Here is a 72,089-nt window from a genome sequence, read left to right as displayed (position 1 = left end):
AGTCTACATTCTGATGACAGCATAGAGCAGAAACACAGGGAGCTGACCAAGAAAAACCAGAGCATGAAAAAACTGAGGAACACGAGGGACTGAAATGTAACATGTGAAAAAATATAATTTAGGGAAAAGTCAAAGACACACACTTTACCATGTGACAGTTTGCAGTGTCTGTGTGTAGCTTTTCAATATAAGCAAAAGTCTTTATTTATTTGAAAATAATTTGCAGAATAATTTGCAGAATGTGCTCCAGTTGTCCTGTTCAACTTAAGGAAAAAAGAAATTTCTAGAGTAATGTGATGTGTGTGTATATGAAAATGATATTCTGTTTTGACTTGTGGTTGTTTCAAGTTAAGCCTGGCGAAAGTTAACGTAACGTCACAGGACACATACATTTTGGGGTCTTTATTGTGAACAGTAAATTGGTGTTCAGTTAAGAAAGAACTGTAGAACAACAATAAATAAATAAACACAAATCGAAATGCCTGACATGTCAGCGTATCTGCAGGGCTCCAAAAAGAAATCAAATAAACCCAGCACTGAGGTTTTAGGTGTGTTGCAAACACATTCACTGTTCAATAACACTGAACTTCTGGGCTACAACCCAGAATTATTAGGACTGTTAGTCAGTCTGTATGCAAAAAGAATACACACAACACCGCTCCTCCGCTCCCTTCACTGGCTTCCTGTAGCTGCTCGCATCCGCTCCAAGACTCTAGTGCTTGCGTTCCATGCTACAAACGGATCCGGTCCAGCCTACATCCAGGACATGATCAAAACCTACACTCCAGCCCGCCCACTCCGCTCTGCATCGACAAACCGGCTTGCTGCTCCCTCACTGAGAGGATCACAGAGGCACTCGCAGAGCTCGAGACTGTTCACTGTCCTCGCTCCCAAATGGTGGAACGATCTCCCCATCGACATCCGGACAGCTGAAAGCCTCCACATCTTCCGACGCCGACTAAAAACACATTTCTTCCGACTCTACCTCGACTAAGACGACAAAAAAAAAAAAATTGTATTGCACTTATGACTAGCACTTCATAGTTTGTTCTACTTGAAGCTCTTACTTACTTCTAGCTCTTATCTGTACCCAAATGTTTAAATGCACTTTTGTAAGTCGCTTTGGATAAAAGCGTCTGCTAAATGACATGTAATGTAATGTAATATATGTATATCTATATATATATATACGTATATCTATATATAGATATATGTATTCAGACATGTATATGAACATGTTGTTTTGACTAATATGGTGGCTCTTGTAGATAACATAATCACCTGATATATATGTGGTTTGGGTTGAGGAGAATACACACAATATCCATTAACATTGAACAAATACCAAAACATCAGTGAAAACCCATCACAAACTTAAAATGTCCAACATTTAATGCATTCCAGAGCTTATTTTCCATCAAAACTCATGAATGATCATCAAAAATGATCTCATGAGATCTCATGAGATCATTACCCAAGATTCCTCGCGCCTTCAGGAAAATAATAATTAGCTTACATAACTCCAACACAGGTTCATCTTGGTCTATGTCACTAATGTCATTTGATTATTCTTAATAAAAATATTTTTTGCTTGATCATTAAAATCTATAATTATTCTTGCTAGTATAGGTCCTCCACATGCTGCAAGTCCCCGCTACAAGTTCAACTTCATCGCCGACGTAGTGGAGAAAATCGCTCCTGCTGTGGTCCTCATTGAACTCTTCCTCAGGTATTCTCTGTTTGTGATTTTGTTTTTGTACATTACCTCAGAGTAAAATATGCAATATTAAAGTTTCAGTTTTTATTTTTTTTTATTTTACTTCACTGGGTCAATAGGTTATCAAAGACAGTGTGTGCTTTGGATGCCCTAGCATTATTGAATTGTGTGTATAAAAACACTTTGCCATCAGTTGTAATCATTAAGGGATCACAACGTATTAGTAGAAGAAGCTAGTTTTCCCACAGACTTCAATTCAAATTGTTCTTGCTACCAGCAGAATCGCCTCCTAGTGGCTATTCAATATATTTTCACTTCCTATTTGGCTTCAGGAAGAACCCAGAAGACTACATCCATTTTTATTTATGCAGTCTATGGTGCACACATTTTTTTTAAATCACAGATAGTGAAGCTTAAAATATGATTACTATAAATAGTGCCTTCAATTAACAAATAAGTGTCTTTAAAAATGTGGTTAATCTGAAATACATGCTTTGTTTTTAACCTAAGCCTTGATATTGGGGGCAGAGTGGACAAAGTCAATAAACAGAAACCAGCCTAGTTAAATTCATTCATTCTTCTCTTCTCCCTTCAGGCATCCTCTTTTTGGTCGGACCATCCCTTTGTCTAGTGGATCGGGGTTTGTGATATCAGAGAATGGACTGATTGTTACCAATGCCCATGTAGTCTCCAGCACAACTCCAGTGTCCGGTCAACAGCATCTCAAGGTAAATGAAATCCAGGTTGTTACAGACATCGTTGATCCTTTTCAATTCAAACAGTCACGGCTTTATATACTGTATTAATTCATATTAATGGGGGAACTATTGTTGACTCTATATTAGTAATAAATGATAGTGAATCAGTTATTCAGTGCCATGTCAACAGAAAATCAGTTGACACTTATTCAGCCGATAAGTGACATACAATTATCTAACGGCCAGTAAACTGTAATTTGTGCTTCAAGTGCTGGTCTACAGATTCTAATCCCAGCCCTATACAAAAGTGACTGTTGACTATATTTCTATATTTTATATTGCATCTTAATTGACTATCTACATCTGATTAGTCTGTCGCCTGTCAACAGACTAATCTACATAGAAGTAAATAATTTATTCTGTGTAATGTCTATGTTATTAGGATGCTGCTAATATGTGACAGTGCAAATGTCTATGAAAGTGGTATTTCTGGATAATCTATAGTTTATAAAGACTGTATTTAATAATCTCAGATGAGAGTTTGTCTGCAGTGACTTTAGTCTCTATGATTCCTAACTTTGTGATTTAAAGGGCTTAACAATGACTGTTGTATGTTTCCTTCCTTTTTTCTTAGTTTAAGTGCACATAGTCCTTGAGAACACGGTGCGCTCACTGATGTCTGAACACCTCATCACAAATAGCCTTTTTTTTAGGTCAGGGGTGGGCAAATATTTTCCCCAAGGGGCCACATGAGAAACTTAAAATATTGTTGAGGGCCGGACCAATGGGCTGAATTTTATCTCTTTACAAAAAAGCAGTAAATTGTATTGTGTTGCTGTAAATTGGGCAGCATACAAACACACAATAAGCAACATTAAGGAAAATGCAGATTTTATTAAATTATAACTAACTGACTCTAACTGAGTAGTATAGTATAATAATATTCATTATTATTAACCCCCCCCCACACACACACACCAGACAAGTTTACATACTGCTACTTTACCTTTGATTTCTGTAAAGAAATATTTATCAGATATGCATGTGTCCATAATTAAGGCTTTTCAAAAAGCAACACAGTTGTATGGCTAGCGCATAAGTACTTGTTCATCTGTGTTTATGACTGGGATGCTCAAAGTGGGCCGTAAAATGCCCAAGTCTGTTTTAGATGATCAGTTTTGGGTCCGTCTCATGTTGCCTGGGTTTTTATTTTAAATGTATGTGTGTATTAATGGACATTTACGCTGCACGTTCCTATAATCAGGGAAAACAAGCCGTGACCAAAGAGCCGCTTATATTAACTGCTTCAGGCTCTGGTTTGGGGTCGGATGCAAAAATAGAATCCTTGTTTGGGGCGTTGTGTTTTCTCTCTCAGAACCAAGATCTGCTGTCACTCTCACTTCAGGGAGATCAGTACTTGATTCTCTGTGTTAGGAGAATAGGCCTCTCTCTCTCCCTCCCTCACTTTGAGTCAGGTGCAATATGAATTGTTCTTTTTTTAATTAAATATTTGTAGTTAATTCCAAAAATCAATATTTTTTGATGGCTTTAGAAATGTCATGTCTAATACTATCTAATGCCCTAATGTTTACTTCAAATAACATATTTGCTGGATGTTCTTTCCTTGATCACATATCGCAATGCAACAAAAGGTTGTTGTCAAGTTAATATGGACGATCATAAAGTCAATAGTACAAGGTTGTTCATTTCAGATGTACTTGCTAGATCGTAGGTCACTAAAAGGCAGACAGCAGTTTGGACCTGGACGAAGATGTTGTCCTATCTGGACCCAGACAGTGGGAGACAGATAACCCAGATCCAGGGAAGACAAAAGCTTAAGTCCAGTTCAAAATCCAAACACCTTAATCCAGAGGACAGACATTATTATACACAGCAAGGCAGTCAAAAATCAGCCAAACTAACCAGGCAAGAGTGAGGCAAAAATCCCCCCCAAAAATTGCCTTGCCCTTGCCTGATTGGAACAAATTGGGTCAAAGTTAACAACAAAGAAAACGTGAGAGCGCAAAGCACATTCAGATTTCAGGACAATCTTGCAAGGACTATGGTGAATGCTGGACTATATATACACAGGTTGACTAGGTGAACAGAACTGTTTTAAGACTTGAGTACCCACTCTCCAAGTACAGGAGTACACAAGCCTTCTCCTTTTGGAATGGAAGGTGGCACCAAGCACTGTAAGCCTCATTACTGCTGAGTGTTGACAAATAAACATATAGAATACTTATAATAAAAAGTCATCAGATCCGAGCCCTGGCAGACCTGTTACTGATAACTGCCACTTTTTCAGGAGGTATTCGTGTTATAACGTGTGCAGCTTTTCAGTGAACGGAGGCCACACTGGGACACCGACACTGCCCTCAGTCTAGTGAGCTATGTTTTTTTTCTTTTCTTTTTTTGAGAATAGAGCTCTGGTCTTTATTGACCAGGATTGCTTCATGTGTAAAACAGAAAGGAGGAAATGATCTTTCACGACAGTTTCAACATCTACATATGATGTGATATGATGTGTCACAAGCATGTGCACCAATTTCCAATAGTACTCTCCGTTTGATTTCCAGTCATTTATTTTCAACAAGGTTTTTATGATGAAATATTTGCAGGACAGACAGATGTGAAGCTACACACTCCCTTTTTGAACAATGAGTAACCCACACACACACTGCAGGGAATCGTAGGGAATCGAGACCCATATCATATTAAAGGGGACATATTATACCCTATTTCCCCAATTAAAATAGTTCCCTGGTGTCCTAATGAACATGTCAGTGACATGTGTTGGTCAAAATACCATAAGGATGAAGCACCATAGCAGTTCAATAACCCTGCTAAACCCGCCCCTTTCAGAACGCTCGGTTTTCGTGCATGGTAACTTTACATGCAAATGAGACACAGGCAAACACACACCCACTTCTTCCAGGGGGTTTCTGATTTGTCCTCTTTACAGCGCTCACTCGCTCAGATCCTGTTCCCTCTGCTCCATTCCTCTCCCCCTCCCTCCACTAGTTCTCTGACAATATCAACATGGCAGCGTGCGTGGAAAACAGCGAGAGTGCCGTCACAGGAAGAGACGTCCTACAAGGATCGAGCCGAACACTGCCGAACTGTAAATCAGTTAAAAACACTTAGGGACAGCACCACTGATCACCAGCGGTGCGCGGCGAGCTGAATAAACTGCCGCTGTATGTTACTGTATCAGACTGAGTCTGTGCTCCGGTCATGGAGGACGTACTGAACAAATATTTTTAATTAGCACGTGTCAGAATGGTCAGTTATGAGCTCTGTGTGATCTTTTCTTAACAATGTGTGTGTTTGTACGTCGGTGAAATACGTCCCCTGAATAAATACGGCGACCGCTGGCCGCAGTCTGATGTGAAGTGGTGCGAACACACGAACACACCTTTGCTGACTTTATCCGGCACATTAGCTTCATATATAAAATCCTCTGAGGCTGTGCAGCCACCAACAGCACACTTGTCCCTCCGCGTTGACATAATACCGCTCTTCCTCCCTCGCCTGCACTCTCGCAGGGACAAGGTGGAGCTAAGGTGGAGCTCTCGAAGTAAACTTACTGGTGGGCGGTAATATTCGCGGTGAAATGCGCATGCTGCCGTCATAAGCGCAGGGAATTCAACATCGAGTGTTTTATCGCCTATACTTACACTAAGGGGGACCACAAAAACATGACTGAGTATTCTTTTTCCACACTTTGGCGACTGGTAGGGCCTCCAGAGTCCCAAATATAAGTATTAAAATGATTAAAAAGTTGATTTTGCATAATATGTCCCCTTTAAGCAATGTGCCACCTCAAAACTCAAAATGCTTAAAGTAATATGTGTCCACCATTCAACTTAAGTGCTATATTCATGCCAATTCTTAACATGTAATGTTTCCATTCCTTCCTCAAGGTACAAATGCATAACGGTGACATGTATGAGGCCAACATCAAAGACATAGACAAAAAATCTGACATAGCCACCATCAAAATCAACTCACAGGTGAGTTCACACCTTTCTTTATGAAATGTATGGTGGGTGGAATGTCATGCAGGTTGTTAATGTGTGTATATGTGTACAGTAGTGTTTCCCCTAGTTTTATGGGGGATAACAATTCATTCTGACATTCATATTACTCAGAGAACTGGGGTTATGCTCAAGTTCTCTTTCATAATATGTCTCGCTATGGGATGTGGTAGATCCCGCATTGCCAGACAAGCTTATCAAGCGTCCACCAACCAACAGAGAAAGGTACTCTGCTCCTATGAGGACAGCAAAACGGAAACGTCCAGCATTTACAAACGAACCAAAGTGAAAGGCGAGGACCAACTTGGTGATGCCTTCATTTTGATACCGGTTCGATACTTTTTTCAACACCAGTTTTATAATATAATTTCTAAAAAAGAAAATTACATTACACATTATGGTACAAATCCATCCTCAGTTTTTATTTTTCAGTTATGGCATTTTACACTCAATACAGTTTGAATTATTTTCTGTGCAAAAAGAACAGTTGCAAACAAGTGACAAGTCATTTTCACTAAGGATCTCACAGAAACTTACAAAGGTAAAATCAATGTCTTATCATCTCCCTATTTGACATTATACCCCAAAACATAACAATAACATGGTTGTATTATTATTACTCAAAAAACATAATCTAGGCTGAGATAATAAAGGTTTAACTGGTCAACAATAGCAACAGCTTACTCACCTCCACTGTAGAAAAGGGTAGCAAACCTTTAACAATAAAGTTGTGACTGTGGCACTCGGTTTGTTTTTCTTTACTCATTTTCTTTTTCTGCCTGTGTGAACAGATTCACACTCTGGCCTTGTCCTTACGGTTGCCAACTTTGTCACTATGAAATAAGGGACAAAAGGTGACGAGTATGGTTTTGTGTGAATATACAGTGTGTAACATGTTTTTTTTTTATTATGGCAGCTCTTAGTAGAGTTTGTCAGATATTGTTTCTCATACCTGATGTGTAGTTTTATTTTGAAGGGTAGACCGGAAGTAGCCTGGTTGTTGTTGCCGGGAAGAAGGGTTGTTTTACATGTAAAAAAAAAAAGGAAGTAGAATAAAAGTGAAACACTGTTGGCATCAACACCTGCTATTCGTGTCCTTCGATTGTTTATTTAAGTAGCCGGTATAGACGCCCTTTTCTCGGTTACACAGTGTATTGTTTTGAGGCATTTGTCGTAATGATAGCCGTTTTGAAGAGGAATAAAATAGAAGTGACTCAGAAAGTGCACCATCTGTGTGTGGCCAACTGAAAATTCCCTCCATCATAAAATGCAGAAGGGTTTCGTTGAATCACCACTGACGGGCTTACCCCACGTCTTTTTAACCTCCCATAATTTGTTGTAGCTGCACAGTCTCTTATTTTTTGCAGAAGAGACTGCATCATCACACTGTGATTGGATGATGACTGGTGTCGTTGATGATTCTCAAGTGTCGTGATCAGCTGCTGTCGTTGTTGTATCATTTAGTGGTTAGAACAGCGTAGCAGGACAAGAGAGGGCACGTACGGGACAAATAAATTAGGCCCAATATACGGAACGTCCTGGCTAATACGGGACAGTTGGTAACCCTACTTGTCCTCCTCCTCACATCAGGTTCAGAGGCTCCTGTGAGGACAAGATAAACATAACAGTGAGCTGTTTAACAGCCCATGCACGAAAACAAAAAGAGATCAATCACTGCAACAGCAGTGAGAGTAAAATAGGTGATAGAGCTGTAATGTCATCTGCACCCGCTGCTAAATATCAATAATCCACCTGCCATCCATCCGAAGCAATGTTTTTTCCAACAATTAATACCCACACCCGCCAGCCACCTGATTGTCATTAATTGTAGTAGCAGTCTGATAAACATAATATGTTGTTATGGAACACAGCAGCTGCGCAGAGCCTCCTTTCAGATCTAGCCAATATGTTGACGTATTATTTATTTATTTCAACCACGACCCACCTGCATGCAATGGTCAGCTCAGCGGATTATTGATGTGCGCGCGTGTAACCGCCAACCGTGCATCTCTAATGAACTTGAGGTGAACTTATATAACCATTTTTGGTGGCATTTTTAGCCTCTTCGCCATGAGTTACCGTGTAACGTTACAGCCAATCATCGGCAGCATTATCAGATTTTGATCACGTGATTAACTCCGTAGGTAGCAAAAATTAGGACCAAAAAACAAAGCAATACTGGGTAGTATTGAAGCATTTCCTCCTGTAAAACGCAAGCTAACTCTCCCTGAGCTTGGGAGTGTATTATACCGGCAAAGCACAGAGGGACAGTGGCGAACTGTTGCCTGCTCCCCCCCCCAAGATCGTCCGTAAAACACAGAGTGAATCTGCCAGCGTGGCCCATCTCTCGCAACTGAGGGAGAGAGACAGCTCCTCCACCATGAGAGGCTCCAGCCATGGTGATGCCCTGCAGAACCATAGCCCCAATTGCTTGTCCTGTGGTCTGGCACGGAGACACAGATCGTGATGCTCTGGACGAAAGTAGTGCCGCCTTGGAAGCGGTCAGACTTGGACGGCAGGTTGGGGCTCCGGGAAGACACCACTGACAGTCGCGGGTGAAGGTGCGCCGCAACGAGTGGCTCCATCTATAAGAACTGGACAGAGCACCGCCCCCTCTGCCTTGAAGACAATTTTGTCTCCACCATGAGAGGCTCCAGCCATGGTGATGCCCTGCAGAACCATAGCCCCAATTGCTTGTCCTGTGGTCTGGCACGGAGACACAGCTCGTGATGCTCTGGACGAAAGTAGTGCCGCCTTGGAAACGGTCAGACTTGGACGGCAGGTTGGGGCTCCGGGAAGACACCACTGACAGTCGCGGGTGAAGGTGCGCCGCAACGAGTGGCTCCATCTATAAGAACTGGACAGAGCAACGTCCCCTCTGCCTTGAAGACAATTTTGTCATGGTTGCCACTCATGGTACTGAGGGGATTAATAAAGTATCTAAACTAAAGAAATAAAAAAATAAACCTTCCTAAAGGCCAGAAAAAGCCCAGAAAAATCTTATTCCCCAGAGTGACGTCACAGCTGTGTACGAGCACAGCAAAGCGTGATGTGGCGTCTCGGGAATGGCGCTACTGTCAGGAAACCGTACGATATGAAGACTAGAGTTTTCTTTTACATTTTTTAAAATACGACAAAGCAGGTTTTAGTTATTCATTCGCAGTTCATTATCATTTATTTTCAAACTTATTGTCGATGTATTAACGATGCTATGACTATGGTTCTTGTTTTACTCCAGGTGACTATCAAAGTACACATGCACCACATATATACTTCTAAGTTTATTCACATAGTGAAAGTCAGGTTTTTTGTGTTTCAAAAATAAGGAGGCTAAGTGTTGCTAGCCCCTGTGGCTAACTGCCACAAACCTCCTAGGCTAATTTAGCTAACTTGTGTGGTCATGTTCATTGTGTAGCCTTGCTGTAAGCTATTTTCTCATTCTCAATTATTGTTAAATAATAATTAGAACAGTGTCAGTCCATGTTCACTTATTACAGATGTTTTCCTCACATTTTAACTTGTGTCTCACTTGAACGAAAATGAAAATGAACATCTTGTTGTGTAACAGCTAACAACCAACCAACAACAGTGTGACCAACAGCTCGGATAAAGTGACAAACACATACCTCTGTAAACGTCTGTAAACATTCTCTAAAATATTGTTTTCGTTATATATGGGTTACATATATAAGTGTATATATAAATATTTGTTATATCATCTGAGTTCAATTTCCAGATTAGATGAGTAGTTTAGATTTTATGACCTGTTCTATTGTAATGAGGACCTGCAGTACATTCATGCCAAAAACACAGTGTGATACATGTTTGTGTTGGTAGTGTTGATGTGTAAGGTTCCAGTACAAAACATCAATAAAAAGAAGGAAACAAGATAATGTAAATAATTCTGGTTTACAAACCAATAAAAAAGATTTATGAGGTAGGAAATGCATGCAACATGTCTGTTAAGCCTGAAGGACATTTATGCCATGGAAACAAAACCTGTTCCAGTAAGACTCCATGGGGTCACCTCATCGTCTCCATCTGCATTTCATTACTACCATAAATCTAACAAATAAGATCATAACAATTATAACATTATAACATGTACAATAATAACAATAACTGACAACGCAGCAGTGCATTGTCCCCACCAGTCTTGAAACCAAGGTAGGAAACTGTATATGAGAGGCTAAAGATATGTAGTTTTCAATCCGTTCCGATGTGTAGGCACTCACACTCACACCGCAGACAATGTAAGTGAAAATGTCTGCTGTGCACACCGGAGGCAGAAGTTTCTGATCAGTGCTCTACTCTGCAATGGAGATTTCATACAGGTCCATTCCATTTGTAAGCTGTATTTTTGTCAGATACTGGTCTCTGGCTTCATGATCCAGTCAGTGTCTCGCAGTAAATCCCCTTCCCTTTATTGTTTTTAAGAATGCTAATCAGTCTAATCAGAGACTTCACTGCAACAACACAGATTGTTTCTATGTTCACCTCCGACACTGATAGCTCCAAACATGGACGGTACATCCCACAATGCAAGTGGTTCCCAAGCCCTATTAAGTGAACCTTTTTTCTATATCCCTGAGTGGAAGGTTGTTTTTGGCCTGTGCTTTTCATGACTTTATTAACAATTTAAATAAGTGTTACTTTATTCTTTATTACTATTATAATAATGCTGCTAGTATGGATGAAATAAATGCTCCCTGAATGGGAAATCTCTGACAACAGGAGGACAACTCCAAAAGCTAAAATATAACTAACTTAATTTCTGATGTAGTTGTCATCTTTTTATTTACAATATTACCTGCAGATGAGAACATGCACTCATGTCCCAGGAACAGGAAATCCCCCCCCTTTCTTTGCAGTGGGTCCGCATGCCATTGGCGCACGGCTGCCAACTGTGCAGTATTGTTGGCATTTAGCTGGCAGTGATGTCTGAGTCTTTCTGCCCGTAGCAGCACACGATGCAGAGTGGGATATTTACCCCAGTCCAGGTCACATCATAAAAAGGCTCCAAAAATTGTGCTGGGGGTTACGCACACAGCGGCGTCAGGTCTGCCCCTCTCCATCAAGCAGGCAGCCAGATTTACTCTTCACCATACATGTTTTTCGGGCCACCCCATCTCATTGAGAACTCTAAAAGCTGTTGTAATAACTATTGTCTTGTTGTTGTAAAGATGCTTGTAATATTCTTAATCGTATAATAGAATTGGTCATATTAGCAGTCGCGTGCATTGTCATAAAATGTATTATTTTTAATAATAATGTAACAATAATGATGAGAATATTACTAATTAAAGCCTTGCAGCTGGATCTGAGTCCATATCTTACCTTTGCCAACGTTTGTGTCTATTCCTTACCCTCAGACAAAGCTGCCTGTGCTGTTTCTGGGCCACAGTGCAGACTTACGGCCAGGAGAGTTTGTGGTTGCAATCGGCAGCCCCTTTGCCCTCCAGAACACTGTCACCACTGGCATCGTCAGCACTGCCCAGAGAGACGGCAAGGAGTTGGGCCTGCCGGACTCTGACATGGACTACATCCAAACAGATGCTATCATCAATGTGAGATTATAACATTGCAGAAAAAAATGCTGTATAGCAGTGAAAATGATTTGAGTGGTGTGGATTGTGTATTTGTACGCCACAGTATTTCTGACTGATATATTTATCTTAACAGTACGGGAATTCAGGAGGACCTCTAGTCAATTTAGTAAGTTTCTTCTTTTCTAATTGCTGGAAAAAAAAAAATTGTTATTTTTATTGTTGATGTTGTTATCATGCCTATGTTTGGTCTATTTGAAGAGAAACAATATGACATGCATATGACTGCATCCATTATCTGAAGAGCCACGTCAAACAATACATTCAGAATTGACTGAGGGAGCATTTGTGTGTATACAGCAGCGGACAAGAAACATTTCCCCCATCAAACTGCTGAATGATTTGGACTTTTGAGCAGTTTGAATTAATCTAGCTATGTCTGCCAGTGATTTAATTCTTGCAAACACGTCTGGCAAGGGCACTGTTTTGGCCAACTTCAAAATCTCCAAAAAAGGGAATCACTCACATATAGGTTTTTCCCCTGGCACGCTAGAGGTGGGCTTATCGCAATGACAATAGAGAAACAAAGTCTCGCAGCTTTTGTAAACATCCAACATGGCGACTGCTGAAGAACAGCTGTCTTTTGATTCAGTGACTTGCTCCATGGAGCTCCTCGGGGCAGAAGCCATTACTCACTATTACTATATAGCCACCGCTCCTAGAAAACTACAACAAGCACATTTGTTGACATGTTTTTCCAATGCGTACAGAGGCATTTTCATAAGTCCATTGGCCATACCTCTTGGAAGTGGGAGGTGACTACACTCATTTCACCCTGATACTCAATGTAAATTGAGATGGCGATGAACTCTGGCTCGTAGAATTCACTTCTGGACCTTTTAGTTGGCACGTCTTTGTGTTTTCAGTCATACTCTAACCTTTTTGCAGTCGCTTTATTAGCACAATGCTGCCGTTGCCTAATATAAATAACCTCAAATAAATCACTTCCTGTGTGAACTCATTTGACAATATTTTGTTTGTTTGTTCTATTTAAAAGTTACAAACTACAGCTTTAACAATATGGATTGCATGAATGTGTTTGCAAAATCACTGGTTCTACATTGTTATTTTCATAATTGATTAATCTGACGATCATTTTCTCAATTAATCAAGTACTTGTTTGGCCCATCAAAAATTTTTGAAAAATGTTGATCAGTGTTACTCAAACCTGGAAATGATGATGTTCTCAAATGTTTTGCTTTGTCAACAAACCAAAACGCTATAGTTTTAATGATTTCTTTGTTATATGGATGAAAAAAATCATTCAATTTACCTCAGTATATCTCTATATTTGAGGATGGGGAAGTGATCGGCATCAACACCCTAAAAGTCGCAGCCGGAATCTCCTTTGCTATTCCATCGGACAGGATCACTCGCTTCCTTAATGATTCCCTTGACAAGCACAACAAGGGTGAGTGTGACAGTGACGCCACTGAGCCAGGCTGAAACATTTGTGAGCATAGAGATGAACATACAGCAGCTAACGGCGGTCTTTTTCAGATGTGAGTTCAATAAAGAAGCGTTTCATTGGGATAAGGATGCTGACCATCACACCAGCGTAAGTCTTACCTCATGAACCTCATGGACTGGAATTCTATTTTGTGTCAGGCAGTTGAATCAGCCTGAGTTGTTGTGAGTTGTAAATTCACCTTAAAAAGTAATCCAACAGGAATGTTGTTTATGCATGTGATAAAGCAGTGTTTTTCCCAATGATGTCATGTTGCAGCATAATTTGAACCAGATTTATCTTTAATAACTCCCAGTAACCTCTTTACTCTTGTGTGCACAGTGTTCTTTCACGTTACAGCTAATCATCATCTTTTTGCATTTGTGGCATTTTGTTTTCTTCTCTTTCTTAGCTAAAAAAGGCGAGTTTAACTTATTAGCCTTCCTTTTACAGGGAAACTACATATCAGTAACACTAGTTTTGGGTTGTTTTAATGTATCATTCGGTTTGTTTCCTGGATGAAAAAGTATCATTCGTACAGTATATATTTGAAATTCAGTGGCGTAAACACAATGATTTGGGCCTTTGGTTAAACAATGGATTTTGTTTTTGAGAGTAAATGTGTGTGTGTATGTGTGTTCCAGGTTAATGGAAGAGCTTAAGCAGCAGAACTCAGATTTCCCGAATGTAACCAGTGGGATTTATGTCCATGAGGTCATTCCTCACTCGCCTGCACAGAAGTAGGTTTCATTTAGTCATAATTTGATTTAAAGGGTAACTAAATGCCCTCTTCTGGGTAACGTATTGTGTCACTTCCTGTTTCCACTGGTGTTGTGAGTTTCTCCTGCTCTCTGTCAGACAATCTGTCAGACTAAAATTATTTAGTTACTGTTACAATCAATTCACTGAACAAGCACTCATTTTGTAAATCAATTATTGCTTTCACCTTCTGTTGGCGACACATTCGCTATCTTTCACGTAGCTTCACACATTTTCCTAGCTTAACAGTTAGCTTAATAATGCAGGCTTCTCTCTCTCTCTCCCGCTCACTCTCCTGCTCTCTCTTGTAAGTGTGCCACATGTTTAGTTATTCTTCTGCCCTTTTAGAGATAATAGTACTTGTAATAAGTGTAGCTTGTTAGCCATGATGGAGAGTGAGTCTTAGTGAGGTAGTGAGGACTTGACTCTGCACCATAGAAACTAAATCAGTTAGCCAGTCCCCGTAGCCACTGTGGACCAGATGACGATAGCTCCATTAGTATGGCGTCACATTTCATGTCAAAAATCATGAGAGAAGTAAAACATGCTCACAAGCAAATAATGTTGCTGCAAATATTAACGTACGACCGTGCATATTAAAGGGGACATCGAATGCTTGTATCCCACCTACTACTACTAATATATGTATACTACTTACATATATTAACTTGTTTTCATGGTTAAAAACCTCCTAGTCGCTGCAAACGAGCCGATCAAAATATCTCCTCACTGACGCTCTCGTCAGCCGCGCTGTTTCATGGACTGTGTTGTGATTGGCCAGCCAACGAGAGCTTTCCTGCTGTCCTGTGATTGGCCAGGTACCTGGAAGTGACGTAATAGATAGGCCAGCTCTCAGCTACACAGCTCCCCCTCTGGCACGGTGGATGCTCTGCAGCTCAGCAGCTATAACGAGAGTCGTTCCGGATGTGCCCGGACTAGTGCCAGCACCAGGAGGCGCTACGGTGGTGAGAGGAGTGGTGAGGATTTCTGATGACTGGAGGAATGTAACTGAATCAATAATAAACAGAAGAGGAGTTAGATATTCTAATATAATGAAACGTAACACCAATAATAAAACAGATGTCTCCCCAAAACACTCTAACTAATCATTTTTTACTTAGATTTAATTGTACAATAATTAACTATAGACCCTTTCATTGTATGTAAACATTCGAAGCCTAGTGAGAATGCGCATGCTATTTTGGGGTCAGAAAACGTTACAACAGGTAAGCAAATAGCATGTAGCGGGACGAGCTTCGAGCCAGGATCTCAACCCAGCAGGAAATGAGAGAGTGCTGCGCCCTTATTTTCAGGAGACCTGGCTTTCGGACAAAATCCCATAGTGTGCCAGTCAGCTAACAACTCACTCCGTCCATTGAGGAGACTGGACTGCAGCCTCCAGTAAGGCTAGAGGAGGGGGTGTGTGTGTGTATATCAACAACTCGTGGGGTGGAGTGACATACAGACTGTTTTTATTACTGAAATGCCGTCCCTATTATCGACCGAGGGAATTTACTGCTGTGTTTTTGGCTGCTGTTTACATACCCCCACCCCCCGAGCCAACTCCACCGCAGCACTTGGCACACTCCATGACGTCATTAGCGTGCTGGAGATGGCTCATCCTGATGCTGTTTTCATCACTGTTGGAGACTTTAACCAGTGCAATTTACAGACTGTATTCCCCAAATACTACCAGCATGTGGACATTCCCACCTGTGAAAAGAACACCCTGGATCATGTTTACAGCAACATCCGTGATGCATACAGGGCTGCACCCCGCCCCCACTTCGACACATCTCTCTGTTTATGTACCCTGCCTACAGACAAAGACTGAAACAAGCAGACCCAGCCATAAAACACATACAAAAACTGGAACTCAGGCACTGAAAGCATCCTGCAGGACTGTTTTGCTATGACAGACTGGGATGTATTTAAAGCTGCAGCCACTCTGGAGGACTCCTCTGTCAGCGTGCAGGAATATGCTGAGTATGTGACTGGGTACATTAGCACCTGCCCACCATACATGTCAGAAAGTTTCCCAACCAGAAGCCCTGGGTAAACACTCAGGTACAAAACATGCTGCATGCTCGCTCCATTGCTTTTAAATCAGGCAATGAGGCTAAGTACAAAGCTGCCAAGTACGGACTGAGAAAAGCCATGACTGTCATGATCTTCCCTCTCAGTCATCTCATTCACCTCACCTCAGCAGTGTTTCCACTAGCCCCTCCTCCTCAACTGCCTGCCAGCCACTCCCTGCTCATTAGTCCAACTCTTCCTACCTGTTGCCCTCAGCTGCCTCTGATCACCAATCAACCCTGTATTTAAACTCACCTCTCAGTTCAGTCAGTGCCAGATTGTTCTGTCATTTGCACTAGTCTCTCCCACGATTTTTGGACTGATTCCCCGGTTTTGACCCTGCCTGTCTGCTCTGTTTCTGTTCCGGTGATCTACCCTGCCTTCCGCCCCTGACTACGGATTCTGCCTGCTCCCCACCTGTCTTCGGTCTGCTTGCTGTGACAGAACAGCTCAGCCTCAGGTCCATTTCCTGCTATCTCCTCAGAGTCTGTTTGCTCGTCATTGAACTATCGCTGAACTTTGTGTAAATAAACGTCATTACCAACTGTCTGCCTGCCTTAGTGTACTGCATTTGGGTCCTTCCCTGACCTGTTACAATCACAGCAGCAAAGAGGTAGTACAGAGAGAAGCTGGACAGCTTCTGTTCCACTGCTGACTCTGGGCGGATGGGGAGGGGCTTGCAGCACATCACAGACTACAGGACCACCACCAACACCATCAATCCTACAGACGGGCTGCCAGACGACCTCAACGCATTCTACACCTGCTTTGAGGCTACAGCCAACAGCACAGAGACTCACATACACGACTGGACCACTCAACCCCCCTCACCACCACAAACGGTCTCCTCAGGTAAGGTATACACAGTCCTGAAGAGAATCAACCCCCATAAAGCAGCAGGACCAAACAACATCCCTGGCCGTGCTCTCAGAGTATGTGCCAACGAGCTGGCTGACGTCTTCACCTCCATCTTCAACCTTTCCCTAAGCCAGAGCACAGTCCCCTCCTGCTTCAAAACCACAACCATCATCCCCCTCCCCAAGAAGAGCCCACCCACCTGCCTGAATGACTACAGACCAGTAGCACTCACTCCAATCATTATGAAGTGCTTCGAGAGAGTGATGCTAGCGCACATCCAGAGCAGCATCCCGGATGCACTGGACCCCCTGCAGTATGCGTAACGGCGCAACAGGTCCACCACAGATGCCATCACAGCCATACTCCACTACTCCCTGTCCCACCTGGAAAATAAAGACTCCTACATCAGGATGCTCTTTGTAGACTACAGCTCCGCCTTCAACACGGTCATTCCCTACAAACTCACCCACAAACTGTCCACACATGGTCTCCACCCCACCATCTGTGACTGGCTCCTTGACTTCCTAACTGGCAGACCCCAGTCTGTCAGGATTGCCAATAGGACATCAGCCAGCATCATCACAAACATTGGAACTCCACCGGGATGTGTCCTCAGCCCCATCCTCTACACCCTGTTCACACATGACTGCATCGCCTCCCACAAGAACAGACAGACAACTTTATTAATACCTTTGGGAGGTTCCCTCGGGGAAATTAAAATAATAAAAGAACCTGAAGTTTGCTGGCGACACTGCAGTGATAGGACACATCACTGCGGGGGACGAAGCAGCCTACAGGATGGAGGTTGCCAGTCTAGTGTCATGGTGCAAGGACAACAACCTCACCCTAAACACAGACAAGATGAAGGAGATGATAGTGGACATGAGAAAGGAGAGGAGACCTCATCAACCACTGTTTATCCGGGAGCTTGAAGTGGAGCGGGTGAGCAGCTTCAAGTACCTCGGGGTCCACATCACTGAGGACTTCACGTAGACCACCAACACAACACAGCAACACCTCGTCAAAAAAGTGACCCTTGACCCTGGTGTTTTAGCTAATTACTGACCAAGATCAAATCTTACCTTGGTTTCTAAAATCTTAAAAAAGGCAGTTGCTCAACAAGTATGTGAACATCTGAAGATGTTCAGTCAGGTTTTAGATTTTTTTTTTTCTTTAGTACAATTAGAAATCTGCATATTGTCTCTCAACCAATCTGTTACCACTGGTGGAGGGTGATGACTTTCTGCCAACTACCACTAGAAGTATTATTATTGTCATTATTATTATTATGCTATAATTAAAGTCGATATTGCTAAAAAACATTGCCGGTCAAGGCAGATGGCCGTACATTTTTGAGTCTAGTTCTGTCAGAGATTTCTTCTGTTAAAAGGGAGTTGTTTCTCTCCACGGATGCCTAGTGCTTGCTCATTGTGTAAACTCTCTATAATATTGTAAAGGTTTCTGCTTTACTGTGCAAAGTGCCTCAAGATAATGTATGTTATGGTTTGGTGCTATATAAATACAATTGAATTGAATTATAATGCTAACTCTGCCCAATAGCTCATTTTGGAAAAATTCCAGTGGAGATAGAAGGGATACAGTTATTACAAAGTGGACAAATGTATGGACCAATAAAGCCAATGGCAAAATTTGAATGCAGTAGCTGGTGTTTGACCAGAGGCGGTAGATAAGGTTTTTATCACATGTACAATTTAAATACTTTTCCATAAACTCTGAAGATTTGCACCTGAATCAACAAATAACATTAGTTAGTATGTTTGTACCTTAAAAAAGTGATTTGAATGTAGTTACTCTTTAATGGAAGCAGTCATCAGTTTGTTTCTCATTCCTAGAATATAATTAATTATTACACATATAACTCTACCTTTTTATTCCTCATCAGGGGTGGCATCAAAGATGGTGACATTATTGTAAAACTGAATGGCAAACCTCTGATGACAACAGCTGACCTGCAGGGGGCGCTGCAGGAGGAGACAGCCCTGCTACTGGAAGTCAGGAGGGACAACGACGACTTGCTCTTTAACATTGAGCCTGACATTATCATGCAGTAGTCAATGCCACACACATTATTGGTGGAAGTTGTTTTTATATGAAATGCACACATCTGACTGTATATTGTACCAAAGTAACGGGAGGACAGTTTGACTTAAGGACGAAATGGTACAATCTAGTTTTGAGATTTACAACTGTACCTCTTGCCTGTCCAGCCAGGTCAACCCTGATGAAATACCCTGCTGAGTCAGGGTTAAAGGGATAGTTCAGTTGTTTGTGTTGTTGTGTGAGGTACCCAGTGCGAAATGATTTTAGCCATTGAAGAAAAAACTCTCCTAATAAATTCTAAACTTGATTCACACACTGGATGTGTGAATGTGTGAACCAACATTTTGCAGTGTGTGTGCGTGTCTGCTGCATTTCTCTCTCACTCTGTGTCTCCCCACACCACCAGTGTGATTATGAATTCACTATCTGATTTATTTCTGATAGATAATGTTGTGATAATGTTTTTGTTGACTCAGATGGAGAGAGAGAGAGAATCTGCACAGATACTAAAATAGTGTTTTTTCATGCACTAAAACTTCAATAAGGTGTCAATTTTATGTAATCATGCTGGTAGAATATCAATGTTATCATCAATTGTTCTTCTCTTTGTTCAGTTTTTGCTGGATACCACATGCGTCACATGTAAAAATAGGACGTAAGCGTAGATGCGCCTGAAACATGTGTCTCCTGTGTGCAGTGTAAACACACATATCTGTGCACATGTGCACCAAAATGAACATGATGGAACCTAGCAGCAGGGCCAGGGTTAGGCTTGGTTAACGTGTCCTTGTAAACCGATCCTGAGTCTACAATAACTTCAGAATAAGTTAATGGATTTATGTCACTGTTAGACAGCTTTTCTCAAGGACGTTTGAGCTGCATTGTAAACTGCTTACTCTTCCACAATAAGACCAAAGTCAAAATCACTCATTTCACATCACAGCACATAGGAGTTGTTGAATCATTAAGTTAAGATGTGGCTTTTTATGACTTTGGTCTTTGGACCTAATGTTAGGGAAATGGACATGGAAACTTCAACAGACAGATATTAATGGGTGAACCTTGTGTTAAGTGGATTAAATCAGTTTTTCTTTGTGGCTTTGCTGACACACATTTTATCATTGAAAGTAGGCCTCTGTCTCAGGCTGGTTCTCAGCATGGGGGTGCAGTCAGTGCTACCTCTGTGTTAGTATATCACCATACTTCAGAAAACCTGAAATATCCCTTTAACCTCTTATTTTTTGTCAAGCCTAACTCTAAACTGTCCCAACTGGGCCTCACGAGCATTGGTCTGACAACCATATGCTTACTGGTTACTTTCTCCACTAAACCTGCCTCTAGTAGGGGACTCTGTCAAAATAAAGTAGCTTGTCTCCCAGTTTATCACTCTGCAGGGACTTGTAATGACATGAACACTATTATAGTAATGGTAATATTTAGGAATGAGGATTTTGTTGAGTAGTCTTAATCTGTAAAATTAAGTGAGTCATCTTGGGACATGCCAAACCTCATTTATTGGTATCAGTTCAGTAGAGTCTTATTAATATATCTGACTTATACATGAACATACAAACAACTTTCTTTTCATGCTACCAATGGTTTTATGTAATAATTGATATTGAAAAGTCATAGAATGGGATGATTTCCAAAATGCTCTCAAACACCTTCCTTCATTATCCTATTGTTACTTGCATGGCCCAGGCAGAGCTGGTAACCAAATTAGTTGTTACATTCACTAATTTCTTTTACCACTTTAACCTCTACATCTAGGGTTGTGGTGGCTGAAACCAAACCAAGCTAACATAGGGCTGAGGTCACCAGTCCATGGGCAACTCTCTCACATTTAATTGGAAACTTTGAGTTTACCTAATCAATGAAGATAATCCCCAAACTGCATGTTTTTGGGACTGTGTCAGAATACCCGGAAAAAAAACCCATTGGGAGAGCATGCACATCCCCCAGACACTGTCTGGGGGATTTGAACTGGTGACCTTCCTGATGTGAGGAAACAATGCTAACTACTGTACCACCATGTGACCCTTGTTATATTCAGGAAAAATAAATACCACCAAACCCTCGCCCTTTCCCAGCTCTTGCAGTGAATGATAACAAACACGAAAAGATGTGGGCTGACATGAACTCCAGTTGGAGCGCCTCATCACCCCCCGACTCCCCAGCCGGTTCGGGTTTAAAAAAACAACTTTGTGCTCCAGATGTGCCTGCCATCCACGCTACCTTATCACTGTAGAGCCCCAAAAGGGAGAAGTTTGAAAATGCTGCTGGCCACGTTTTGTTTGAAAACTCCGGGGATTTGCATTTCAGTCTGGATGAGCAGAAACAGAAAACTTTGTAAACCATGACACATGATCTTATCAAGCTGTATGAAAAACATTTTGTAGCCTAAGGGGCAGTCCACATGAAGAGAAGTCTGGGTGAATCCGCTGAAGTTTTTTTTTTTTTTAATCATAGCAAGTTTTTATCCACATGGAAACTGGGAACCTTAAACTGTTATATTTTGAAAACAGGTCCCAGAGTTTGAAAATCTTAAAACCCAACCCTTGTGTCTTCATGTAGACTGTCAATACGCTACTTTGAGAAAACAAAGATGTCCTCTTCCTGTGTTTGGAGATTGTTTGGTCTGTTCGATTTATGATAACTTTTATTTTCTTTCCTTAGTCACCTTGGCTTTCATCACTCTGTCTCTGTTTCTGTTTGGGGGGTGGATGAAGACATTGCTTCATATAAATGATGTTGTGTTCACAGAAAACCTTTTAAAAATGACAAAGAGAAGTATTGTTTACGTTTCTGTGTGGATAGGGCCTAAATCTGGGCTCCGAGATGACATTTCCCCTAATGTATGTGCTTTCCTCAATTTAGAGCAGTGGTCGACTCATGATGGGTCACTAGTTACATATGATAGTTTTTGTATTATATTCTAATTATTTGTGTCAGATAAAAAGAGAATCATGATGCATCCGTTTTTGTTCAATTGCAAAGTTCTTGACGATAAAAGTTCCATGTGTAAGAGCTGTTTGAGATACTGTCTTTGCATTGGCCCTGTAGCGTGGCTCATGGTTCATGTGGGTCCTGAATGCAGAAGCAAACGTGAACTGTGTGTGTTGAATAAGAAGCACGACATGTTTTCATAGAGTTGCCAAGGCACTCTGGTGCAGGAGTGCTGCTCAGCTCTTTGGACTGTAGCATCATCACTGTTGCTGCTGAGTTGATTCCTCACAAAACCAAATATAAATTGCCAGCGAAGCAACACTCCACAACCCATTTGGAATTAACTCTGTTTACTTAATAAAGTTTCCACAAATTCTTACGAGGTTTGTCTTGTCTCATCTGTAATGTCTCGTTGTGGAAATCCCAGTCTGTCCTCATTTCTTCACCTTTAATGAAGGTCATAGGCAGTGACTCATGGAACGCATGTCTGGGAATGACTTCAGCACAGCAGTACAATACCTGAGTGTATGGAGAAATGGCTGAACTCCCCTTGCAGCCAGTCATAAACATTCCTGAGTGGAAACAAGTCTCCCATGTAAAAATGCAGTGTGGAAAAAACACAAAGGAATCTTTTTAGTGGTTTAGCCATGAAGTCATTGCTGCAGACAGACGATGGTCTGTCAGCCAGAGCCACTCTTTCCTGCCCTGCTACTGACAAGTTATTTTGAACACTATTGTTGTCTAGTCATAAGTTCCATTACTTCTGACTAGTAATAGGTCAGTTTTCACTGACCTAGACGTTTACCCTAACCTTGTTTTGATGTTTTTACTCTGTAAAAAGTAGTACAGTAAACACAACTATTACTTTTTATACCAGTCAGACACTAAAGTTAAAAAAACATGTTAACGAGTTTAGAAAAAGAGGACGAATGTGAGACATGTGCTGAGTCACCTCATTTAGAGGCCGCATTTGAAGTAAGCGCAGTAAGTGCTGAACCAGTAAGCTCCTCCTAATGCATCCAACAAACATGTCTGTTCATCCCTGAGCAACAAAGGATCCAACAGGCGGATCCTTCCCAGGCCAACATATCCCCCACTACTCTCCACACAGGCTGGACAGGGGGAGATAAATGATGAATCAAAGCATTACTTGACCATCAATACACAAAAGGGGCTCTACCAAATGAATAGGTTACCCAATTGAATAGCTATTTCACTGGAAATATTTCATTCAATATGTCCAAACCTTAAAATTGTGCCCTATTTTTTGTGGCAGCTCGGTAGCCTTTTTAGGCTCATACATAGAAGTGTGTTCTTTGATTGTCACTTGGATCTTGAAATCTTTTCTTGGGTGGCATGGTTCAAGAATAGTACCAGTATGACAGAAATAATAGTCATATCGCTATAACGCACCCCTTTCACACACCTGATTTTATTAATGAAAATAAATCACGAACCTTCGGTACATACAGTACATATCATCCAGATATATGTTACTGGTTGATGCAGGTGATGCACCGCGTTAAACCCTGAGCTGTGCTGCGCTGCACTGTCTCTCAGCATACACCAAAACAGAGGTAATGTTAGCGCTAGCTTTGGAGAAGGTGCAACGAGAAACTTTGAGCTTACTTGATAATGTCAGCACAACGATTTTAACAAGCACCGGGTAGATGTCAACCATGAAGCACGCAACACTGATCACGGATTCAGGATTATCATTCACCGAAGGGAAAAAAGTCCTGCAACTTCAAGTGAGTGTCACACAGTAACATTACAGCAAACGTAATCATTCGATAGAAATAGCAAGTAAACACATCTAGGCCTATAGGCTTATGCTGCGTTCAAAGACAAAATCAGAGGTCAGAATTTTCCAGTTGAAATTTACAGATACATGCCATTCCCATTGTTGGGTGGCATCAGATAACTGATTCTCAGTGAATTTGAGTGGACTTCCAGTGTACTTTTTCTAGTAGAAGGTCGGAAAATTCCTACGGTCTCGAATGCAGCATTACTATGCACGAGGGCAGGATGCCAAATGTGCCACCACTAAAGTGGTGTTTTATACCCACCTTGAACTTTGAGGGTTTGGGGACAAGGGCAGGGTTAGGGTAAGGAGCTTAAAGAAGTGGGAGGGAGGGAATGGAGGGGACTGATGGAGAGGAGACGGTAGAAATGTTGGGAGGGAGTGGGAAGAAGCATGGGTTGGAGGCACAGACCTTTTGGATTGTTCTTGTATTTGTGTTATGTGATTTTACTGTATATGGTTGGATGTTAACACATTTTTGTTCAATTACTGTCAATAATTGTTTTAAAGATTATACGTTATAGCGTTCAATAAAAGTGTATTTTCCTAAAACTTGAGACACCTCATATGTAAGCTAGACAGACATTTCCCCTACTGGGGTACCCCTGAGCAAGGTACCCAACCCCCATTGCTCCCCGGGCGCTACTCAGTGTGGCAGCCCACTGCTCCTAATTCTAGGATGGGTCAAATGCAGAGGAATAATTTCCCTAAGGGGATTAATAAAAAATAAATAATAATAATGTACTTAAGCCTGAAGATTCCCTCTGGTGCCGGCAGACACATAGAAACCTCACAGCAGGGTGCACTCTGGTGCCTTTTGCTTTTACACACGGGTGAACACAAAACTCCATCGTAGGGGAAACACTGTACTGCCATGAAATCAAAATAAATTTGGGCAGCCTGATGATCATGATGGTCATAAGAGGGTTAAACATTAAATGGGTCTTGATGTCTAACACTGGTTATAGAATCAGGTTTAAGCCAACTTCACAATCACAGCATCACTTGCACAGCATAAATCAGGCCTTGGTGTCTAAGGTGAAATATAAAAAATGTCAAAATAAACTTAAAATAAACACTTTCAGTCTCCGTAAAAGAGAAATGTTTACCAAATTTGGAATACAAGGATCAGTGGTACAGTATAACCTCAATAACAGCAGACTGTGACTGTATGACCTGATTAATGCTGTATGCTCTCACTCTTGTGATGGAAACTGTAGGAATGTAAACTAACAGGGTTCTAATGTTTATACAAATGTGAGCATCAAATGTTAGACAGCTTTTACAGGAACTGCAGGACAACTTACGTGAATGTATAAACAGGAAAGTTGTGAAAAATTATGTGTATGATGACTAAAGCTGTAAATAGACAAATACAAATAAGATGTTCATTGCAGTCTTGGAATACAAATATAAACATATATGTATATAGAAGTTATTGGATTTAGACTTACTGTTGCTTGTGACTTGTCACATAATGTGCTAAAAAAAAAAAAGAAGAAGAAAAAAGAAAGCACATGTTATGTTTGCTAGCGTGTCAGAACAATGCTTACAAAAACAACTCAATGATATCACCCAGTCCAGTGACACACACACTTTCCCAGAACCACAACTCACACCCGTCTGACATTGTAACCTCAAGAAATAACACAAACCAGATGCATTGGAGTCAGTGTTTCAACAGCAACCAATTTAAAATGAAAAATATATGTATATATGTATATATATACATATATATATATATATATATGTATTCTGTTTAACTTGCTAACTTTCAGTCAGCCAAATTCTTACCTTTTCAACAAATTCTGCATTATTCTCTTGCAAAGCTGCAGACCAAGCATTTTTGCCTCTCTTGTTCCTCTGGAGGAAGCAGTGGAGTCACAGAATTATGAAGCTGACTTGCATCCTTAAACAGCTCAGAAAAAAACCTATAACTGAGAATCAACCAACTCTTTTATAACCTTTACAACATCTTTTATTTTGTTCATTTTATTCTTCTTTCTGATTGAAGCTTTTCAATTTTATATATCAACGCTTTAGCTGTGAGGTTGTTTTTTTGTTTTTTTTCACCATGAGCACTGACTTTGAAACAAACCTGTTGTATGTGTGTGTGTAAAGTGTGTGTCGGACCACACTGCTTATGAATTGATAGACTGGACAAAATCATGAATGATTGAAACGTAAACTCCTCTGTTAAACATTGAGATTTTAGACATTTCCTTGGTAATTGTTGGAGATTAACCCACATTTTTAGGATTTGGTTTTAAGTATTTTTAACTGATCCACTGTTCGGCTTGATGTTTGTGTTGGATGTCTCTTCCTGTGACGGCATTCTGACCAATCAGTGGCTGGTGATGTCACGCATAGTACCTACTCAGCTTGCTTGGAACCTCGCCAGAGCAAGTACTAAAATAAGTACCTGGTACCAAGTACTATGCCAGTGGAAATACAACTAAACCGTGCCGAGGCGAGGTGAGTAGAGCCACTGGAAACATGCCATTAGTTGAGCAGTTCATGCCATAGTATGGATCAGAACAGTAGTGAAATGTGTCCCTTCATATTTTGGATGTCTCCAGTATCAATATACAATGTAGAAAATAAAAAAATAAAGAAAAAACACTGTGTATGTAACGGAGTAGAATAGACCTGGTTAAATGATGGCAAAAGTGGTGCAACAGTGCCTCTTACTGGCATGGGAGTAGTACGTGCGGGGTGCTGTAGGAAACACACAGTGCTATGAGGAATGCACTGTGGTAAGTTGTGTTTCAAGCATGATCCGGGACAATTAATACTTTCGTGTTCATATTTTATGACTTCACCCCACGGAGTGGGAGTGAAGTATTGTGTTTGGTTGTTCTGTGTCTGTGTGTCTGTGTTTCCACACTTGCTTGCAATATGAGCAACAGAGGCCCAATCATTTTGACCCATCTCTGACTGCCTTGTTCATACTGTCACATGAAATACATATATATGTAAACAAAGTCCCATTGAGATTAAAAACCTCTTTTTCAAGGGAGTACCCAGCAAAAGTTACACAGATACAACATACAACAGACAGCAATTAAAATGTTAAAAAACAAGTAATGGAGGTCGTCTTAAAGGCTCTCAGCCTGGATTTAAAAGCATTCAAAGAAATCAGTTCAGTCATTTTCTAGTCTTTTTGCAGGATGTTCCATGTAGAAGGAGCAGAGTAGACGAAAGCCCTTTTTCCCAGTTCTGTGCGGGCAGACAGCAACTACTGATCATTTAAACGCAAAACCATAAGAATCAAAACTTCTCCATGTGATTAGATCACAGATGTAGAAGGACAGTAGCCCAAGCATGGCCTTGTAAATAAAAGTGCACCAGTGTCCCAGTAGTAAGAAGGCCATCCCAATGATGGGTCAGGCCTCTACAGTTAGTAATAAACCTCAGAGAAGCATGATAAACAGCAACAATCTTACTTAGATATTGAGTGGGGGTGCTCATATACATCAGTTCTCCATAATCGAAAATGGATTTAAAAAGTTGCAGTGACAAGCTGCTTTTTCACCTCAAAAGAGAAACAAAATTTAATTTGGAAGAAGAAACCCAATTTAAGTTTGAGTTTCTTCACAAGATTTGTTAATATGGGGCTGGAAGGTGTCATCAAGCAAGACACCAAGGTGTTCGTACGTATGAACCACCTCGATGACATTTCCCTCAAGAGTGGACAGTTTGAGGTACTTTCTTGGTGTTTGAAAACATTAGTTTGGTCTTGTCAGTGTTGAGGACTAGTTTCAACTGTCGGAGTGTGTGCTGGACCACAGCAAAAGCTTTCTGCAGAGACTCAACAGCTTTAGCAGGAGTTGATCCAAAACAGTCATAACAGCATAAAAATGCATGTTAGCACACATTTTCACAAATCATAAATATACATAATGAACAGGAGGGGTCCTAATATCGAACCCTGTGGCACCCCCTTGTGGGCACTTACCAATTCAGAATAGACTCTGAGAGTCCTGTCACTCAAATAATTAAAACAGCATGATCCAGATCTAACATTTTGAGGGCTTTATGCACTTGCTGCACAGTAAAGGGTACAACATTAAAAGGTTCTCCTGACAACTATGGGGGGTCTGTGCAGGGAGTCACAGAGGCAGTTCTTGTAGAGTCAAAGACAAAATGCTTGTTAAAGCAATTTAGGACCTCAGTTCTATCATAGACTGGGACCGGTCTTTTAGAACAAATGTTGGAAGAACCATAGGACTTTTAATTACAGATAAAGGCTTAATCACTTTCCCAAATTTCTGTGGATTATTGAATTTCTTAGTTGTGACAGATAAGTAATATTCCGATTTAGCCTTTTTGACAGTTGCCTGAAAATAGACCAGTCAGAGGCAGAATCTCCTTTTCTGGCTTTGGCCCATGTCACATTACATTGACAGTAAACTCTGGGGAAAACCAGGGGTTTTCTCGTCCCTTCACCCTGAATTTCCTGATAGAAGCATCATTATTTACAATTTTCCAAAAATGTTCCTTAAAAAATGTCCAAGCTGGCAACAGACCTATATGCCCCTAATCAGCCAAAGACATATCATGATGATAAGAATTTTTTTTTAATTCCTCTTGAAAATAATGCATGGTTTATATTTGGGAATTCTAGTGTCCCAGCAAGTAGCAACAATGCAATGCAATGATTACTCAAATCATTGCAGAAAACTCGGCTAATTCCACCTTCAATGCCAAAAAATCCCATTTGCATACAGATAGACTCAGACAGAACAACTGAAGCATCAAATCTTGATTTAACATAAATGGCTACACCTCCACTTTTCTTGGGCCTGTCAGTATGAAAAACATTGTGTCTGAGTATGCTAATGGCTCCTGGAGGATACAGCAGGCCCAGGCTAGTTAGCCCTGGCTCCAGGAGGGTGTAGTAGGCACAGGCCTGAATAGCCCAGCTTAGAGCAGATGTAGCAGAGTATCCTTAGACTTAAAAGTCCACAATTCTCTAAAAACTTGTGAGGATATTTAAAGCGGACATAGACCAGAAGCTTGAAAGTTTCAGAACAAACAGTTCAGCCATTGCTGAGAAAATAGGGTTTTATTGTTTTCCTGGGCTCTGCAAAGCGGATCGGCACTTCCTTAATTTGATGTCATCATCACAAAACCTCACCACTCCTCTCACCACCGTAGCGCCTCCGGGTGCGGGCACTAGTCCGGGCACATCCGGTTGCGTACATTCAACCACAGAAGAAGAAGAACTACTCTCATTGTAGCTGCTGAGATGCAGAGCATCCACCGTGCCAGAGGGGGAGCTGTTTATCTGAGATCTGGCCTATCTATTACGTCACTTCCAGGTACCCGGCCATTCACAGGACAGTGGGAAAGCTCTTGTTGGCTGGCCAATCACAACACAGTCCACGTTCTGGGGGTGTGGTTTTGGTCTGAAACAGCGCGGCTGACGAGAGCGTCAGTGAGGAGATATTTTGATCGGCTCGTTTGCAGCGACTGGGAGTAAGTAGACCTCCATAACTAACATATATGTGCGATATGAGCGTTCGATGTCACCTTTAAATAAAAACAGCAAACTGCAAGAGACAGACAAAAGGCATGCTAACATCTTGGCGGAAGAGGAAGAGCATTACTACAATATAATGATATTGTGTATTTATCTAATAAGGCTAGTAAAAAGGGTATGCTGATGAGATGAGATAAAATAGACTAAAATAAAATAGATACATTGAGAAAATGATATATAAACAAATGAAATCCAGTTAAAAGCCAGGTTAAGTCTTAAGTTTGCTTTTATAATACTGATATTCTCTGCCGCCCTTAGGTCTTCAAGAAGGCTGTTCCGTACCACACTAGTAATAGTGAAATGAGGCCTCACTGTAGGTTTTTGTCCTGACTTTGGAGTTGATCAAAAAGCTGTTACCTGAAGACCTGAGGGTTCTTGATACTGATAAATGGGGCTAAAAAACATTGAGAGGTTTGGTCAAGACTAAAGAAGTATTATGGTAAAAGGAAATTTAAAGGTAGCCATGTTTCCAGTGTTATCATGTATTATCATATTATTATATATACATTATTTTTAAAATTTAAAGGTGCTAAATAAAAGTGCAAACTCATATGCTTGTGACAGCTACCCCTCTGGGGCAGAGGAGACTTTAGTACTGTATTTTGTTCATGGAAAAGATGCTTTTCACACTGGTGTGCTCTGTGATCTGTTTCATTGGCATTAGGAATTACATACAAAATTACCTGTGTAATATTTTGATAATATATGCAACTAATTAGTATTTTCTTAACTGATTAATATGTTGATTATTTCCTTGATTACTATTCTGGCCCATAAAATGTCAGAAACTCGATGATCAGTGTTTTGAAAACCACAAACCAAAATGACTCAGTTTGAATGATTTCCTTTTATGGAGCAAATGAATCAGAAAGTATTCACATTTAAGAAGCTGACACTTGGACAATGTGTACTGTCATTTTAATGTGCAGTTGACATGCTTTTGTAGCTGCAAATGTCCACATAGTGAGACACGTGATTATATTATGTTGTGATGTAAGTATATATTAACTACTCTAGAGGCAAATGAATTATCTGAACTGTTGGGAAAGTATACACTGTGTGGTGAAATGTGTTAATATGACAACATTGCAATGAAAGGGTGAGAAAGCACATGTTTTACAAAAGTAGCTTTGCATCAGTCATGATTGCATCATGTGGTCCACAGCAGAGCACATGCACACAGTCAAGGAAGTGAACCAGGGTGGACATGATGTTATGCTGTGTGCATCAAGATATTACACTTACACTTACTTAAACTTACCAATATGTGTAGGTAAGTGTAAGTGAAATGGTTACTCATATGAACACTTACTGTATTTAAGGGAATGTGTTAGAATTTAATTCCAATATTTAAGCTGTTCAATATGGTTCAAGCTTTTTGGGCAAAGAAAAACTAACCCTTAGCAAAAACTTACTGTCATTTGTACCAGATGCTGTAGGAATTATTACTACCGAAAATAGATTCTACAGATCTGCTTTATAGTTGTGAACAGTGACAGATATAAATCTGAATAAGGGAAATAACACTCAGATGATTATAGACAGTAGTTTTATTCAAATTACATAAGGACTTGTATTTCATTCATATATAATAATATCAATTTCACAAAATGACCTTTAGCACTAGCAAAATTGACATTGTTTTAATAAACCCAGACATTTAAAAATATACAGTTTAAATCTTACAAATAGTGAGCGCTTCCACTGAAAAATATTTGCACTGGGCTACATCACAGAGTGAACGTCTTTGCACACTGGAAGTGGTGAGAATATACGTGAGAAAAGTGCAAACCATTCAGATATGAATTATGATGCACCCTTCCATGCAAGTGCTCTGTGAAAGAAACAAAAAGATTATGAGGACAAGGGGGAAAGAATGGCATCACAGCCTGTCTGCAACTCGAGCAGAGCAATCGTCTGTGAATTGTGATTGGCACACACCATCCCACATTTTGAAATCGTTTTTTCTTGTTTATTAAAAATGAACGGGGTTAGTGTGAAACAAAAACAATGCATATTATAGCTTACAGTTTGAGAGAACATTGTATACAACCATATACAAAACCAGCCTGATATCAAAAGAAAAGTTCCCATATAATAATTATTATTATGACAATTATAATCAGATCTTTGCATATGGATTTTAAAAAATTGGTCCTTCTGTTTTTTTCGATAATGTCTTTAAACATTTGGGATGGTGGTGGTGGCTACTTTAGCTCCTTGTGATGGTTCTGCCCCTGCTGGTCAAGTCAGAACTGTGACAGTTCAAAGGGACCGTCCTCTGAACATAGCCTATGTCTACATTCCTCCTGAATGTATCTGTGGTGAAATAATACGCAATGGGGTCTAGTACTGTATTGAGACATGCCATCATCAGACTGTACCGGTACACAGTCTGCATTTGGCATGATATATTGTCCATATAGAGCGAGAGCAGGATCAGAATAGCGTGGTAAGGAAGAAAACTGAGCAGAAAAATGAGGAGACTGGCGGAAATCATCCTGTAGATTTTTCTGCTGTCCACTAGCTTGGTCTGAGCCACGGTGCTTTTTCGAACAGCGCGGAGCAAACCCCAGGAGCAGATCAGCATGATGACTAATGGGATCCCAAAGCCCATGATTAGTGTGGTTAAAACCACCACAGGTTGTATGGCGTAGACTGGGAGGCCATCAAAACAGTCACTCGAGGATACTTGTGTGCGCTTGGACAGGTAGATCAGCACGCTGGCTCCAAAGGTGACAATCCATATTCCAAGACAAATCAGAGGCGCCTTGCGTCTCGCTTCCTGGACACGCAGTGACATTGGGAAGTTGAGCGCTACACAGCGGTCAAAGCAAATGCAAGTGAGAAGGAAAATGCTCCCATACATGTTGGCCTTCAGGACTAAACCAACGACCTCACAGAGCCATTGAGGAAGACCAGCGAAACCCAGATAGTAGTAGATTCTCACAGGCAACGTAAGAATGAGCAGTGCATCTGCTATGGCCAGGTTGGTCATGTAGATAGTGGTTTGTGACCGGGATTTTTTGTGAGTAAAAAAAAAGGCCAGCGCTGTGAGATTAAAGATCAGGCCCAACATACAGATGAGGGAATACATGCACACCGGAACAATGTCTATGTTTCTTGTGCTTTCATTGTGACACGGAGTGGAAGAGTTGATGGACATAATGACCTGAAAGGCAGAAGAGAGACATAAGACGTTACAAAAAAAGTGGCTGAAAAGGACAAGTGATGCTAATGCTGTGCTCCATTTACATTGGACTAACCATTGTGAGCTGCCACACATAAACAGTGTAGCAACATGTTATTACAGTTAAAAATAAAGATTACTATGTGTGTGACTGGTTTACTGTAAAACAAATACAACAGAAGTGCTAGTAACAGTAAAGGTAGCAGTGCATGGATGCAGCTATCTGGGAATTTTAACTTGGGGTACTTGAGGTTGGAGTTTCAGAGTTGGAAATCCCACTTCAGAACGCTCTATGACCTACAAATGGAACACACCATAGACTTGCATTTGACTGAACCTGCAAAGTGAGTTGAAAGTGAACCACTGCAAAACATTCTCATTATGTGTGACACTTTAAAATAAGCCTTGTCTCTGAGAAATTGTTCTTATGTTTTGCTGTTTGGATAATAATAAACAAAATAAAAAACAAACATCAGACACAAATTGAACAGGTACTGCAGTAGTTTGAGTGATTGACTTTACTTACTTACTTCATAGTGAGCCATAAATGGAGGAGATGCTGATCTGAGCACTGCCCACATACTGTACATATACTTCCTCAGCAAGAAATTGTCATTGACTTGCAATTACATTCTGTATGAGTGACTGTGAACACACACTTGCATAAGTAATGGTATGAAAAAAATGTGCAGGGGTTATGCAGTCTGTGTAACGCCTTTCCTGTTGATAAGCTTGTTAAACTTATCAACTTAAAAATGCTGTAAAGGTATTTGCCAAACAACATTTTTCCTATAATCAGTGTCATATTCTCTGGATTTAAAAAGTTGAAGTTTGCTTGCTTCTTTTGTAAGTCGCTGTGGATAAAAGTCCCTGCTAAATTCTTAAATGTAAATGTAAATGCTTAATACATGACATACTAAATGGACTTGCACCATCCCCCTTTACTGGATGTGTTCCAAATTGATTGATTGATAAATAATTATACTGTATGGTCATTATAGCATTGCTAGAGCGCAGTGGTTCCCAAACGTTTTACACCAAGTGCCACCTCAGAAAATATTGAGCTCTTGAAGTAACACCAACGTTAAAATACAGTGGTGTAAATGTCAGCTACAGACTTATCACAGGGGGCAGATTTATTCACAATAAGATCATTTGCTCTCTCATCCTTCTCCTCTTCCTCACATATACCTCACACACTGGTACAGCCAACTTAGATTAAGATGGATTAAGAGATGAAGTGACCCTAATTATTATTTAATTAATGAATTAATTGTTTTTATGCATTCTGGTAAAAATTCCTCAGCTCCAATCAAATACCTTGATATATACAGTAGAACAGTAGTTCTGTTAGCTTGCCTATCACTGATGGTACACGTACCACAGTTTGAGAACCAACATTAAAATTACAAAAATTTACAGAGAAAAAAAAAAGCTTCAACAGTTGTGACCTACACTTACATTTGAATAATAGCAAAACCCTAACTCTCTTAAACCTGCAGTGGAGCCCTAACTACTACTACTAACTAGCCGTACTATAGAATAGAATATACTTTATTAATCCCTTCCCTTCGTCACAGCGCTCCAATGTGCAAAGGTAACGAATATTATAGCAGCAATTTTTAAAAAAAAATTTACAAAGTTAAGAACTATAAGAATAAGTGAGAATAAACCTAAAAATAAAATGACAAAGTTAAAAGAATACGAATAAAATAAGAATAAATTTACAAACTTGCACCTCCCCCTCCCCCCATATTAACAATATATGCAGAGGAAATAGAAGCCTATTTATCATACAGAAGAATTTCAGGTCTATCGCAGCAGTTTCTTAAACACATATATTAAATGTATTTTCAGTCATGGTTTACTGGTTGAAAAAAAAGGCACCTTCTCTCAGTTTGCTGTCCGTGGTTGCAGAAAGCAGAACTTACTCAAGTTGCCTCTTGTAATTGATGCCCTCAGTGATAAACTAACAAAATGATCTTTATTAATCCTGCTTAAGAAAAGTACTGACTATTAGGTATGGCTGTCAACTCATTCTGTTTACAGCTTTATGTCACTAAGACTTCATGGACCCACATGAAATTTTCTATCCACGTTTAAACATGAACTTGACAAATACAGTATATTTTAAAAAGCAAGTGTAGTAGATTTGACAGAACAGTTTGACTTGTTACCTTGTTTTTAAGTTTCCAAAGAGGTGACGATCCAGGGAGAGAAAAGATGTGTGTCTTTTACCACAATTAACCGCTCGTTTGATGTGTGTCACTTGACACAGGAAGTTTACCAATCTTTTCTTCCCCCGTCTTGTCAGTTTTTAGGTCTCTGCATTTCCTGCAGAACTCATAATCTTAAAAGATGTCTTCAATGTGGTGTCATGTTTCACTTTCAAAGGAAATTATTATATATAACGATCCACAAATCATGTGGGTATATTATTAATATACTTGTGACACCATAACATTAAATTAAGAGCTAATATTACAAGAACAGAACAGAAAGAAGACATTAAGAGTGCAAAAAAAGAGTTTGAGTACATATGTTTACATGTATTGACCTGTAAAAAAAAAGTATTATTTTCCACTGTGAGTTATAGATGAGGGGAATTTTTGTTAAGGCCTCAGCCAACCAAACTTATTTAGTAAGTGTGTGGCGTCAGCATTGAGAGCTGCAACTACATTCCAATTGCAATATTTAGTTTATGTTTATGTATGTAGGTTTATGTTGTTTTTGTTTTTTTAATTAGGTTCAACACTGTCTGATAAATTCCATACATGTTTATGTGATTTATGTTAACGCAATCAGGTTTATGGGTTGATTGTTACAGATTGGTGGGCCATACGGGCAAACTAAGAGAGAAGTTTGGAAGGGAAACCTTGTCCGTGTCTTAGTTATGCTGCTATAGACTTAGACTGCTGGGGGACTTCCTGTGGAGCACTGTGGTATGAATATGACTTCATTATATGTCGTTAACCTTGTTCTCTCTCGCTCTAGTTTGTGTCTTTCTTCCTTTCCTCTCTCTCTCTCTCTCTCTCTCTGTCTCTCTCTCTCTCGGTCCTCATCTTGCAGGTTGCAGGATTATTATTATCATACATATCATCACCATTATTATTATGCTATAATTAAAGCTGGTATGAGTATAATTTTCTATCAATAATCTCTGCTGCTGCTTATATAAATGACATTGTAGTTCTATAAACATGTCATCACTGACTCAGAACTGTGCTGTATAAACTTGATACAATTGTTGTATATCTGCTCCTGGTCTCTTTCTTCTGTCTGTCTCACCTCCATCTTGTCCTTTCTGTCCCCCACCTCTCCTCTGTACCCCATTTTTCCTTTCCCCCCCAACCGATCGAGGCAGATGCTGCACATCTCTGAGTCTGGTTCCGTCAGAGATTTCTTCCTGCTTGCGTATTGTCTGAATTGTTGGGTTTCTCTGCTCTCGATGATGTTGTCTATGTACAGTGCCTTGAGATAATGTATGTTGTGATTCAGAATTGAATAGCATATTAGCGACATGCAGTTGTGTTCAAATTAACAGCAGTCCTACATGTCTAACCAGATCAATCACTGTGTTTTGGTAGAAATGATATTACTACATGGCAAATAATTTACCAGTAGGTGTAGTAGAAAAACCATATAAAACCAACAGACCCAACATTCATGATATGCAAGCTCCTGAGTCTGTGTGGTTGAATATTTAATTGAAAGAGGCATGTTTGAAATAATAGCAGTGTGGAGTTCAATTAGTGAGGTTATTTATTCTGTGAAAAAACAGATGCAAATCAACTTATTTATTGCATACCAGGGATCATGGATCAGTTTGCATATATCAAAATACTTGTAGTATGAGCAGGGGTGCAGGAGTAGTCATGGAGATGGAAAGACTTTGCACCACACAGGAGGCTTTGGAAATGATCATGAACGTTGAGGACTCGGAGGCTGACATGGATGAGGCCTCAGAAGTAGAAACAGACTCCAATGAGAGTGAAGTGGAGGAAGAGGATGCTTTTATGAAGACACACACACGGGTCTCTGACATCCCCTGAGGAGGCAAGAATGTGCTACTCCAGAAATAAGTGTTGAAACGAAGAGAAAGCAGATGCAAAGGAGGTGTCAATAACCTTGATCAGGTAGGTGCCATTACGCATCAGTTACATACACATTTATTTATTGTTACTCTAATGTTCTTGTCTAAAATATGTTGCATTTTTGGTAGAAAATAAATAATATGTGTACAACGAGAAAAAAACTTATCATACTGTTGTTTTAAGTCGTGTTGGGTTTTTTTGCACCAACCCCTGCAGTAGCAGAATAAATCAGTGGCCACTGGCCCTTTCTAAAACCTGGTTGATGTTTCACTGTACAACACCTTTATCCTGTTGTGGAAGAGATGCTGATGACCCCCACACATCGAGAGGAGATGGCACCTTCCCCGCACATCAGCTGCTGCAGGAATAGTTGCATATCTGCAGGGTGCTGCTGCTGCCGATTATTTTTTTTTCGAATTATTTATTTTTTTATAATTCATATTTGATATGCATAATTCAGGCTGAAGTAGTTTTAAAAGACTGACTCATTCAAAGTCGAAAAAAATACTAATATTGTGGCGGGCACTCAGGGGTGTGTTCTCTCACCCAGTGGGTTTCTGGGTAAGGGTGTGTTCTGTGATATATATATATTTTCTGTATGGGGCACGTGTGCTCTTGCTCTTCCAACTCATACAGAATAAACCTGTGAAACTCTGTCCTCACTTATCGATCCCACCCGCTCCACACACATCCAACACCTTGTTGCAGGGGGCCTGTGGAACTGCCAGTCAGCTACCCACAAGACTGAGTTCATCTCTGGCTTTGCTACTGAGCAATGCCTGGACTTCCTTGCTCTCACTGAGACTTGGATAACACCCTCCAACACAGCCACCCCTGCGGCTCCTTCCTCCGCCCACTCCTTCTCCCACACACCCAGATCCACTGGAAGAGGTGGCAGGACAGGTCTGCTCATCAACCCCAACTGGACTTTATCTCCTTACCCACTGCCACGCTTCTCTTCACAGTCGTTTGAATTTCATGCTGTAACTGTAACTCACCCAGTAAAACTAATCATTGTTGTCATCTACTGTCCACCAGGCCCATTGGGACACTTCTTGGAGGAACTAGATGTCCTCCTCTCAAACATCCCAGAAAATGGTCCACCACTTGTTCTTCTTGGTGACTTCAACATCCAGTCAGACAAGTCATCCGATCTACTTCTTCTACTTTTGTCTCTTTCTCTCTCACTTGCTCCTTCTCCACCAACTCACAAAGCTGGCAACCACCTTGACCTCATCTTCACCAGAAACTGCTCCACCTCCGACCTCAAGGTAACTCCACTTCATGTCTCTGATCATTTCTTCATATCCTACTCTCTCCCACTCTCCCAATCTGATGAGCTCATCTCATCAGATATTGCACTTGTCCGTCATAACCCTAACTCTAACTGTCCTCAACTGTTCTATCAGCACTTCCTTCAGCTGACTCCTTCTCCCTCATGCATCCCAATTCTGCCACAGACACCTTCCTCTCTACTCTTTCCTCCTCTCTTGACTCTCTCTGTCCTCTTACTTCACAGCGGGTTCGTAAGTCTTCCCCCGCCCCGTGGTTGTCTGACTCAGTGCGTGCTGAGAGAGCCACGATACGGGCAGCAGAAAGGAAATGGAGGAAATCAAAACACCCTGACGACCTGCTTTCCTATCATTCTCTTCTCTCCACCTTCACTGCCTCTATCTCTGCAGCCAAACAATCTTTCTATCAGACTAAAATTCAGTCCTCTTTCTCTAACCCCAAAAAACTTTTCTCGATCTTCTCTAACCTCCTTGATCCACCCACTCCCCCTCCTCCCTCCTCCCTTCTACAATTCACTTGGAGCAGCAACAGCAAAAGCTCTGTCACCCCACTGAGCCGTGAGTGCGGCACATGTAGGAGCCCTTTGTTGTTGGATCGAAGGGACCTTTGGGTAGAGTGAAGTTGGACAAGGTTGGTGATGTATGCTGGGGCCAGCCCATTCAGTGCCTTAAAAACAAATAGTAAAACTTTAAACTGGACCCTAAAATGAACTGGGAGCCAGTGTAAGGAGGCTCGAATGGGCATGATGTGCTCACGCCTCCTGGTGCCAGTTAAAAGGCGCGCAGCTGAATTTTGGACAACTGCAGGCGTCTGAGTGAGGATTGGGGGAGGCCAAGGTAAAGGGAGTTGCAGTAATCTAGCCGTGCTGTAATAAAGGCGTGGATAACTTTCTCAAGGTCATTATGAGATAGGAATGATTTGAGGCGGGAGATCATTCTGAGCTAGTAAAAACTATTTTTGACAACAGTGCTGATCTGTTTGTCAAGGCAGAGTTCAGAATCAAGGATGACCCCCAGGTTCCTAGCATGGGATTTGACAGATGGGGTGAGATGACCTAGGTTTTGCGCTACAGTGCATCTTGCCTTGGGAGGACCAAAAATGATGATTTCTGTCTTGTCACTATTCAGCTGGAGGAAGGCCATCCAACTTTGGATGTCTTCAAGACAGACCAGGAGTGATTGTATGGAGTACCTAGATTGACAGAACAGCTTTTTCCAGAACTTTGGAAATAAAGGGAAGCTTAGAGATGGGAGGGTAATTTTTTAGGCATTTGGCATCAAGGTTGTGTTTTTTAAGCAAGGGTTGGACAACCGCATGTTTAAAACATGCAGGGACAGTGCCTGAGGTAAGGCATGAGTTTAAAATGATCTGAATGGAGGGGCCAACTGCATCAAAGATATCATAATAGAGGAGGGTATAGCATCATGAGGTGATGTAGGTTTCATGTTGTATACTACATCCCTCAGCTCAGTTAAGGAGATGGGTTGAAACTGGTTGAAAGTAGCTGGTACACCTGAGCAATCAGGTGGAGTAACAGGAGAGGTGGGGGTAAACAATGACCTAATGTTCTCAATTTTGTTAGTAAAAAACGGGTGACCCTCCCTCCTTAAAAACCCACCCTTGACCCGTCTGAAGTAAATAACTACAGACCTGTCTCTCTTCTTCCTTTTCTCTCCAAAACTCTAGAGTGTGCTATCTTTAATCAACTCTCCTCCTACCTTCACCGGAACTCCACACTGCCAGGGCTGCCTCTCTCCTCTGTGCTCATCCTCTTGGACCTTTCTGCAGCGTTTGACACAGTTAACCACCAGATCCTTACTTCCTCCCTTCAAGAACTAGGTGTCTCAGGCTCTGCACTTACCCTACTCTCATCCTATCTTCAAAACCGAACATACAGAGTAACCTGGAGAGGATCTGTGTCGGAACCCTGTCCTCTAGCTACTGGGGTCCCTCAGGTTTATATCTTGGGCCCTCTCCTCTTCTCTCTATACACCAACTCTCTTGGTTCTGTTATTCTCTCTCATGGTTTTTCCTATCACAGCTACGCCGATGACACCCAACTCATTCTCTCTTTTCCCAGCTCCGACACACATGTAGCAGAACAGATCTCCGTTTGTCAGACCGACATCTCTCAGTGGATGTCTGACCATCACCTGAAACTCAATCTCAACAAGACTGAGTTTTTTTCTCTCCCACCACAGATCTAACCATCACACTCGACAACTCTGTGGTAGCTCCTTCTCATACCGCAAGGAACCTGGGTGTGACACTTGATGACTATCTCTCCCTCACTGCGAACATTGCTGCAACAGCTCGATCTTGCAGATACATGTTGTATAACATCAGAAGGATACGGCCTCTTCTAACCCAGAAGGCAGCACAGGTTCTAGTCCAGGCTCTTGTCATCTCACGCTTGGACTACTGCAACTCCCTCCTGGCTGGTCTCCCTGCGTGTGCCATACGACCTCTGCAACTCATCCAGAATGCAGCAGCTCGAGTGGTCTTCAACTTACCAAAATTCTCCCACACTACACCACTCCCCCACTCCCTTCACTGGCTTCCTGTAGCTGCTCGCATCCGCTTCAAGACTCTAGTGCTTGCATTCCATGCTACAAATGGATCCGGTCCAGCCTACATCCAGGACATGATCAAAACCTACACCCCAGCCCGCCCACTCTGCTCTGCCCCATTTTGTTTTTGTGCAGCATGACACTCACTGGTCGCGCGGGCTCTAAAAGTTTCGTGCTGGATATGGGCGGGCGTCGGGAGCGCGTTTCGTTGGATAGACTCAAGCTGGCTCATTTGCTGTATATGGCACATGTGCTCTTGCTGTTCCAACTCATTCAGAATAAACCTGTGAAACTCACCTACATCTCCACCTTTCCTCATACTGCTACAATATATAATATTACAGCAGTTTTTGGGAGGTTGATATTTTCTGCTGCTAGGATCAAATTAGACAATTAGATTTTCTTTTCTTTTTTTAAACTGTGTGGAGTGGTGAAACTGTGCAAACAGAATTGCCCTAAGACAGTGGTTCCCAAACTTTCCACAGTCCTGTACCCCTTCAGACGATTGACCTCCAACCATGTACCCCCTACTCTCATGCACTAAAAAATCTCTTAAGTAGCCTATGCATATTTTTGGCAATGCAGGTGGGCACTGTATATATACCAGTGTTAAAATAACATTTTCCATCTTTGATCACATACACATTCCTTTAGCTTCATATTAGGCCATACACCTTTGACCTACACACTTTTAGCTCTTCATATACATTTCCTGTAAGCTTATACCAGGACATTCATCATTGACCTACACACTTTTAGCGCTTCTAAGATATCTCTCTCCCTAGCATATTTACATCCTTAGTCTAAACTCCTAGCAAGCTGAGTTATACCCCCACAAAGTTTAGTTGCACTCAAACATATTCTGATTCATGGACCTGTTGGATCGTGAGACCCAAGGTCATTCTCACCAGCTGCAAACACATACTAAATAGCACACAGATCTCTTCTTGTTTTCTCAGAGCCATCTTTGACTTGACTTGCCTCGAAGCAGTTAATCTGTGACTCTCTCTTTGCAAAGAAAAAAACACACTTCAGCAGTCAACTTTGATCCAACTTTATTTCTTCATCAGACACCTTACGACGATTTTGCCACAACAACTTGGTGTCAGAAGTGGGATCCCTCGAGTGATCGTCTGGGATGAAACGGACGGCAACTGATCATCTTGAGACCAAATTCATCTCAACCTCCAACCTCGCTGATTGAAGAAGGAGGGCCGACTGGGAAAAATCCCCGATCAACAGGGGGATTGTCCGAGATTGTCTGGTGAGAGAAATTTCATTCTACAATTTTTTTTAAGTATAAATTAAATTAAAAATAACTAAAAAATAAATTAAAAATAACTTAATTTTAGTAATTAACAATAACTTGATTTTCTGGTTCCCAGAGTATTCCAAGATTGGCGATTTTCGGTCTAGAAGTTCTGTCTAGAAGCTTCTAGCTTCCTTCGCATTGAACAAAAGGAATCAGAGTCTGAATACAATTCAGAAGTTTTTGTCCTTTGTACTGAACGAAAGGATTTGCCAACACGGAGACGTCTGTGTGGTGTTTGAGACAAAGGTGTGCACACTGCCAGCTCAGGAAAATGGGAAAAAAAGGTGTCCGAGCCTGAGGGGCCAATGGTAGATATATCATGAGGAAGAAGTGGGGATCAGAAAGTGTAAGTCTGTTGCATTGTTGGAGCGTTGAATTTGGGTTTCCTAAACAAGGCTCATTTAGCCTGATAAAAATTAAACAGCTGGAAGAAAAAATTTACGAAAAAGAGGAAAAATGTATGAGGGGAAGATCGGTGAAAGTGAAAGCATAGAAAACATAGAAACATACTCAATATGTGGAAAACCGAAGCTGAAATAAGGGAAAGGAGAGAATTAGCAAATGTATTGCCTGATAAGAATGATGCAATGATGCAGACGTCCCGATAACTACAAACAAGGGGACAAAGAAACATGGCAGGCACTTATGTGTAACTTTTTCATACTAGGACTCCTGCCAGAGATTTCGTCTGCTGTAAAAGTCTCATGCGTTCAATATCGTTTGGCACGTCTCTCGCAGAACAGGTTAAAGAGAAACAAGAAAAGAAAGAACGTCTCCTAGAAGAAGAAAAACGTCTCCAAAAAGTAGAAAAGCGTCTCAAAGAAAAGACAGACGATAAGAGAGAGAAAAGAATGGAAGACATGTTCCTCTGTTTGTTACAGAAAGAAGGACCCTCCAAGCGGAGAGGTTATCAGTACAAACAACGAGACACATTACGATCGAAAAAATGTTGACTATAGAAAAGACCTTGTAGAAGTCTAACCGTGGTTCTTTTCACAGTGATAGTGTATGGGGGGGACCAAACCTTGTCTCCCTAAACATTTCTTTCCACATTTTGCAAAATTGACACATGGATTGGATCATATGTCAAAAGGAGGGATGGTGTCTGTGTTAAAGCCCACATAGCCCGGAAGCTCCAATTAACGCTGCGTTTGTGTGTGTATCTGTGTCATTACCTCGTTTATGAAACCCTAAAGTTTCAGAACAAACAGTTCAGCCACTGCTGAGAAAATAGTGTTGTATTGTTTTCCTGGGCTCTGTGAAGCGGGTCGGCACTTCCTTAATGTGATGTCGTCATCAGAAATCCTCACCACTCCTCTCACCACCGTAGCGCCTCCTGGTGCGGGCACTAGTCCGGGCACATCCGGTTGCGTACATTCAACCACAGAAGAAGAACTACTCTCGTTGTAGCTGCTGAGATGCAGAGCATCCACCGTGCAAGAGGGGGAGCTGTGTATTTGAGAGCTGGCCTATCTATTACGTCACTTCCAGGTACCTGGACAATCACAGGACAGTGGGAAAGCTCTCGTTGGCTGGCCAATCACAACACAGTCCACGTTCTGGGGGTGTGGTTTTGGTCTGAAAAGGCGCGGCTGACGAGAGCGGCAGTGAGGAGATATTTTTAATCGGCTAGTAGGTTTTTAATCATGAAAACAAGTTAATATATGTAAGTAGACCTCCATAACTAACATATATGTGTGATACAAGCATTCCATGTCGCCTTTAAATGAGCACTGGTTTTCAAAATTATTTTCCAGCTATGCTAACAGTTTCTGTCGTTCATGCATGATTTGTGCTACTAACAATCCAGACATGAATAACAATTTACAAATTAAAATGAACAAATTAACATTGAGGGCAAATACTGAAATGTTAGGTCTGTTGATGTTTAACTTGGAAACTCGAAACAATACTTACCCCAGGAGTTAAGGATTCCAAGTTAATCTATTAAATATGAATCAATATCATTACTGGAGTCATAAGTTCTTGAAACATTGATTTTAGTTCTGGTCAAAAGAAATATGCACGGACAACAACTTTACAGTTAATGAATATTTAATTATGAGTAAAGGTTCAACAGGTTCAACACAGAAGTAAAAGAGGCAATATTGGAAGATAGACAAGTAGGGATTATTATAAAGTCGACTAAAGTGACATGAGTATATAGAGGGCAGGATAATACAGTAATGTAACCAAAACACAAACCTCTCATCACCATTAATGGATGTAGCCTACTTTTAGCAGCGGTGAGATGAGTATTTTCCAGAGGGACACCATGAACTATCGCATCAGCTCTGTGTGTCACATCAAGGCCTTCACTGTGGCAACACCTATTGGGACACAGCTGTAGATAGATTTGGCGTGATGTTTTCTTGGTGGTCTGAGTATGGCTGCAGTCTTGGTCGACAGGCATTGCTTGACTGATGGCGTCAGACTTTAATGATTCTAACAAAAACTTTACTATATTGTTCTGTTGGGTAGTAGACGTTAGAAACGATCTCTTTGGCCATTTGAGATTAACAGAGTTATTATTTACGCACACAAAAATAAATTAATCTCAGGGCTAACGGTGAGCAAAATGAACGTAAGCAACTTAGTCAAAACACCTTTAAAAAAATGCGTGATTGCAAAGACTTAAGGCCTGTTTAATTCTTAACCATAGACATGTTGCTATGATGTTTGTGGGCCCAAAATACCACGTAGTGCATTTTTATTGACGAGTATAGTATAACACACTGGGGGCAGACGGTAACACCAGATTCACATGACTCCGTTTGCTCACAGCACTACCATAGCAGGCAAAAATGCCACAAAAATGAATGGAGACCGGTGCCGGATCCAACCTGTCAGAGTTCACTGCACACTTTAAATCCATGGAGATCCAGAGTATAACTGATCCTTATAATGGCCCCTGGTGTTTACAAGAGCCTGGAGGGAAACATCTGGCTTTTTGACAAACATTAAACTCTGGAGTCTACCAGCTAAAGATAGCATTGTTGACTAGCTTTCCTGTTATGCAGTTCTAGCACTACTTGGCTTGACATGACACTACTCAGTATCAGGCACGTAGTTTCCATTAGTTCATGGTACCCCATTTTAGTACTGGCTCAGCTCGCTTGGAACCTTGCCAGAGCAGGTACCTTAAAAGCACCAGGATCTCCATAGCTTGGTCTTCTTCTGCTCGCTGTGGACACCATTCATAGCAGTGCCTCCACCATCTCTCTGGATCCATGTGGTAAAATGTTCTCCTGTCAGCCTGCCTCCAACTGTTTTGGCACAACATCTATCCACCATCTTCACTTTCATGCTGGTGAAGAGACACGTTTTCTGACATATTGCCTGATTTATGTGTTGTCTCGTATACGTACATAGAGGTGAACAGTGTTGTTGCCTGTCATAGCGCGTTATCTTGTAATGCATTTGCATGATGTCAACAAGATTCTCCAGAGGTGAATCAACAGTTCTTGAGGACTCTAAATGGTAGTCCATGTCCCGGTATGATGATATCAGCAGTTCTTAAAGCCTCTTGGCGACTGACCTCCTGTACTGCCGTGTTCATACTCAGATCTCTCCAGGTGTCCCCATCTGAGCAGCTTTCAAATAAGTCCCCTGCAACAAGCACTGTTCCCATTGAGGTTCCCTTTACCTGGACACTGACATCTTGACCTGTGTGGCCTGGACAGGGAACAACAGATATCTGCAGCAGAGAGGAGAGAGAGACAAAAACTGTAATGGCCCTTTTCCATTATGGGCCCGGCTCACCTCACCACAGCACAGCTTAGGTTGCCTCTCCACTACATAAAAAGTACCTATTTAACGTGGGCGGAGTCATCACTGTATGGCTGCGTGAAACTGTGGCAACTGACTAGTGCAGGGGTCTCAAACTCAAATGACCTGTGGGCCACTGACGGTCTCATCTGGCTTCTCCAGAGAATCTTTTTCCAGAACTCTGCTGGCTTTTGTCCAAAAGAGTTCTGGAAAAAGATTCTCTGGACAGATGAAACAAAGATGAACTTTTCAAAGATGAATTTTTAACCAAGTATTAAAACAAGCCTTTTATTTCTCATAATTTGAGTTTTTTGATTATTTCTGAGCCCCTGACAATGTATAAAAATGCTTATAATTCCTCACCAATTAATCCAATTATTTTCCCTCAAATTAAAGCTGAGAGTCCACACTTTAATTACACACTTTTTTTATTTCTTCATTTTAGAATTAATTGTGGTGGTGTGCAGGCCCAGGTATTCTGGATATATGGGCAAATCTGATATCGGCAAAAGCACAATATTGTGCACCCCCATTTTCAGGCATAGATTACAAAAGGTGAGCTTTTATATAAAGAGATAGTGAGTCAGTACCTCATACAACAACGCAACTATCACTTTTAAAGCAGATTTTTATAATTACCACGGTATTATTGTGAGCCCCAATTGTTGTATTCAAAATATTCCTGAGTTATGTACAAACTTCAGTTACATACAAACATGGAAACAGCACTAAAATATAGCACACATACAAATATAACAAATAATATAATATTTAAAAAAAACAAATGTGCAATGTGTACAGATTCAGATTTAACATTATCCATTACCCCAACTGGTGAGATGCCTCGAAATGTTATACAGTTTTGGACCATACATTTTAGAGATTTCAAATATAATTTTCTTATTCTAGATTTGTGAATAAAGAATGTTGCTAAACACAGAATCACATTCCAACAGAGTTTGTCATCCTTGTTCTTTATAAAAGAACCAAATGTTATAGTGTAGTGTGTCTAATAGACATGAATGGATAAACTTTCATTTCAATCATTCCAGAATTGACGTGATCACTCATCAAGTTGTGTTTTGAGGACTCACGTGCTCATCCACTGTGTAAGCTTGTCCGCGTGCCAACTCGTTATGACGGTACGTGTCCCCTTCACTGACGTCATAACCCACAATGATCAGTGCTTTTGGGAAAAGACCCAGGTTTCCGATGTGGTCTGAATGTCCGTGAGTCCCAACTACCAGGTCAATGTCTCCCGGCTCTATAGCCCTCTGCTTCAGGGACATGAGGAGGAATTCCCGGTCCCAGGGTCCTCCGGTGTCCACCAAAACTGTCTTTGGTCCCGTAATGAGGGTGATTGTCCCGTCGGCTCGAAACGTCCCGTCGGTCTGAGGTAGACAATATCCGACCTTGAGAACGGACACGAAGTAAGGCTGACCGGGTATGTCCCTCTGAGACTCTGACAGCGGGACTAACACTGTATCTGTCCCGGACATGTCTGTCTTTTCTTTGTTTTTCTTCTTTTTGTTCTAGTCTACTACAGGCTACACGCTTACCGAACCTAACCGAAGACTGACTTGTCTTCTTCCGCTGGAAGCTTAATTGCGGTTGGCTACGTAAAGGCGCAGTACCGCCTCCCACTGGACACACGCACACACACACACACACACGTTCGACATTCATGACCTGAGGGGACATTGCATTGACTTATATTAATTTCCTGCTTTCCCGTTTCAGAAAGCAGGTTCAACAAACTCTGAATTAAATGCCTTAATTCTAGAATGACCAACTCTGAGCTTTCAAACTCTGAGTTTTGGGTTTCAGAACAGCTGATCAGCATTAGTTCAGTCAACAAAGAGTTAAGTGTGAGCGTTGGGAATGAAAAAAGCCATCATCAGCCATCAGTATCTCTGATACTGTGATTCACTATGGCAACGGGTAAACAAAGAGCTCAGAGTTGGTCAATCTAGAGTTAAGGTTTTAACTAGAGTGTGTTGAACCGGAAACGGGACCCTGGACGCACACACACACAGACAATAGGGTTTGCAGTATATTAATATTTTATTGATATGGTGACATGAGACAAGATATCATCTTATATTTTGGATATCGTCATATTGTGATACTGTATCTGTGATGACTTTTGTTGGTCACATTGATAATCATATTTATTATATTTAATAAATGTGTGAAATACACTAAATATTATAAATTAAATATTATATATATATATTGATTAAAAAATACAATTGCAATACAATAACCTTCTACTGGTCGTATACTACAGCAATGAAATAAGAAAAAAAAACAAAGGTTTGTATTGGTTTCATATTCACTATTATGTATGTATGTATGTTTATTTATTTCAGTCATGTCAGTTAGATCACTCATCATCACACATCATCTTAGTGTAGTCCACACAATACACATAACCGAAAGGTTATTTTTCTTTTTCTTATGACATTTTGACAAAAACCTGTTTCAGCATCAGGTGGCACTCAGAGTCACAAAATGATCCAATCAATATATAGCAGATTGTGTTTGTTAATGAAGTTGTCTAGTCTATTGTTAAATAGTTTCTCCAGAATTTTTGACAGTTGCGGTAGTATTGAGACCGGTCTGTAATTAGTACATTTGTGTATGTCCCCTTTCTTGAACAATGGCACTACTTTTGCCACTTTCATTTTGGTGGGAAATGTCCCTGTCTGAATGACAGGTTGCAGATATATGCTAGAGGTGAAACGATTCCATCTATTACTTTCTTAATTATACCTCTTATTGCTCTTTTTATACCTCTATTATACCTCTTATTCGTAGTTGGGACTCTTATTCTTATTCTGGCTTTTTATTGAATCTATCTAGCTCTTTAAATCTATGCCTGTTTAACCCTATTTACTATTTTGTTTTATTTTACTTTATTGTTAGTCTCTTTGTGTATTTTAAGCTACTTTAGTATTTGCATTCTCCAGTCTTATTTCCGTACCCTACCATATATTTGTAATTGATTATTATGTTTATTTTAACCCTTTTTAATTTGTGCCTCCTGTGAGATTTTATGTCTTTTATTTATTAAACTGTGCAGCACTTGGTTCACTGTGGTTGTGCTTTACAACTAAAAGTTGGATTGGACTGGAGATGCTGTACTTTGTCATTATCATGAGATACTATCTCGTAATTTTAATAATTCTAATTCTAAATAATTTAGTGGCAGAAAATTGTAAAAGGTGTTTTAAAAGTTAAAATCAATATTTTATATATTGTATTTTGATCACTGGCTGTGAGAATGTTGTGTCTCGTAGTGTAAACAGTAGATATTTAGATTTGCTAAATCCACACTCCAAACCGGTAGATGGCGGTAATGATCATTGAATCGCAGATTGCCACCCTCCAAAAAACATAGGGCAAAGAAAGAAGATGCTGAGCGACCATCCATGTGAGCGACAAGCAACGTCACTATTATAATCTTCAATATGGCGGATGAACATGTCTTACACACAGGTTCTTCCTTTATGGATCCTCTAAAAGGATTACTCTTGACATATATTATGCCAGAGTCATGCTACGACGAGTTCTTCCTCAATTTCAACTTCCTGGACGGTAAGAAACTCACAGTAGTGTAACACTGTGTAACAGTCAGTGACAGAACTCACAGAGAACATTTAAAAACTGCTGCTGTTTGGGAACTCTTTTGGCTTTTCCGGGTTCGTCTGCTTTTCATGGACGTCACTTTAGTTTAGCGTTAATTCACGGAATACAACGAGGTGTTGTCTACACAGCAAACTGTTTGAACAGTGCTGTGGTTAGTGTCAGCCTGAATGTGAATTTAAAGTCAAGTCTTGTTTTTTAAGACCACGATTTTACAAAGATGCCGGGTCACTATTTACTAAACTACAAGTAGTAGTTTATTGCTCTTGGGATTTTATTCATACAAGCAGCTAGATTTCTACTAAAATGGAGGAAGGCATCCATATTACACACAGACCGAGAGTCAGCTTAAAACCACATGAAACATTGACACAGACAAGTACATGACGGATACTCTCAAGGATGAAAACAGAATATTTATTATCGTCCAATAAATAAAATGAGATTAATAAGTGAGGTAAAAGTGCAAATAAATGACTAAGACTTAAGAGCAATTGCAGCATGAGCAAACCTCTTTCTATATCTGGTTATTTACACAGTATACACTCCCTGGTCCCACAAAATCAAAGTCAAAGCATCATGTGCCCCAAAACCTAACTACCTAAATACAACCTATGAAATAATGGTTCAGGGAGCACAAGTCATTGTTTTTCACTAGTCCAGAGTCCAGACCTGAACCCCACTGAGAATCTTTGGAATGTGCTGGAGAGAGCACATCACACAGCAGTCCAACTCTATCATCAACAATACATTAATGTCTGTGCATATAGTTTTTTTTCTCCAGTGTGGCACTTGTGTCAGTGTCCATAAGGATGGTGTTGGCATGGACCATTTTCATGCAAAGTCAAAGTATTCAAACATTCAAATTAAATTGTCGTGAAAAACATTGTAGATAAAATTATTAATTTGGATTGTCTTCAAACAGTGCCTTTTCTACATTTTTCTGTTTACTTGCTTCTACTTTTTTCCTCATCTGCATTACTAGGCTTGTGTTCTTTAAAACACTTAAGGCAACCAACATTTTATTTACTTAAGTGTGTGTGTATTGTATCCCTACTTTACTTTACGAACCTGAGCTCACCCTTTTCTCTTCATTACCTATAACATAATATAATATATATTTATAATTTAATTATCAAAAACTATGTGTCCAGTATAAGTAAGCAAGGTAGAATCATTACTGCAGCATGATTAAATAACATGATTTCCTCATAAACGTTCCATGACAGCTAAAAAACTTTGAGGAAATGATTGTGGTCAAGTCAATTAGTGCAGAGTGAGGGAAAATACAGTATGTCTGTTCATATTAAATTTTAAGCAGGGCCAATTTCCTCCTCCAGCAGACATAGGCTCACATACACGTTTTAGTTGCATGTTAGTTGAACAGGAAGTTTAATATTATGAAACTATCTATGCACTGCTCTGTGTTACATGCAGGGGTGCATGCATAGTTTGATGTCATGTGTGACAGTCTGCTCTTTGTTTATATTTCAGTACCATGTCTGAAGATTGTTCTGAGCAAAGGCCTTGGGATTGGCATCATCCTGGGATCAGTGATGGGTAAAACTCCTTAACTGTGCTTCTCTTTTCCCTAGTTTATTTAAAATGAATCAACTGTATGTAAGTGCAACGTGAGCTTGGAACTTGGTTTGCCAGAGTAGACCATGTGTGGGTGAGAGGGTGGAGTATGTGGTGGATCTAGCTGAGAGTGACACACTCCCCCCTCTGTCCACATTGATAGGCACTGTCAATAGCCACATCTTCAGGCATGCTAGGGGATGGGCATGAGTATTTGATTATTATCACAAGATGGCAGCAGCTGCCAGCATTTAGTATTTTGACTTTGTGGGTTTGCAAAAGTGATGACATTTAAGAGGGTCCTTAAATCTTAAAGCTACTCATTGATTGAAGCTCAACACGCTGTAGATAAATCGTATTTTTGTTCAGAGCTGTTGATTTAGTCAACACTGATGCACACTTGAAATCCACAGCATAATCACTAGAGATGTCCAATTTGATATTGATATCGGTACGATACCAGCCAAAAAACGAGTATCAAATTATATCGGACTGCCTCTAAAATCTCCGATATAAGCACTCCGATACAACAGTCCATTCTGCTCCAGCAGTTCTATCCAGCAGCACCCGTTGTGATCACGTGGGCTCTGAGTGTTGGATGCATGTAGAGCCCACATGATCACAACAACAGCGTGTGTGCTACTGCTATTTCAGATTTTTCACATTTTTCTTTATCCTCTGAAATCAGAGGCTAATAAGCCACACAGGGAGCGCAAGCTAGCCATTAGCACCACGCTAGCTCATCCTGAGGCGAGCTGCTAAAACAACATTATTTCATAAACCAACCAGCGCCACCTGTCGACTTTCAACAGCCTCCGTTTGTTAATTATACCCCAAAAACCAGCCATGCCAAGAGCTTTCTGTGTTTTAAATGTGTCCTGAAGCTCCAAACATGGAGCTAAGTACGTCTCCGGGGCTCCGGGTCTAGCTACCTGCAGGACGAGTCATGGTGCTCTGAAAACACGCCCATTAGCACTTGGTACTTTCCTCCTGATGAAATTAACCATAGGCTGTATGAAATTAACATGGCAAAAAATCTAATATTCTTATGTTGAAGGTTAAAATTGATGTAACCCATGGTTAATAATAAATTGGCCAGTTTTTCTCATACCTACTGTTGTTACTATTGTTCTCTGTTTAAGTAATATCACTTGATCAAGCCTATTCTAACATTCCACATTACAAAATAAGTCATTAAAGTATGTATGATTCGTGCTGATATCGTATCGGATTGATATCGGTAACGGCCAAAACTCAAGGCTGCAATATTGGTATCGTATCAGAAGTTGTATCGGGACATCCCTACTAATCACACAAACTAGAAGTTCTTTAAAGTGATGCTAAGATTGTCTTGAGTTAGTAGCTTCACATTTAACCATAATGAATTAAAATGTATATCCACATTGCAGCCGAAAGCCTGCAGTGATGACCCTTTGTGTTAGCACTGAGTAGCAGCAACTTTGCTTGGTTGTGCTAATGCAGTCCAAAACACTTGGATCCTCCCAAGCGTTCAGCTGACAGAGTCAGACGTCATGCGCTGTGTGAAATGAGATGGTGTAGCCCACACAACTCAGGGGTTCCTCTTCTTTCAACAGATATAATCTGTACAGAAATAAAACATTATCTCTACAACAATAGTTTAACAACAACTTTAGAGATGCAAATAAACTCTGTAATTATTGATTATTCACAGCAGATCATTTTTGACATGAAATATTAGAACAAACTCAGGTTTGAGAGGCTACACGGTGTTGTAGTGGTTAGCACTCTCGCCTTGCAGCGAGAAGACCCGGATTCGAGCCCCGGTTGGAACAAGGGTCTTTCTGCATGGAGTTTGCATGTTCTCCCCGTGTGTGCGTGGGTTCTCTCCGGGTTCTCCAGCTTCCTCCCAAAGTCCAAAAACATGCAATGTGGGGATTAGGTGAATTGGACACTCTAAATTGACCATAGGAGTGAGTGTGAGAGTGAATGGTTGTTTGTCTCTATCTGTGTGTGGCCCTGTGATGGACTGGCGAACTGTCCAGGGTGTACCCCGCCTATCGCCCAATGTAGCTGAGATTGGCACATCACCCCCCGCGACCCTCTGGTGGAGGATAAAGCGGTAGATGATGACTGACTGACTCAGGTTTGACCAGGTCGACTAAACTTGGTTAAGCTTCTTAACGCTTCGCTTTAATCCACAAAAATAATAATTAAATAAAATGAAAAATTATTTGAAATGAATGAGATAAAAAGCCTCAAAATTATATTTAATTATATAATGATTATATTTTATTTTTGTTATGGAGTTTATTTTGTGTATTTATTATTTTTTTGCATTTGTGTTTGGTTTACAATTATCCAGGATCCCCCAAACCCATTCTTGTATATAATAAAGTTTTACAAAAAAAAGAGACTAAAGAACTTCCAGTTTCTAATGCAAATGGAACATAGCAATGGTCACAGTAGCTGATAACATTGCTTTTATAATAAAGTGAATAACCAAACAATCTACATACTCATGCCCATCCCTTTCATCAAAAGCATTTGTCCAGACGCTAATCCACATTTTTAATACTAACTTAAATGGAACCCTTGCCAATTTAGCACTGGATCTTGATACTCACCCCAAGTAAATCAGTCATTTTACTTTGACTCTTCTCACCCACATTTATGCTGCCAGTGACCTGTGACCATGTCCTGATGCAAGCTTTCTTCTCTCTCAAGTGAAGATCAAATCTTAACTATGTGATGTAGGGCTGCAACAAATGATTATTTTCATAATCTTCATAATTGAAAAAATGTTGATTGGTGTTTCCTCAACCTGGAAATTATGATTTAATGATTTCTTTGTTAAAATATTTACATTTTAGAAGCTGAAAAACTAATGAGCTTGTTTTTAAATACTAAAAAACAATTAAACTGATTAATTGATAATCAAGATAGTTGGTAATTAATTTAGTAACTCATTAGTAATCGATTATTTCTTTCCGCCCTAATATGATGCTACTTAGTTCATAAGAAACAGAAACATTTTTTAATGTGTGGGATATTTTCCTTTGTGTCACCAAGTCATGAACATTATTGGCAAACAGATCTGAAATAAGTGTTTTTTCCATCCTTGCACTGTTTCTAATCCCCTCATCTTTGTTGTTCAGTGAAACTGCCTCAGATCTTAAAGCTGATGGGAGCAAAGAGCGCTGAAGGACTGAGCTTCCAGTCAGTGCTGCTGGAGCTGCTGGCTATCACAGGAACCATGGCCTACAGTATCTGCAACAAGTTCCCCTTCAGGTCAGTACATTTTCTTTTTTGAAATTAAACTGTCACGTTTGTGTACAGTGATCACTATTATTTCCTTTGCTATCCACCTGTCACTTTATAACTGAGAAAGTTTTGCTGTATGTTCCCCCAGTGCCTGGGGTGAAGCTCTGTTCCTCATGCTCCAGACTGTCACCATTGGCTTCCTCATTTTGCACTATGGAGGAAGAACGAGTAAAGGTAAGACTGTATGTGTAGAATGATGGGTGTCGGAATCATTTGTAAAGTACTTTAACCCTTCTATTGCCAATCCCGTTGTCAGCAGGATTTGGCATCACCGTAACTCCTAGACCGTTTGTGATATCTAGAAAATTCAAAAGCTATGGACTGGTGATCTGTCCAGGGTGTTACCCTCCTTTTGCCATATGTCTGCTGGCATTGGCATAGCACCCCCTCAACCCTCATGTGGAACATAAAACGGTAGAAGATGAAAAGCAGAAAGATAGCTCTTTGTGGCCATATAATTAACTGATTACACTGCTTTGCTCGTCACTAGTTTGTGTGTACGATGACACACATTGAGGTGTTACTATGAAACCATTGAAAATGACCATGTAACCATGGAATGAAAAAGCTTCATAAGGGATTAAAAGAGTAACAAGAGTCAGTACACAGTAGGGATGCAATAATATTCGGTATTTTACCCCACCATCCGATATGTCCTGTTCGGTTCACAGCGGCAAACAGCGGGATTTTGATATTTTTTGGCCTGTCACAAAACTTTATCCAAACTTTGTACAGCCGTGCATGCCGTGCGATTAGATCCACTCAGGAGGAGAAACATGACAGCAGCGCAGCACTGTTCAGGCTCAGTGCCATGCTCTGCTCATGCCGCCTTCAGAGCCAATCCGAACTTCGCTGAATTTCCCCGGAAACAATAGAAACAATGGCGAGTGAACAAGACTCCATAAAAAAGAAAGTTTCAACAGGCAGCGTCTTCGTTTAAGACCGCTGTGTGGGATCATTTTGGATTCAGCGTAGACTACGATGAGAAATGGATGGACCGCATGCGGGACTCAAACGCACGGATTACCCGCTGGTACCTGTCCGTGCAGCCGTACCGCTTTACCATCAGCCATATCCCTGGGCGGAGCAATGCCACAGAGGAGCTCTCTGTGCTGATTGTTACACTCAGACGCTCCAACCAACACACACACACATAAACACACATTCAAATACAAGGACGTTGACAGCCTTGTCATGTCCACATTTGATTTTATTTGTAGTTTTATTGTGTAGTAGAGCCTATAACTGGCAACTTAAGGTGTCCTGCAGTTATGTGATCCAAACCAGAAGCTTTGTTATTATCTAGGATCATGAAGACATCATAATTATGCAAACTCAGCAACACGCTTATTAACGATAACAGTGGATGAAAACGCTAACTTCAGGGGTGGGCAATTATTTTCCCCAAGGGGCCACATGAGGCACATAAGATATTGGTATGGGCCAGACCAATGGGCTGAATTAATTCTGCTTAATATTAATTATATGTATGTATATGTGTAAATATATGTATATATATATGTGTGTATATATATATGTATATTATTTTTTATTTGTTTTTTTAAACCCAGTAAATTGTATTGTTTTGGTGTAAATTGGGCAGCATACAAACACACAATAAACTCGTCCAATACAATTAAGGAAATTGCAGATTTTATTCAATTATAACTTACTTATTGAAAATATCAAATGACTACACTATAATGAATAATTGTATTCTATACTACTGTGGTGTAGTGTAGTGAATATATTGTCTGACACAACCACGCTTAAAGCCTAAAGTATACGTCTGTCAGCTTTCACCACAAGAATCCTGTCAAAAATCTCCAACGTTTTGATGTATTTATTTATGTACTGTATGTGGGACCTAAGGCTTGGGAATGTAAGGGTCACAAAGAGCATTAATAAAGGTGTAATTAGGTAATGCTTAATTATACTTAAGTATTGATTATTGAGTGCTATGCTACATGTTAAATGAAGTGTAATTTAAGAGAAACAGATTTTCACCTTTACACACACAGGGAATTAAAACATTAATTAACCGTGTTGGTTAATGGTAAATGCTTTAAACAGCATTAAGTCATGTTAATCGTCAGGCTGCTGCAAAAATAACAGATGACCTTTTCCAGTCTTTAAGTCTTTTTACTTCAAGTGGCTACACTCCTCTACATATTCAAAGCTTTGAATGCTTTCTCCTGGTGCAGGTCTCCTGTTTGCTGTTGTGTATTTCGGCCTGTTGGTGCTCCTGTTGTCTCCAGTCACTCCCATGTCGGTGGTTATCTTCATGCAGGCCTCTAACATGCCAGCCATCATCATTGGCAGAGTAAGCAAAAAAAAAATCCATGTTATATCATGATTGTGTTTTTCATGCTGTCCATTATTTCAGAGAGAAATCTGAATGATGCTGTTTTTTAAATCCAAATAGTCTGCCACTAAAGTGCTGCATGTTTAAAATGTGTTGTCTGTGATCAGATTGCAATCGGATCGCGCTTGATCACATGCAAGTACAGGTGTAAATACACCCGAGGACAGATTGTCATCTGATCTGCCAAACCGCTTTACGAAGTGGTTGGTGACGCATTGTGACCACATTAAATAGAAGTGTACTGTAAATGTGATGTAAGGGGATCTTGATGTGTACACTGTAGACGCACGTTAATATCAGCTGTAAATACATGTGGTGAAGTGCTTTTCAATTGCTATCTGTTCATAAACAAATGCTTTCTAATGCCAGGTGTAAAGGGGGCCTGTGATGAGATCAGTGTGTAGATTCTCATTCATTTTGGGATTAACATCTGTGTACTCTGTGGAGTCTGTTCTAAGGATGGAGTAAAGACCACATCTACAAGCTTTGATTTACACTATTGCCTTGCTTTTGTCTTTTGTTTTGACTGTCGAGTGTGGGACCTTTGAATATTACCAATACCAACATTTGCTTTTAATGGACTGCAACTGGACTATCAGCTGTGAACTTTCACCTTGTCTGTTACATAACAGTGGTCCTTGCTCTTACTTTTCTCACTATCATCATCATTGTTGTTTCTTATCTGTTGGATTTACTGAATCTAAGCATACAATGATGTGACTCAAGGACCAGCAAAGCTAATCTAACCTCAAGTAAAGAAAATATGACATTCAGTACCAGGGGTGGGACTCGCATGGTACCTCATGATGCAATATGTGACACATTGTCCACGATACCAATAATATCACGATACAACAATTCTGTGATAATCAATATTAACAAGACAACCATATACCGATACATCACGATAGCTGTCTATCTGAAGAAAACAAAATGTCCATGAAAAGTTGAAAGTGCAGGCTTTATTCACTGAATAGAGAACACAGTGCACAAAGTCTATGGTGCTGGAAAATAACACTTATTCCTTATATTGCTTGTTTCAGAATACAGACTATTGACCTAGTGCTTCTACAGCACTTCTACAGCTGCCCACCTTTAACTTAGTACGTGTTCAGTACAGTTCATACATTTCTAGCCTAAACATGATCTGCAAATTCATACCTTACTTTATCAACTATAATATCAATACTTTCCCTGGCACATTGATTGGCATATTGCATAAGGAAGGAGTCCAGCATTATTAAAGATAATGGCAAAAATGTCACATCTGTGTCCGGCCAGAGGGGAAATGATGAAAGTGATTTCATAATGGGACATCTGAGCAACTTGAACTTGAATATATGAATTTATTATCTGTAACTGTATGCAGAGAAGGTTCTTTGTACAGTTCACACGATTTTTTCTTCATCACTATTGATTCCTCAAAATGTATTTTGAAGTATAAAATCATTAAGATGTGTTATTAATGTACATGTACACACATATATGGGAAAGACTCACAGTGTGTGTGTGTGTGTTTATGTCAGCTGATCCAGGCCGTCACTAACTTCAGTAATGGACACACTGGTCAGCTGTCTGCTGTCTCAGTCTTCCTGCTGTTTGCTGGATCCCTTGCCCGCATCTTCACTTCACTACAAGTAAGTGCACATGTGTTAGGCTTTATCCACATGGAAACAAAACCTTCGCTATACCATCTTTTTCTTTGTTGCTTTGAAAACATTTTCCCTAAACACGGCATTGTTTCAAGAAATGTCTTCATCCACACAAAACCCCCCCAAATGGAGAAGACAAACCTTGTGTGCTTTGTATAAACTTTTTATTTAATAGAGCTTTATTCGAACGAGTAAATCACAGTGTATGTGATCACAGAAATACAAGAAAGAATGCCAGGTTGACTCAAATAAAAGTTAGTGGATAATGGAAGAGGGATTATTACATAATCTACAGTTCTAGTGGTTGTCTACATGAAAACACTCCAAACATTTTCCAAACATAGAGTTTCAGTCATGTGCACTAAATGGGACCTCTTTTACATTATTAAACTACCAGTTCTTCAAATGTAGATATCACCATCCTGTGGCACAGTTGCATTACTACAATATACACACACACACACACACACAAGTGGCAGGCATTCTGGCAGCAACTTCAGGAGCTCTTTCCTAAATACCTCACTGTCATACAGAATAGCAATAACAACAGAATGTTCAGTTGTCGAGCGACTCATCTTTCAACTGGAAATTTGTGGGTTTGATTCCTGGATCTGCAAGTCTGTATGCCCTAGTGTCAAGCTGCCTTGACTGGTTGTGATAGGAGAGAGGAGAGAAAGGAGGGGTAAGGGAAGGGGCTTAGTGAAGGAGAAGGGGGTGAAAAGAAGGCACTAAATCAGGACTAAATGTTTTATTTATTCATATTTGTGTCTTTTCCCAGGAAACTGGAGATTCACTGATGGCCCTCACATACGTCATCTCCTCTACCTGTAATGGCGTCATCGCTTTGCAGGTTCTTTACTACTGGAACAGTTGCCCTAAACTCACAGAGAAGAAAAAGAAGAGCGAGTAGGCAATGGACCAAACTACCCTTCAACTGTAGAGCAACACTTCCTCCCCAAAATCCAACATTCCACAGTGACGGAGGCAGAGGGGCCACTGGGAAGTGTTGTTTATTGATTCTGCTGGACAATAAATGAACTTTGAGGCAAGGATGTAAATGTACCAGACACTTTTTTTCTGATCGACTGCTGGTTTTGGAGTTGGTGTTGAACCCCGAGCAGAGTTGCTGTGCACTACATTCCCCCTGATGCACTTCACGTGTGTGGAAAGTGTTTATTTATGATTGAAGTCAGCAGTCAAAGAATAATTCCACATTTATTTACATAAAATTCCATTTATCCTATGCAGTTGTTTAAATATAAATGAAATCAAGGCATATCATTTAAGCCATCCATCTAGTGATAAAATGCATGTTATTCAAAGGAAATGGATGATATGAAAGAAACAATCCAACAAAACAGCATTTTAAAAGGTGAATGAATTCTTATACTGCCTCTTTCAGTACAGATCAGACTGCTGTCAGATGTTGAACTGGTGATTGTTGAGGTTGAGTGTTTCTTCCGAGTTGTAAATTTCCCTCTCCCTCTTCTCCCTTCTCTCCCCCACCTCTCCTCTGTCCCCCATTTTTTTCTTTCCCCCCGACCAGTCGAGGCAGATGCTGCACATCTGTGATTCTGGTTCTGTCAGAGATTTCTTCTTCCTTTCTTTCTGCCGAGTGCTCATTGTGTGAATTGTGGGGTTTCTCTGCTTTCCATGATGTTGTCTATGTAGATTGAGATACTGTATGTTATGATTTGGCGCTATACAAATAAAATTGAATTGAATTGAAAAAATGTAAAGTTCCGACTACATATGGGTAGTAGCATTGTCGCTCACTTGAAGGCTCTGTTCAGTTTAGCAGCTACATGTGAAGCTGAATTTATGAAATCTGATTTCAATCAAATCAAATCTCAGTCACATCAACAGAAACAAATGGTTATTTTGCTTTTCCATTAGTGATAGTATCTGGTACCTCCTCAGGAGAGGTTCCAACTGAGCTGAGTCGATACTACACGTGATGTCGTCAGACTGCCGTGCACTGATTGGTCAGAGTGCAGTCGCAGGAAGAGACACAAGAATCAAAGAAAACAATCCTGACAACGTGGGTTCATCTCCAACATTTAGCAAATAAATCTAAAATCTGGTGTATTTAGCGACAGCTGGAGTCTTTTTAATGAACTGATTCTAATGATTCACTGCTTTACAAGTCACTCGCTTGTGTGTGTCGCGTATAAAACAAAGTCACCGCGGTTTCATGCAGCCACTGTCATGACCCCGCCCACATTGAGGAGGTATTATATTGTAATGGAAAATCCAACCAAACCATGCAGAGCCGAGCCGGGACCATGTATTGGAAACACGGCATAATGTACTAAAAGTAAAACCCTTTGCTATGTTTACAGGGCTTAACAAATGTATTAGACCACCACCCACAGCCACAGCTGCCCTAAATTAACAGCATTGGTAATTATCAATGGTTAATTCACCAAAATGCCCTGTAACCAAAATGATATCTTTAATGCTGAAATATAATTATTATTGTTATCCATGAATTTACAAATTTACAATTTGTAAACATAAAAAATAGTAAAACACATTATTCTTGATTTAGATGTCAAATTATGGTTATTTACTTGCATTTTTGCAACGCTGGTGTTTTCTCTCCTGCATGTTTTGGGATTTGTGTGTGTTTTTATGTGATTTTACTGTACATGGTTGGTTGTTAATATATTTTTGTTAAATTATTGTCGATAATTGTTTAAAAGATTATATGTTATTGTGTTCAATAGAAGTGTATTTTCCTAAAGCTTGAGACACCTCTTATGTAAGCTAGACAGACATTTCCCCTGCTCATTACTGTGCACTGCAGGCGAAACACTCACCTGCATCCTAGGGGAAACACTGAATGTGCTTATTAGTCATTCACATATCATTAGTCAAGTTTTAGTCGACTAAAAATATAGTTTCACACCTCTCAAATATTGATTAAATCTCATAATTACCTGACGCTTCAATGCAACTTGTGTCTGGTTTGACACCTTTACTAGTAATGAAGTTGTACTGACTTTTATTTTGAACCAGCACAATTCAAAAGCTGGGGCTCTGGCACAAATACAACTGAGGTTGCAAAGCCCCATCATGCCCCCTTGTGGTGCTGGGCCTGTGCTGCAGGTGAATCAGGGAGAGGAGAGACAAAATGGAGAGCAGAAAATGGGCAGCTGAAAAGAGCACTCACTCATTTTCTACTGTTTTATCCTCCACATGAGGGTCGCGGGTCGCTGGTGCCAACCCCAGCTGACATAGGGTGAAAGGCGGGGTACGCCCTGGACATGTCGCCAGTCCATCACAGGGCCACACAACCATCCACTCCCACACTCTCGCCTAATCCCCAGATCTGCATGTTTTTGGATTGTGGGAGGAATCTGGAGAAGACCCACTGGCAGCAAAGGCAAGAGTGCTAATCACTAGACCACCGTGTGGCCCTGCAATAATGTGTGTTGTTCGTTGTCTCTGAACTGAAGCGGCTGCTGCAAGTGAAGAATCACAGCAGCAAACATGAGAACAACCTTAGATATGATCAGTTCATTTTAGTTTTTATTTTAGTTTTGTTTGTTTAGTCTGATATGTTCATACTTTGTGATAGTGATGGGAACAACACTTCCTTTAGGTGTACTGAATCTTTAGAATCACTTCACTTAAAGTTCTTGCTGCGTAATCGGAGCGAAGACTCAGAGCTGAATGGGTTGTGATTCAGTTCATTACTTCTGGCTCTCAGTGCTGTCACTAAATACACCCCTCTGTTAAAATGACATTTTCTGAAATTGTAGGTCTTTTGAACTGTTTGTCATTGTTCTCGGATGTGCTGAGGCAGATTTTCTGACAGTTTAAGCCACTGAATCACACGTTCAGTGCACTCGTATGCTGATTAATGCACAGTAACTGAATGTAGTGAATGAATCACGAGATGTCTCAGTCCGCTGTTTTTGTCATATTATTAGGTTTAAACGTGCAGTGGAAACTATGAAAGGTGCACAGATCAGAATGCAGCACATTATCTTTTGACAGGAAATACAATTGGTGTAGTGGTTAGCACTCTTGCCTTTGTGGCAAGAAGGCCCAGGTTCGAGCCCCAGTGTGACATGTGACGGTTCATTTCTCTATCACTGCTACTAAAAAGTTGGAAAAGTAGCAGGAGAGTGAAGCAGCAGCACCTCCACCTGGTATGAAGTGTTGTCAGTGTCCTCGTGCGTGCGTGCGTGCATGCGTGCGTGGCTGAGTTCAGGTCAGGAACAGGGGGAGATGAGCGCTACGATCAACAGTAGCATTTCATCATGAAAGTAAGGGAAGTGCAGTTTAATGAGAGAGGTGGGGTGACAGGTGGAGGGCAGAACAGCCGTGGGCCGGTGGCTCATATCTGATGGCAGAGATGGTGTAGATTGGTGTATTTGTTAGGGCCACATCACCTGCCGCTTGTCATCTTGGGAGGTCCTTCTTCCTGCCTCTGCTCAAAGACTCTGCTGCTCTGTCTGAACACGCCACATACATGAATCATTCACTGTTTTACCTTAGTACACTCACTTAATGAGGATGTAAACTACTATGACACATTATTCACATGTCTGTGTTCATCAACCAGCTCAATAAGTGCATCGCGAAACTGGACAGACTGAACATATCTGATCCTTATCTTCAACTTTCCCCTCTTCTATTCCAGAGAGCACTTACACATCACAATTAAAACATGTAAAATAGACAAGATATTTCAGTTAATTGGCATTGGAGTCTGTACATAAAAAAAAAAGATATTTTAGGTTACTAATACTTTTGAGTTTGCTGTAAATAGTTTAATCCTTTCTCCTAATGAAGACATTTGTGAGACAAAATTTTATTTTGTATTTACACACCTTCAAAATGATTCATAAACATGCACACAGAGAGTAGGATCACATCGTTTACTTTTGGGAACACCTATTACCACAAGTCCTAACAAGCTCCTCTTGGTAGTTAATGATTTTATATCACCGTTTCTTTTTTCACATTTACTTTCTAATTTTCATCAAAAAGAAAATTCTGACAGGGCCACACGGTTGGTGTAGAGCAGGGGTCTCAAAGTCAAATGACTCGTGGGCCACTGAGCGTCTCGTCTGGTCAGTCGAGGGCCAGTCAAGTAAATATGGCCAACTTTTTTTAGGAAAAACGATATGAGCACAAAATGATATATCAATATGCTTTATTGATTCCTTTTTTTATATGTACTCTATTGCCTTGTGTGAGCTTTTCTGTCTTTGTACTTATTCATTATTCTGTACATCATTTTGGTCCACTGTGTTTACTTTACTTTACAAATAAAGTTGGATTGGATCATTTCAAAATAAAAGTGCTTCTTTTAATATGCAACAATATTCACAATAAAAAAAACAACATATTTGTGATGCAAAATGAACTCGTTACAACTTGATATTGTTTGAAGGGCCACATGTCGCCGCATGGCCACAACTTTGAGACCACTGGTGTAGTGGTTAGCACTCTTGCCTTTGCAGTAAGAAGACCCGGATTTGAGCCTCGGTTGGAACAAGGGCCTTTCTGCATGGAGTTTGCATGTTCTCCCCGTGTGTGCGTGGGTTCTCTCCGGGTTCTCCGGCTTCCTCCCGCAGTCCAAAAACATGCAATGTAGGGATTAGGTAAATTGGTCAGTTGACCATAGGAGTGAGTGTGAGAGTAATTGGTTGTTTGTCTCTATGTGTGTGTGGCCCTGCGATGGACTGGCGAACTGTCCAGCATGCTAGTTATCGTAAACTAGCTAGCATGTTAGCAATAACTTCCTTCTGGAAAAAAAAGCCTACGTGAATGACTATGAAATGTGAACATAAACAGGGGACGACATGACTTCAATAAAACCACCTGACACACAGTAAACTCAAACGCAAGCACACGATGTCTATTATTAGTCCAACAACAAGGTCCACGTTATTCCGACATCCCTCGTTGTCTCTCAGCAGATGGACTAATATTCATTCTGGTTTGCATATTATTCTGTCGCGCTCCCGCTTTCTTTTCTTTGACTCTTGGCATGGTCATCAAGACTAGATAAGCACTATATAAATATTACAAACTCTTCTCCTGATGTTAGTTGGTAGTAACGAGTAATGAAGAGTTTACTGACGTCAACGTGTGTCTTAAAATACAGTAAGACAGGCTGTGAGTCTGGATGCAAACTTGATGTGATGACTCTATAAGTGGTGCCACAGCCCCGCCAGGATCTCTCTACCTTGTGTTGATGTGAGTTGTGTATGGCCGCAAGTATGTACTTGCATACTTGGGAAGTACGACTGGAGTACATGCTCGCCAAGTACGGGAGTACACAAGTATGAAGAAGTACGGACAAGTGTGGCTATTGAGAAACGTGTGTGGGTTTTCTTTCACAGCAGGAGCTGAGCACACCTGTGTCTCATCAAGACATCAGATCACATACTTAAAGCCCGGCTCTTCATCCACTCATCGCCAGATCATTGATCCACTTCTTCTTCTTCTTCTCATCCACGGTTTTCCTTTTTTCCCAGTGCTTTTTCTCCCCCTCATGACCCACAACCCTCCCCAGGATGTTATCTACTGGTGATTGCAGCCCGGATTTCTGTTATCAGACTTTCATTTCCTTTAATAAACCCTTTCTTTGGACTTAAGAGCTTGTGTCAGTGCCTGTGTTCGAGTCTGCATCATGACTCGTGACAAGTATAATCCTTTGTCTGTGGTTCCCAATCACATGGAGTGTGTTTTATAGCTGTGATCCACCTCTGCTGTCCTCACAATCGTTGGTGATCCAAAGATACCTAGTCTGCGTGATATCAGCTCCAGGATGACGTGCTGACGACACAGCCACACCCAATGGTTTATTGGTGGTAATTGAGTGTACTTCTTCTACTAGTAAGTCCACTCTATTCCCAAACATACTAGTCTTGTTTGTTTGTATAAGTGTAAAATCACTTTATGTACTTTAAGGGCCTTTCTTTACAAAGGCTGCCATCTTGCGCCACCTTGATTCTACAATAGACTGTTTCCTCCAGAATGGACAAACCAGTCCAAACCTGTTTTACGTTTTAAATCTAACTAACAAAGCATACTTCCCTGACACTGATTGTGTCTGATTGTTACAATCTGCAGTCAAAACTGCTGACCCTTCAGTTAGCCGTTCAATACATAAAAAATACTATGGTAAACTATCATGACCAGAGCAAGTGAAGTTGTAATGTAGCGACTAATTTACAGCCATATCTGTGACACCTAATATCATTTTGAATTGTAAACAATGTAAAACATATACGGATAAATCTTCATTAAAAACATCAGTGTACAGTCATGTCACTGAGCATCAGAATGAGGAAGAAAGGTGCTTTAAATTAATTTCAGGAAGAAAGGCAACATACTTGAAGCAGGATAATGCCACATTCATTAGGTACACAAAATACTTAAAGAAGTGCCTGGTGGGTGTATTATTTACGTTCCAAATACACTGGCAAAGAAAGGTCTGACCCTTTGATGAACTACTTTATTTAGTCAGAAACTATGATCACATTTACAGATAAACACAGTGAATAACAGACAAACAATCACAATCTTTTGTGTGTGTGTTTCAAACATACGTAATAAACTTTTGCAGTGCTGGTGGAAAAAGTGTGTAAGAAAGTAGGCAAACCTGCTCCTCCAGTAGCTGAAGTCCAGACCTGCCCATGGTTCAAGAGGATATTTGGACTTGTTTTTGCCTCACCTCAGACATGGAACGACTCTGAGCTTCTTGCTCAGTCATGTTTAGGGAGTGGAGAGAACATTTTCTGCAAAGTCTTTACCTTTGAGTTGTACCTGATATAGAAAATGAGGGTTATTAACATATAGAATAATTCCAAATGAAGACTTCACGTGTAGAATGTAAACAGTTGTGCCCACAATGGTAAATGGTCTGTAATTATATAGCAGGTTTCTAGTCTTCATGCCCACAAAAAGCTTCTTTACACTACAGTTTTTTCATTCATACCCATTCAGTCAATCACATTTATAGAGCACATCTTATGTGCAGCAGTCATACATCTACAGCTTTTCATGTACCCATGCACATGCTGCGGAGCAATGTGGAGTTTCTTGCATAGCGGATCTTGGAATCGAACTCACAAAGTTCCAATTGAAAGATGACGTCCGTACCACTGAGTCACCATCGCTGAAACAGAGGACTAAAGACATTCATTTCAATTCCAATCATTTCTATTAATAAAACAAAAAAAACATTATCTCAAGGCAAACATTGTGAACCATTTATCCTCAACATTATATCAAGTTGGACACATGGTCAGATAGTGGCTTGCACTGTTGCCACACAGAAAGGTGGTCACTGGTTCAAATCCCAGTTCTACAGATTCTCTCCAGGTACTCTGGCTTCCCCCCACGGTTCAAAAACATGCAGAGGTAAATTGTACACTCTTAAGTGACAGTAGGTGTGAACGTGACAGTGAATGGTTTTTGCCCTGTGATTTGCCCTATGTCAGCTGAGATTGACTCCAGCCCCCACACAACCCTCAGATGAAGGAGGACAATTAAAGTGCAGGACAATGAGTGACTTTATCCAGTCCAAAATGACCTTGGGTAAGTTTTGGGATCACACATCCATCTTCTTCCATCTACCGCTGGAGCCAATCCCAGCTAACATAGGGCAACAGGCGGAGTACACCCTGGACAGGTCGGCAGTCCATCACAGGGCCACATATAGAGACAAACAACCATTCCCTCTCAATTTGAGTGTCCAATTTATCATATCCCCAAACCTGCATGAAAAAAAGGTAAAGGCATGTACAGACTTTTGAGGCTGTAAGAGTGATAACTGTTGTTGTGGCTTTGTGCGACAGCACAGAGTGTGCCTTTAAATCTCTATCGCACCCGTCATCTGTTTTATGTGTGGGCTCTTCATATCAGAGTCATCAACAAGTTGCATTTCTCATCTCCTCAGAGCATCACTGAAACCCCACAGTGAGTACACAGGGTGTGGGGGGTTGGGGATGTGGAGAGAAAGCATTTACAGTGCCTTTCAGCCTACACCCATGTACTAGTTTATATTTATTTATTTGTATGTTTTATGATTTGAACTTTCACATTGATATAAATAATTAATACAAAATCAGTCAGTCAGTGAGACTTCTTAAACTGCTCCGATACTGCTGCACTCGAAACAACTTTACACATTTTCAAGTGAGCTGAGCAGGTGTGCAACAATAAGCAAATGTGTCACAATGACTCAGCAGTTTGTAAATATTTAAAAATTAGCATTGACTAGGCTGTCAAGCGGAGAAGAAAAGTAGTTCCTTCAACATTCAACATCATTTGTGAATAAAATGTTAGATAAAAATGAATCATCTCCTCCCTCCTAGTGCTACTGATTCAGTTTTTAGCACAAGAGCTGTAGAAGAAACCGGGTGTTCAGTTGGACAGTTTCTCCCCTATAGGTCTCCCAGACTTAATATCATTAGTATCAGCATCCAAACTATTAAGCTGTCAGTTCCCATCAACTCTAAAGTGTTTTCCTTAAATTAACACCTCCATATTAAATCAAATTAATCAATCCTTATTAACTGGATATGACACCATTGATCATGATATTCTATTGCAGAGACTGGAGCAGACTCTTGGGATCACAGGTACTGCCCTCTGCTGGTTTAAATCATACTTATCTGATAGATTCCAGTTTGTTCATGTTAATGATAATGCTCATTACAAACAAAAGTTAATTATGGAAACACGACATTACAGAAAACACAACATTATAGACAACACGACATTACAGAAAACACAACAACATTAAAGAAAACACAACTAAATTACAGAAAACACAACAACATTACAGAAAACCGACATTACAGAAAAAACATTACAGAAACATTACACAGTGACATTACATTAAAGAAACACAACTAAATTACAGAAAACACAGTATTACATTTCAGAAAAGACATTACAGAAAACACATCGACATTACAGAAAACACGACATTACAGAAAAAACAGAAAACAACAACATTAAAGAAAACACAACTAAATTACAGAAAAACAACATTACAGAAACACAACAACATATTACAGAAAAACACATTACAGAAAACACAACAACATTACAGAAAACACAACATTACAGAAAACACGACATTACAGAATACACGACATTACAGAAAACACAACAACATTGCAGAAAACACAACAACATTACAGAAAACACGACATTACAGAAAACATGGCATTATAGAAAACATGTACACATGTGTGCGTGTGTGTGCGTGTGTTTACACAGTCACATTATGGGGACTTGTCTTCCTTGTGGGGAAAGAAAGTCCATATTACGTAAATTACTACATTTTATGGTGAAGATATGTTTTAAGGTTAGGGTCAGGGTTAGGATTAGGCCATGTGTGAACATGTGTGTGCGTATGCGTGTGTGTGCGCGTATGCGTGTGTGTCTCAGTCCCACCCAGATATTGCGTGCCACCAGCATGACGCTAACTCAAAAATGCAGTGTATCTTGTGTTTGGGGTGACGTTCATCACAATTGAAGTGGCAAACTGCCATAACAGCAGCCACCCACGTAGTCACTGCCATGCCAGCAACAACACTGAAGCTCACATCCAGCTACCTGTGGAGGAGGGTGTGTGTGTGCGTGTGTGTGTTCTGATCTGATCTATGAAGACCAAGTGTATTCCCACAGAGAGGAACATTGGGAAGCCTTAATATCTGAGGCCATCTGTGATAGTTCTTATGTTATCGGACTTAAGAAACACAATCTGACTTACATGGCATTTGATGTTTTTTGTCACATGTTGAGTCAGCACTAACTGCACCAAGAACTAGTTTGAGACAAAACTGCTGGCTCTCACTGAAAACATGGCTGCCAAAATAAACAACTTGTCTAAATAAATCTACACCTGCTTAAGTCTACAATATCTTACAACTATGTTTTTATTTTTCTGTAATGTCATTGTTTTCTTCTTTTTCCAGGTGGAAACTGACAGTTGTTGTGAAACTGTGTGTCATGCTGCTTCTCAGTGCAGAGGACATGCTAGGGGTGCACACAGCTCAGTCAGTGCTGACTATGGCTACGTGTCTAAGCTACTGTGTAATCTACATCCATATTGCATCTGTATTTAAACTCATTTCTTTTGTATGTAAACTCTGACTTTAGGAGGACATTAGAAGCCCACAGAGTCTCTGTGCTCCTCCATCAGGTAGGGGGCAGAAGTGTGTTAAATCTGCTTCATGTTTAGGGAGACAATAATGAATTGTTGAGGCCTGTCAATCATCTAAGGGCTCTGTGATTGGCAGGGCAATCACCTATATGATTCCTGTACATTAGTAGGAGCTGGTTTCGTCTACTTAAATAAATATAAACATGTGAATGTTTTCATATCATTAACATCATCATGATCCTGCACTAATTGATACTCATTCTGCCTTGTCTTGCAAAGGTCTTTTTACAGTGGGATGAATCAGGCTTCTTATTCGACTTATTCCTTGTGACTGTGGTACTGATGGACTTAAGCAGGTGACTTTGGGCGAATAGCCTGTTTTGGTGATAACAGCATCTGTTTTTTGTAGCTGCCTTGGGCCTGGAGGCTGACAGAGAGAGCATCACAGAGGAAACCATGCCTTTAGTTGGGCTAACGAGGCCTAAACTGGTGATTCTGCATACATTTGTAGTACACAAGGTGCACAACACAACAGCAGTCTTTACTCAGACTATGAACTAGTCTGGTGATTCCTAAAGGCTGGGTCAGGACCCATACATGGGACCCACATTTGCAGTTTTTGCAACCTTTTAATTTAGATTTACATGTGATATAGATATATGCATAAAATGAAGTTATAATTAATTTACCAAACTTCTTTTGGAAATGATTTGTTTGCCAATTCAAAAAGATACTCCATTTGTTGATAAATTAAATTATGTACACATTTGCTCTTGTTATGATTTGTATGGTAATAATAATTAGCCATCTTTAAAGAGTGAGTCCCCTTATAGAAAGTTTGACAAACACTGGACTTGTCCACTCGTTTTAATCCAGTCAATCAGCTTTATTGACACGAGCTGTGGTGTAAAGACACACGATGCTCAGTGTGTGCTAGTTGACTGCAGGGTCAATTTTGTACTCAATTCTAATTTGTGAGTGTTGCTTTATTAAAGGAAATGGACTAAACGCAGTTTGAGAAATTGATGTCATTATTATTACAGAATTAAGATAAACAGGACATCTGACAAAGTGAGCCTTAACCTCCCAAAGCCTTGACGTCCCAAACACAAATCAAGCCAAACAGTGCAGAACTGTAGATCACTTAAACCTACTTAATAATCCTAAAAACGTGGGTTAATCTCCAACAACTACCAGGAGTCTGGTGTAAAGTCACTAGTCACTCGTTTGTGTGTGCATGTGTGTGTGTGTGTCACATATAACACCGCAGTTTCCCGCAGCCATGCAGCGATGACTCCGCCCATGTTGAGTAGGTACTTTTTATTGTAGTGGAGATGCAACCGAATCGTGCCGTGAGGTGAGGCGAGTAGAGCTGGTGGAAATAAGCCATAAACTGACCATATGTGAGAGTGAATGGTTGTTTGTCTCTACGTGGCCCTGCGATGGACTGGCGAACTGTCCAGGGTGTACCCCGCCTATCGCCTTATGCTGCGATTGACACAGCACCCCCCACAACGCTCCACTGGAGGATACAGCGCTAGATAATGGATGGACGGAAACTTCAAAGGTGCATGGGACAAGGCGGCATCCATATTACTTTGCCCTTGATGTGCCTTGATGTGCTTTGATGTGCCTTGATGTGCCGAATGTTCCGAATGTTGAAGTTGTAAGGCTGCAGAAACAGAGTCCACCCTATAAGCTTCTGGTTCTGGGTTCATGCAGAGAGTTTAAAAAGGTCAGTGGGTTCCGGTCGGTTAATACTGTGATTGGCATTCCAGAGTCTAGGTAGACATGGAAGTGCTGCAAAGTCGAGATCAATATCAGCGCTTTTTCTATCACTGAATAATTCAACTGATAGGAGTTGAACTTCTTAGAATAGAAACTATCTGGACGTTCAGTACCTCTTTTGTCAGCTTGAAGTAGTCTGTCTCCAACAGACTTGCATCCACATGAAGCTTGAACGGCTGATCCAACTGGGGAGCCAACAGTAGAGTAGAGAGTAGAGCACAATAAAACTTTAATATCACAGAAAGCTTGCTTATATGAGGCAGACCAAATAGATTTAGGTTTTGCCTACAACAATCAGTCAGAGGAGCCACCACAGTTGAGTAACGGCAAAAACAGCGATAATAGCCGACCAGACCCAAAAACCTCATCAATTACTTTTTAGTGGTGGGAACAGGAAACCCACAACATTACCCAAATATGTCACAGTGGCTTTTGCAAACTCACATTTCACTAAGTTTACAGTCAAATTTCCCTCTGCTAGTCATTCAAACAAAGCACAAATACGACTTAAATGATCCTCCCAGGTGTTACCGTATATAACCAGGTCATCTAAATGCACAGCACAACCTTTCCATTAATGACCATATTCATAAGTCGCCATAATGTTGCTGGAGCGTTGCGTAAGCCAAAACCTATAACTGTGTAATAGTACAAGCCAGATGGTGTTATGAAAGCAGAGATTTCTTGAGCTCTTGGTGTTACTGGAACCTGCCAGCACCTTTAAAAGATCAAATTTATTTACATACTTGGCTGAGCCAACTTGGTCAATACATGGATAGGAATCAGCCTCACAGCATTTATTTTGCAAAAATCTGATTTCAG

The 72,089-nt window shown here is 40.5% G+C and overlaps 4 protein-coding genes across 4 annotated transcripts in view; 2 read left to right on the top strand and 2 right to left on the bottom strand.

Moving 5' to 3' along the window:
* Positions 1-22,587, top strand: part of htra3b (HtrA serine peptidase 3b) — a 32,702-nt gene extending 10,115 nt beyond the window's left edge. The window contains exons 2-10 of the mRNA XM_044022573.1: positions 1,630-1,729; positions 2,313-2,445; positions 6,342-6,431; positions 11,828-12,022; positions 12,138-12,170; positions 13,358-13,472; positions 13,562-13,619; positions 14,153-14,248; positions 19,105-22,587. Of these exons, the coding sequence (XP_043878508.1) occupies positions 1,630-1,729; positions 2,313-2,445; positions 6,342-6,431; positions 11,828-12,022; positions 12,138-12,170; positions 13,358-13,472; positions 13,562-13,619; positions 14,153-14,248; positions 19,105-19,273 (989 nt within the window). The 3' untranslated portion in view covers positions 19,274-22,587. The remainder of the gene's footprint in view (positions 1-1,629; positions 1,730-2,312; positions 2,446-6,341; positions 6,432-11,827; positions 12,023-12,137; positions 12,171-13,357; positions 13,473-13,561; positions 13,620-14,152; positions 14,249-19,104) is intronic.
* An 8,502-nt stretch (positions 22,588-31,089) lies between these two features.
* LOC122766153 (lysophosphatidic acid receptor 6) lies at positions 31,090-35,029 on the bottom strand. Its single transcript, XM_044020806.1, has 2 exons — positions 34,925-35,029; positions 31,090-32,729 (listed from the first exon to the last, which is right to left on the bottom strand). The coding sequence occupies exon 2, from the start codon at positions 32,721-32,723 to the stop codon at positions 31,770-31,772; it is 954 nt and encodes a 317-aa protein (XP_043876741.1). The 5' UTR covers positions 32,724-32,729; positions 34,925-35,029; the 3' UTR covers positions 31,090-31,769.
* A 9,024-nt stretch (positions 35,030-44,053) lies between these two features.
* mblac1 (metallo-beta-lactamase domain containing 1) lies at positions 44,054-47,388 on the bottom strand. Its single transcript, XM_044022153.1, has 2 exons — positions 46,879-47,388; positions 44,054-45,713 (listed from the first exon to the last, which is right to left on the bottom strand). Exons 1-2 carry the CDS (start codon positions 47,281-47,283, stop codon positions 45,471-45,473), a joined length of 648 nt encoding a protein of 215 aa, XP_043878088.1. The 5' UTR covers positions 47,284-47,388; the 3' UTR covers positions 44,054-45,470.
* A 1,834-nt stretch (positions 47,389-49,222) lies between these two features.
* mpdu1b (mannose-P-dolichol utilization defect 1b) lies at positions 49,223-59,382 on the top strand. The gene is made up of 7 exons (XM_044022152.1): positions 49,223-49,384; positions 50,927-50,992; positions 54,148-54,280; positions 54,402-54,487; positions 56,518-56,636; positions 58,205-58,315; positions 59,109-59,382. The coding sequence occupies exons 1-7, from the start codon at positions 49,258-49,260 to the stop codon at positions 59,238-59,240; spliced, it is 774 nt and encodes a 257-aa protein (XP_043878087.1). The 5' UTR covers positions 49,223-49,257; the 3' UTR covers positions 59,241-59,382.
* The last annotated feature ends 12,707 nt before the right edge of the window (positions 59,383-72,089 follow it).

This window comes from Solea senegalensis, linkage group LG3 (genome assembly GCF_019176455.1).
Source record: "Solea senegalensis isolate Sse05_10M linkage group LG3, IFAPA_SoseM_1, whole genome shotgun sequence".
In the NCBI taxonomy this organism is placed as follows: Eukaryota; Metazoa; Chordata; class Actinopteri; order Pleuronectiformes; family Soleidae; genus Solea; species Solea senegalensis.
The sequence above is the reverse complement of the archived record's forward strand: the minus strand, read 5'-3'. Positions and strand labels throughout refer to the sequence as shown.

Excerpts from the sequence above, each read along its gene's own strand:
- LOC122766153 (XM_044020806.1), bottom strand. The coding sequence starts at position 32,723 with ATGTCCATCAACTCTTCCACTCCGTGTCACAATGAAAGCACAAGAAAC.
- mpdu1b (XM_044022152.1), top strand. The coding sequence starts at position 49,258 with ATGGCGGATGAACATGTCTTACACACAGGTTCTTCCTTTATGGATCCT. Across the intron at positions 54,281-54,401 it reads TGCAACAAGTTCCCCTTCAG|TGCCTGGGGTGAAGCTCTGT; the intron begins GTCAGTACATTT and ends ATGTTCCCCCAG. Across the intron at positions 58,316-59,108 it reads GCATCTTCACTTCACTACAA|GAAACTGGAGATTCACTGAT; the intron begins GTAAGTGCACAT and ends GTCTTTTCCCAG.
- mblac1 (XM_044022153.1), bottom strand. The coding sequence starts at position 47,283 with ATGTCCGGGACAGATACAGTGTTAGTCCCGCTGTCAGAGTCTCAGAGG. Across the intron at positions 45,714-46,878 it reads CTTACACAGTGGATGAGCAC|ATATCTGTTGTTCCCTGTCC; the intron begins GTGAGTCCTCAA and ends TCTCTGCTGCAG.